The 71,669-nt window shown below is 44.9% G+C and overlaps 2 protein-coding genes, 2 long non-coding RNA genes, 5 other non-coding genes and 1 pseudogene across 10 annotated transcripts; 8 read left to right on the top strand and 2 right to left on the bottom strand.

Moving 5' to 3' along the window:
• Positions 1 to 37,038: 37,038 nt before the first annotated feature.
• Positions 37,039 to 37,731, bottom strand: LOC136545156 (uncharacterized). The gene is made up of 3 exons (XR_010780934.1): positions 37,606 to 37,731; positions 37,353 to 37,516; positions 37,039 to 37,171 (listed from the first exon to the last, which is right to left on the bottom strand). It is a non-coding gene; the product is annotated as an uncharacterized lncRNA (long non-coding RNA).
• Positions 37,732 to 42,191: 4,460 nt separating this feature from the next.
• Positions 42,192 to 43,840, top strand: LOC136545155 (G-type lectin S-receptor-like serine/threonine-protein kinase At1g34300). Its single transcript, XM_066537180.1, has 2 exons — positions 42,192 to 42,247; positions 42,354 to 43,840. Exons 1-2 carry the CDS (start codon positions 42,229 to 42,231, stop codon positions 43,610 to 43,612), a joined length of 1,278 nt encoding a protein of 425 aa, XP_066393277.1. The 5' UTR covers positions 42,192 to 42,228; the 3' UTR covers positions 43,613 to 43,840.
• A 564-nt stretch (positions 43,841 to 44,404) lies between these two features.
• On the top strand, positions 44,405 to 46,849 carry LOC136545153 (uncharacterized). The gene is made up of 2 exons (XR_010780933.1): positions 44,405 to 44,554; positions 46,574 to 46,849. It is a non-coding gene; the product is annotated as an uncharacterized lncRNA (long non-coding RNA).
• LOC136547799 (small nucleolar RNA SNOR75) lies at positions 44,640 to 44,725 on the top strand. The gene has a single exon (XR_010781752.1). It is a non-coding gene; the product is annotated as a small nucleolar RNA SNOR75 (small nucleolar RNA).
• Positions 44,812 to 44,879, top strand: LOC136547723 (small nucleolar RNA Z105). The gene has a single exon (XR_010781684.1). It is a non-coding gene; the product is annotated as a small nucleolar RNA Z105 (small nucleolar RNA).
• LOC136547801 (small nucleolar RNA SNOR75) lies at positions 45,110 to 45,194 on the top strand. The gene has a single exon (XR_010781753.1). It is a non-coding gene; the product is annotated as a small nucleolar RNA SNOR75 (small nucleolar RNA).
• Positions 46,102 to 46,189, top strand: LOC136547797 (small nucleolar RNA SNOR75). Its single transcript, XR_010781750.1, has one exon. It is a non-coding gene; the product is annotated as a small nucleolar RNA SNOR75 (small nucleolar RNA).
• LOC136547722 (small nucleolar RNA Z105) lies at positions 46,244 to 46,312 on the top strand. The gene has a single exon (XR_010781683.1). It is a non-coding gene; the product is annotated as a small nucleolar RNA Z105 (small nucleolar RNA).
• Positions 46,850 to 47,523: 674 nt separating the features above from the next.
• LOC136545152 (uncharacterized) lies at positions 47,524 to 53,841 on the top strand (annotated as a pseudogene).
• Positions 53,842 to 55,135: 1,294 nt separating this feature from the next.
• On the bottom strand, positions 55,136 to 58,297 carry LOC136545151 (probable UDP-arabinose 4-epimerase 1). Of its 2 annotated transcripts, XM_066537178.1 has the most exons (10): positions 57,920 to 58,140; positions 57,581 to 57,723; positions 57,224 to 57,337; positions 56,970 to 57,077; positions 56,730 to 56,821; positions 56,511 to 56,652; positions 56,275 to 56,375; positions 56,050 to 56,179; positions 55,768 to 55,912; positions 55,136 to 55,652 (listed from the first exon to the last, which is right to left on the bottom strand). In XM_066537178.1, the coding sequence occupies exons 1-10, from the start codon at positions 57,993 to 57,995 to the stop codon at positions 55,411 to 55,413; spliced, it is 1,293 nt and encodes a 430-aa protein (XP_066393275.1). In that variant the 5' UTR covers positions 57,996 to 58,140; the 3' UTR covers positions 55,136 to 55,410. The 2 variants fall into 2 exon arrangements, with proteins under 2 accessions (XP_066393275.1, XP_066393276.1); XM_066537179.1 differs by lacking the exon at positions 57,581 to 57,723 and having other exon boundaries at positions 57,920 to 58,297.
• Between the last annotated feature and the right edge of the window lie 13,372 nt (positions 58,298 to 71,669).

Raw genomic sequence — 71,669 nt, 5'->3', positions numbered from 1 at the left:
CAGGGTTGTCATCCCTGTTGTGGCGAGAGCGTTCCGTGGATGGTGCATCTCTGCGGAACCTCTTGCAATCACGGCCACGGAAGGACTCCTCAGGCTTACGCTTCCTCTCCCTGTACTCCTCTCTAGCTTCAGCATGGTCCTTCTCGATCTGGATGCAGCGATCCACCAGAGCACACAGCGTGCTACTCTCAATACTGCCAAACTTCTGCTTGATGTGCGGGTTAAGTCCCTTGCGGTAATAGTATAGCTTCTCCTTCTCAGAGTTCACAACATAGGAAGGTGCATAGCGTAGAAGGTTGGTGAAGCGAGTGGTGTACTTAGTCACCCTGTCCTTTCCCATCTTGATGTTGTGGAACTCCTCGGCTTTGGCCTCCATGATACCCTTGGGAATGTGATACTCAGTGAATGCTTCAGCGAACTCATCCCACGAGATGTTGGCAAGGTCCTCATGGGAATCACTAAAACTGTCCCACCAGGCACGTGCTGCACCTGTGAGCTAGTGTGTGGCAGCTCCAACACACTCATTGTTGGTGACGGTGGTGAGGTCAAGCTTCTTTTCCACCTCCTTGAGCCAGTCATCGGCTACAAGCGGGTCAAGGTTAGTGCCATCATAGGTAGGTGGCCTCAGCTTTAGAAATCCCTCCAGCTTCCTCTGGAAGTCATTCTACTGACCTCCCTAGTGATGGTTTGCATCATCTACAAGAGCTGCAAGAAGCTGGGTCTGTTGCGCCATCACCTCTGCCAGGTTCGGTGGTGGTGGTGGCGGAATGTTCTCCTCAACAAGCAGCGGGGTATTCTCTAGGTTGAAGGGTATCCCTCCACGTCCACGGCCACAGCCACGGCCATGGTTGTTGCCACCACGCCCCCCGTTTGGTTCGACTGGTTCGGGGGTGGGCGCACGTCCACGGTTCATTAGGCGAGCAAATCGGCGATTCGGCATCTGCAATACGGATCATAGGAATTTTAGTGTTTGTGCCATAAGTGCTTATAATTCAATATGATTACATGATTTTGACGATTTAAAGAAAAACATTTATACTATCCAACACTCATTACAAAGAAGCAATAAGATCCATAAGATGCAATAAGATCCAAAACATTCATTACATGGGTTTTATTACATAGTATCATCTCCAGTAGCTACACTTGGAGAATCATGAGAATCGTTCTACGCATAGTGTCTCATATTACATCTCATAAGGGGTACATCATGGGATACAACTTATGGAAGCCACTGACATGACTCATGACCACGCAGGGTCATCTACTCTAACTCATACACCGCAGCTAGGATACGACTGTTCTCAATCTCGATCTCCTCGTTAGACTTGTGAAGTCGGGACACGTACTTCAAGGCCTCGGCGAGCTCCTCAGTAGGCTTAGCTCCAGGTAGGGTAGGGCAGGCGTCTAGGTTGAGGCAAGTCAGGGCTAACTCAAACTCCTCTATCCTAGGCTTCGTCTTGCTGCAAATCTCCTTGGGTAGCTGATCCCACATACCCTTCATCTCCCTGAGGCGCTTCTTGTCAGAGTTCTGCCAAGCCTGCCAAGTCCTCTCACACTTGTCCTATAGGTACTCGTTCTACCTAAGTGCCTCGATTAGGTGACCCTAGTTGTGAACGGCCTTCTTCCTGAACTCCTCTAGCTCCTGAGTCATGGTCTTGTTCTTAGATTGGATTTTTAGCATATCAATCCCCTTGGACCTCTCTCTGTCTCCTCTGTGGTTGAACTCAGCCTTCTTGTCGTCTAACTGTCTCTGCAACTCTAAGACCTTGCTGTCGAGGCAGCAGTTCCTGTTGCCTAGGTCGGTGGCTTTGTCCTGTAAGTCAGCGACCTCGGCTCTGTGGACTTCTTCACGATGGTTGAGCTCATCCTATAGCTTGGCAACTGTCTCAAGCAGACTAGCTCACTCCTATGCTCCCTATGAGTCTCACTCCTAGTACTCCCACAGAAGGGCCTAGTCCTGACATCTCCTCTGCTCAAGCTAGGTTACGTACCTATCCTGCTCTAGTAGGTGGATAGCCGAGACACAAAGGCATCTATCCTCCTCGACAAAGATAACTCTGCCGACTGCGAAACTCTGCTCACTAGGGGTAAGGCTGAGGTCGAGGGCCTAGGGAAGTAGACAGAACTCTGTCGTCTTTAGGTGCTCATAGTGGTCCCTCATCACTCTATGAAGTGCCTTGTGTGAGATAGCTTGCAGTCCCTCCTCAATTGTGTCCTCTATAGTCAACTCAGTGAAAGCTGGGATAGAAGGTAAGGTAGTGCTAGCTGGGAACTCGACTAAGGTGACAACCGGTCCTTCGATTCCTCCTTCCTGAGCTAACTTCCTGGTGCAGGCAACCATGACAAGGTCGTTAGGGACTCCTAACGTGATGAGAACTCGGTAGAGGGTCTGTGCAAAACCTCCGAGCTCACGTAGGTCGAAGGTAAGCTTGGCGTGGTCCAGAGGTAGCGGTCCTAGAGGCGGCCATTCGACGTTCGTTGCCATCTGCATGTTTTAAGGAAACAAGTGTTAGCAGGTCAATAAATAGATAAGCCTTGCATAAAAGTAAATACAGGGTCGGTATATAACCGAAAGAAGGGCTGTTCATGTCCAATTCCATCGTCCATTTCTGAGGGTTTCGTCCTAGGGTCAAGTATGGCTCTGATACCAACTGAAACGACCTGATTTCCATGAAGGGAAATCCACAGAGTCAAAGTGTATTATAACTGTTGTAGATCATAGTACCCAAATTCTAGTCGAATACCACATCCATACAACAATAATATCAGAGTACATAAAGTGCGGAATTACATAAATTATTACATCGCCGCATCGGCGGAATCAAAAGTAGCATTCATCTAGAACAGCTTGGAGATACGATCGCCAAAACTCAAGCGTAGGAACGAACCCCTCAACCGTCAAACTCCTCAGAGGTATACTCCTCAGCAGAACCTGTGTGCCAAAGTTTATCAGTACGATTTGTACTGGCCACTCCCACCCTATGAGTTATGCTTTGTGGAAATTGGATGCAAGTTGGATATAATCAAAAGGAACCTATAAGACTGGGGTTTCCTATGTATTACCATATCAAGTATATAATAGTATAGTCAAGTTTTAACACCATTCCCACACACATTCCACCCCATTTCCATCCAGAGCTAGGTTTTGATCCTGGGATCGATATACTACCATCTCCATATCGTCACCATACCATTGCTCAGTCGACAGGCCAACTCCCCCTCGGCACTATCTCATGGCCCGTAGCCCCTGGCTACGACCGACACTCTCTCACAGGGGAAGAAGAGAAGGACTCATCTTGCTATCTAGTTTAAGCGAAACCCAGGAAAGGTCCATAGCCGACTAGTTGGCATATGTATCGATCGATCAACCATACACTCTGTAGAGGTTTTACATAACCACAAGATCTGCCTTCTTCGTTGACCGTCGTCAACTGGGCTGATTCCGGCCGCTTGCTAGCCTAGGATAATGCCACTCTACCATTTAGCCCTGGTACACCCCAAGTCTAGTCTGGGGTGGCTAAAATTGTGAGTCATGAGCTGGGTCCACAAGGTCTCCATGAAGTCTTGGAAGGGTGTGGGGGAAATCCTCCTCGCCCCATACCTCCTTGCACTATCCGCTATCAACCTAGCAGTAGTGGCAATATCCTACCAAGTAGTCTGGCCGTCTCGCACCATATAGGGCGAGTGGTACGTAAGGCTTCCTGGTGAGTCTGAGTACTAGTAAGTCCTTAGAGATGACCAAGCCAGAATGTCTTCATCAGGGTTTTACCGTGCCACCACAGCACCTCCACCCTAAGCTCCTCCCATCACAGGTTCACACCCAGGGCCACCTCATATCACCATTTACCCACCACAGGTATCCATTCTAGGGGTGCCCAGGTAGCACCTCATAGCAAGACTTGCCCCTGGCTCATCGTATACTCCAACTTGGTTGACACAACCCTTACCCTCCACACACCCAAGTCACACACGCAGCACTCTCCCCATAGTCTAAATAACTCCAGTTTCCACCACGCATCAATATGGTATATATAAGCATAGTAGAAATAATAAGCAGTGAAATATAGCAGCAAGCGTCTGACTTAGCCTAACAGCAGGGTGAGCAGGGGTAAGGTTGCGTCAAGGTAAAGGCCATCAAGAAAGCATACTACCATGCAAGTCCTATCATAGTGTGATTATAACAATAAAGTAAAGCAATAGCAGCTCTATATTAGCCATGCGTAATAGGTGCTACGAGATTGGGTGGGATGTGGCACCTTTAGTGTAGTCGTCTCCGTACTCCTCATGGTACTCTCGGTCCTCGTCCATCTGGTTCTCCTCCGAGTCTGCAAACGATTGCATTATAGTCGCGTTAGCGACGTCTATAGAATAGCACAAAAAGCAATGAAATTTCAAAAGAGCCAAATGCACTCAAACATGGGTTCATTGCGTAGAGCTCGATTTTAGATGAATTTTGGTCTTGGTCTTGTATTTTTCTGAGTTCGTATGAATTAGTTATGAATTTCCGAAGTTTCAATCATTTTTGAAAATGGGAAAAGGCTGAATTAATATCGTGCTGACACGTGCCACGCTCCTGTTGGTCCATGTGGCATGCTGACATCAGTATGATGTTAGCATGATGTCATTGTCTCAGCTCTGGTACTGACAGGTGGGTCTAGAGTTGCTGACGTCAGCAGCTGACGTCATCGTGATATCATCATGACGTCACCTCGACTGTGTTTGTCACTGACAGGTGGGACCCGCATGATGTCATCATGACGTTAGCATGACGTCACCCACTGACAAGTGGGTCCAGCGACTCTATGTCGCTGACTTGTGGGCCTGGTCAACGGTCTGCTCAGGCTGGATCCAAACTGGGCTGGTTGGGCCTGGATATGGGCTGGGCTTTGGCCCACCACGTGGCACATGCTGGTGTAGCCACGTCGTCTTACTGGGCCACTAATGGGCCATGGTCCACGGGCGCAGGTGAGGCGCGGTTCATGGTGAACCCGCCTGCGTTGGTCCATAGACCGCAGAGCCGGTCTATGAAGGACTTGGTCCACTTACTCCTTCCCAGGGTTCGGTTCACGTGCATCAAGTGCACGGACGTGTGGCCGGCGAGGGGAAAATCCTCTTCTCTTCCCTGACGGGGCTCCCGCCGGTGGTGAGGTCACCGGCGAGCCCCCACGGCGGCGCTAGCGTTGATTAGGGTAGGCAATAGCTTCCCCATGCCATGGCGACTGCAACGGTGGGGTCAGGGCGACGGCTAGGGCTTCCTAGGGCTCTGGCCACGGTGAACGGTGGCTCGGCATGGTGGTGCTCGTCGAGGAGGCATCTAGGGGCAATTCCAGGGGTCCTGGTGCCTCGTCTTCCTTCAGACAGTTAGCGGGGAGGCATAGTGTAATGTCAATGACGACCATAAGGCGCGGTGGAGTCCGCATGTGGTGGTGGTGCATGGTGGAGCTCCGCCCGAGGTCCGGTGCATGTGGCCAGGGTGTTGTGGCCAGCTAATGACTTCTTGGTCTACACGGCTATCATCCAGGTGTCACGGTGGTGCTCTATGGCCACTCCTAGTCTAGTGAGGCGGCCGGATGCAGAAGCGGTGGCCGCGCCATGGCGGCGGCATTCTGCGGTAGAGTAGCTCCAGCGTGCCCCGTGGTCAGGGTCTCTCCCATGCTCTCCTCATCACTAAATGGGTGGATCACATGTTCGCGGGCTTGGTGAAGCTCGGAGCGAGGTCGGTGTTGGCCGCGATGGCACGTAACCACACCGTGGTGGCCTCGCCGCGGGGTGTTGTGAGCGCGGCGAATGCATGCCTTGCGATGGCGTTCCTGATGGGCTTGGAGAGGTCTCAGCCAAGGTGCTCACCGCGGTGTGCTTGGTGGTGCAGAGTGGCGGTGTGGTGTTGACGGTGTGGCCGTGTAGCGGTGCGTGGTGCTGCGCCGGCTCATGGAAGAAGACGGTGGTACCTTCCTCTACTTCGGTGGCGGCGGCCTTCTCCGTGCCTCTCCTTCTCCTCTCGTCCCTCGGCTTCGTGTGCTGGTGCGAACCGCACGGCGGCGGCGAGGTGAATGGAGGGCTAGGGCTCGGGGTCCTCCTTTTATAGGCTGAGCTCCATGCTCATCCATGGCGGATGGTAGAACGGCTGGTGATGCGCCGAGCACATTGGACGGCTCTTGCGTGCGGGGGCGGTTGCATGGGCGTGGCGCTAAGGTGGGGGATAGGTTCATGCGATGTGCGTGACCCCGGGCCCGCACCTGCTCTGTGGTCGGCTCCCGGTCACATGGTGGAGGGAGCGTGGGGAAGACGACGACGCTGTAGCTGGGCGGCTGATAGAGGGGGCCTATTTGTTAGCTTGCCCTGATGCGGTGGCGTGCGGTGCGTGACGGCTGACGGGCGGGTCCGGCTCGTCAGCGGCTTGTGCGTGCACGGCGGTAGGGTGTTGCTGGGCCGGCTTCGTGGGCCACGTGCGCGAGTGGGAGGGTAGGCGGGCTCGGCCGGGCTAGCTCGCAAGGCTGAGCAGGCCTGGGCTGCTGCTGCTCCCTCTTCTTTCCTTTCTCTTTTTCTTATTCTTTTTCTATTTTGTTTTCCTTTCTCTTTTATTTGTTGCCAATTTGGTTAGGGTTTGATTTATTTTGTTTCATGTACAAGTGTGCACCTTGATTAAGGGTGGATCTTAGGGCTGGTTGGTGGGGCCCACATACTTAGGTGGTACTTAGGTGATTAATTTATTGCATTATAAATTAATTATAAGTGGTCACTTTTATTTGCACAACAGAAGATCAATAAAAGGCAACTCACTTGTTTAGAATTAAAATGCATGCAAGAATGTATGTGTTAGGGATTTTAAACACACACATATACAACAAGTGACATGCTATGCTTATGAGTTTGTTTAGTTGGATTACGACTAATGCAACACTTAGGGTTAGCTCCTACAAATGTCACTCATCATCACATGGGGTTTTGAAGAAAATTTTTTTTTGTAGTTGGGATTTTTGGTGTGTGGATTTTTGGGTTGTTACACCATGAAGGAGGTGTTTTATGGATATCCAATTGATCAGATTGGACCGGCTTATTATAACATTCCACATCTATCGACTCTGAGGAATAATCAATCCGGTACTAATCATCAAGAAGCAGCACTAGCTGGCAATGATGATGCACAGGTAGTTCAAAGCTCATCTGAGCAAGTTCAGGGTACTACTACTAATCAAATACAGAATAATCCTAGATCATCAGTGCAGTATATGCAACAGCCGATGGGGCAAGTTCAAAATCAAATAGTTAATTTTGGCACATCAGGCAAAATACCACCGTTGGCTCAAAAAATAGCACCATTAGTTTAAAGGATTCGTAGAGATACAGATCCCAACATTTACAATCAGAGACTTTAAGCAGCAAATCAGCAAAGGATCCAACAGATAGAGATTCCACAAGGATATCATTATGGCATGGGTTATAATATCATTCATATGATTCCAAATCCAATGTATCAAGGTACCCAAAATTTTAATCTGCACATGGGTCAGCAAGTGCAAAGAAATCCAAATTCAAATGCTAATGAGTGTTGCTCAGAGTAACCAAAATGATGAAGAATCAGTTCGGTTTAAAACCAAAAGGGTAGACCTTTTCGTACAAATATTCATATCTAGAGTGGTATGATTTGGTTGCTCTTCTTATAAATTACAGGCTTCCGAAATTTGCTAAGTTCACTAGTCAAGATACCACAAGCATAATAGAACATGTCAGTCGGTATCTTACTCAGTTGGGTGAAGCATCCATTGAAGAAGCTTATCGAGTTCGTTTCTTCTCTTTGTCCCTATCAAAACCAGCTTTCACCTGGTTTTCATCGTTACCAGTTAATTCTATTGCCAATTGGACTAACCTAGAAAAGAAATTTCATACATATTTCTATACTAGGACAGGAGAAAAGAAAACCATAGACTTGACGACCATAAGGTAAAGAACTAATGAATCAGGTGCCGAGTTTCTTCAGAGGTTCCGAGAAACAAGGAATTTGTGCTTTTCGATGAATCTAACTGATGATCAGCTAGTTGCTTTGGCTATTCAAGGAATGTTGCTAACATGGAGAGAAAAACTGCTTGAGCAAGAGTTTAATAATTTAGGTCAGTTGGCTCAACGAGTGGTAGCACTTAATAGCCAATTCCAGAATATGCGCAGAGATACCCGATTCTAGAAGAATGTCGCAATTGCTGAAGCTTATAATCCATATTTAGTTAATGATATTGATGAGGACGATGAAGAAGAAGAGATTGCTATGGATGAATGGAATTGGGATAAGAAGATAGTGATGGTTCCAAATCCTTGGAGAAAAGGAGATGAAGAAAATTATGATTTTGACATCACAAAATCAGACAAGTTCTTTGACTTCTTGCTTGAGAGAGGATAGATCAAATTGCCCGCCAATCATGTTATATTACCTCCTGATCAGTTGAAGAATAAGAAGTTCTGCAAATTTCATAATGCTACTTCTCATTCTACTAATGAGTGCAGAATTTTCTAGCAACATATACAGAGGGCTATTCAACAAGGGAAGCTTAAATTTGATACACCTCAGAAGATGAAAGTTGATGATAATCCTTTCCAAAAGATTAGAATATGGTTGATGTTAAGTTGCTCAAAGGGAAGACTAAAGTCCAAACATCAACTAGGGCAAAAGAGACTAGAACAGTTGATCCAGAGACGCAAATATCGGCTGATGAATATAGAGAAATTAAAAGGCATCGTGACCAACAGAAGAGCCGATATGAGCAGGGAGAGACATCAAGAAACGGGGCTGATGTAGACAAGGCCTGATCTTCCGATAGGTCCCTTGCTGATCTCCTCGTCCTCTATCTCCAAGCATGGTCATATGCATGGAGCTCATGTCCTCATTAGAATCGATGAGGTCGCGTGTTACATCTCAAATTTTGTTGAATAAATGGCAATGTCAGAAGGAAAAGGATTATCAGCATTGGTTAAAAGAGAAAGAATATCAACGTCAACAAGAAGAGGAGAGGTATGAAAGAAAATGAGCTGAATCACATTGGAATTGTCCTTTCTTCAGACATTGTTGGAATGAAGGTTTGAAATTGCCTACTAGAAATAATTGCCTAGAGTGTAGTGAACAATACTGGGAGTTTAGACAATCTCAAGCCAACCACCGGTCTATCCATGCTCGAGTTGAGTATCATCATGATAATATGGATCGGCGCTTAAAAAATAGAGGTGGTCATGATCGGCTTGGGAAGCGTGTTGTTGATCAAAATTGGGCCGATTATGAAGAAGAAGGTGATGAGGAAGAGTATGTTTGGCAGAAAGGGCAATGGTGTCCAGGAGGTTTAACAAAAAAGTCAGAAAAGTAGGGTACAACACCTAAGGAATAGAGAGCTAGAACAGGCCCAGAAATCTGGTAAACCTCAAGTATGACGTGCTAAACAACCAACCGATAAGGGTCAATCATCGGCTAATATTCAAATGGCTTTTCTTTTGAAGTCAGAATTTAGAGCTCCAGCAGATCAAGAAGTCTATTCAGATTTTGATGAATTAGAATATGAGGAGATAGTTGCCAAGTTGATAGTAATACAAGAAGCTATATTTGATAATCCAGTCAAGCATCGGCACTTAAAAACTTTATATGTAAAAGGTTTTGTTGATGGGAAGCCGATGAGCAAAATGTTGGTGGATGGAGGTGCTTCTATTAATCTTATGCCTTATACTACTTTTTGCAAGCTTGGCAAGGGACCAGGAGATTTGATTGAGACTAACATGATGCTTAAGGATTTTAGGGGTAATGCATCCAAGACCAGGGGGCAATAAACGTTGACTTAACAATTGGAAGTAAGACTTTGCTCACTACATTCTTTGTCATTGATGGAAAGGGTTCATACAGTTTACTCCTTGGTCATGATTGGATTCATGCAAATTGTTGTGTACCATCGACTATGCATCAATGCTTGATTCACTGTCATGGAGATGATGTTGAGCTGGTTCATGCTGATGATTCTATGAGTATAGCAACAGCTGATCCAATATATTGGGAACTAGAAGATTTTGAGTGTTTTTCTAGCAAGCTATGGGAATGTGGCTTCATTAAGATCAATGATGAAAGCCAACAGTCGATCCAAGTAGTCGGCTCTAAGAGTTTGTTTTAATGGATAATCCAATAGATGGTACAGATGGTAAACTAGAACATGGCTTTACGTCGGCCGATGAATTAGAGGAGATAGATATTGGTCCTGGAGATAGGCCTAGGCCGACGTATGTGAGTACTAAGTTGGATCCTGAGTATAAGCGAGAGTTGATAGATTTATTAAAAGAATTTAAAGATTGTTTTGCTTGGGAATATTATGAGATGTTTGGTCTAGATCGATCAATTATTGAACATCAGTTGCCAATCAAACCTGGATATCGCCCCTTTAAACAAGCTCCAAGGAGATTTAACCCAAATGTTCTTGATCATATAAAAAAGGAGACTAAAAGATTTCTAGAAGCAAAATTTATTCGACCATGTCGTTATGCAGAGTGGATATCAAGTGTTGTTCCTGTGTATAAGAAAAATAGGAAGCTAAGAGTTTGCATCGATTTTAGAGATCTGAACAAGGCTACACCCATGGATGGTTATCCGATGCCAATAGCCGATATGTTGATAGATGTAGCAGCTGGGCACAAGGTTATTAGTTTTATGGATGGCAATGTAGGATATAATCAAATTTTTATGGCTGAGGAAGACATAGCAATAACAACTTTCAGGAGCCCTAGCGCAATCGGCTTATTTGAATGGGTTGTGATGACCTTTGGTTTGAAGAATGCTAGTGCAACTTATCAGAGGGCAATGAATTATATTTTTCATAAGTTGATCGGCAGGATTGTTGAAATCTACATTGATGATGTGATGGTAAAATCCAAAGGGTACAAAGAACATCTAGCTGATCTATGAGTGACTTTGGAGTGCACAAGAAAACATGGTTTAAAGATGAATCCTAATAAGTGTGCCTTTGGAGTATCAGCTAGACAATTTTTGGGTTTTATGGTCCATGAGAGAGGAATTAAAATTGGTCAAAAAAGTATGAAAGCAATTGATGAGGCAGTGCCCCCGACTACTAAAATAGAGTTACAATCTTTGCTTGGTAAGATTAATTTTATCAGGAGGTTTATTTCAAATTTGTCAGAAAGGGTTCTGCCATTTTCTCCTTTGTTGAAGTTGAAAAATGATCAAGAATTTAAATGGGGCGACATACAATAAAAGGCGTTTGAGGAGATAAAAGAATATATGAAGTGTCCACCTGTGCTAGTCCTCCTCAGCAAGGTAAGCCTTTAAGTTGTACATGTCGGCCGATAGCCAAACAATTGGATCGGCCTTAATGCAAGAGTTTAAAGGAAAAGAACGAGTTGTTTTCTATTTAAGTAGAAGGCTTTTGGATCTAGAAACAAGATATTCTCCTATTGAAAAGTTATGCTTATGCTTATATTTGTCTTGCACTAAGTTGCAATATTACTTGTTATCGACTGAGTGTATAGTTGTTTCTAAGGCTGATGTGATCAAGCACATGTTATCAATGTTGATATTAAATGGGAGAATGGGAAAGTGGATTCTTGCATTATCGGAATTTGACTTGAGGTATGAATCAGCTAAAGCAGTCAAGGGGCAAGCAATAGCCGATTTTATTACTTAGCATCATAAACTAAGTATTAGCTATGTAGAACTGATACCTTGGACATTGTTATTTGATGGATCATCATGCAAGCAAGGTGGTGGTATTGGTATTGTTATTGTTTCACCTCGGGGGGCAAGTTTTGAGTTTGGGTTTTCAATTAAACCAACGACTACCAACAATCAAGCAGAATATGAAGCTATTCTTAAGGGGCTTCAACTTCTTCACGAAGTAAAGGCCGAGTCAATTAAAATATTTAGAGATTCACAATTAGTTATTAATCAGTTGATCGGCCTATATGAATGTAAAGATGATATTCTGAGGGGATACTATGATGAATGCCAGAGGTTACTCAAGGAGTTTCCCCATATTTCTCTTCAACATATTCCAAGAGCACATAATCAAGAGGCTAATCGGTTAGCTCAGAGTGCATTAGGTTATCGAGTGTTTCAAGAAATCTTAACCAGTGAAACCTTGACCAAAGATTGGAGAGTTGAAATAGTCGATTACCTTAAGAATCCATCACAGAAGGTTACTAGGAAACTAAGGTCTAAATCGACTAAGTATGTTTTGTTAGATGATCAGCTATATTACAAGACAGTCGATGGGGTGTTGCTTAAATCAAGAAGAAGCTAAAGTATTGATGGGTGAAGTACATGAAGGGATATGTGGAGCTCATTAATCGGCTTATATGATGAAATGGATTATTCATAGGACTGGATATTTCTAGCCAATAATACTAGAAGATTGTTTGGAATATCATAAGGGGTGTTAGGATTGTCAATGTTTTGCTAATATTCAAAAATCGGTTGCATCGGCTATGAATCCAATAATCAAACTATGGTCATTTCGCGGTTGGGGAATTGATTTAATTGGCCAGATTTTTTCACCTTCAAGTAAATGACATAAGTTTATATTGGTAGCAACAGATTACTTTATCAAGTGGGTTGAGGCAATTCCTTTGAAGACGGTAACCTCAAAGAATATGGTTGATTTTGTCAAGAAACATATTGTGTATCGTTTTGGAATTCCTCAAACTATTACTACTGATTAGGGGACAATGTTCACATTAGAAGAGTTCAGATATTTTGCTGCCAGTATGGGAATTAAGTTATTAAATTCTTCTCCTTACTATGCTTAGGCTAATGGCCAAGCAGAGGCGTCTAATCAAATTATGATTAAGTTGATTAAGAAAAAGATCGAAGAGCAGCCAAGGAAGTGGTATTTGACGCTTAATGAGACATTATGGGCATATAGGATGGTCTATCATCGATCGATTAAAGCGTCACCTTATGAACTTGTGTATGGTCATAATGCAGTCCTTCCTTGGGAGATTCAAACTGGATCGAGGTGTGTCATGTTGCAAATGATTTATTAGCCAAAGTTTACAAGAATCTTATGATAGATGATTTAGAAGACTTAAGTTACCATCGGATGAGTGCTCTTGAGAATATCAAAGCCAATAAGCTAAGGATTGTGAAGTATTACAATAAGAAGGTCAAGAGCAAACAATTTTCTGAGGGAGACTTGGTCTAGAAGGTGAAATTGCTGATTAGGTCAAGAGATAGCAAATTCAGCAAATGGTCACCTAATTGGGAAGGTCCTTATTGGATTAAACATTGTGCGCCTAACAATACTTATATTTTGAAAACGCTAGAAGGAGAAGAGGAGTTTGACAGAGCAATCAATGGAAAATATCTAAAAAAGTATTATCCTAGCATCTGGGTTAATGCTTGATAGCCGATTTGTTCAGTCATCAGCTCTAATAGCTAGTACCAGAATGGTATTGCCTCTAGCGCAAAAAAATAGAAGAGTTAAATCTAGAAGGAAAAAGCCGATACGATATGTATCGCCTATAGAGCAAAAACAAACACAGAGACAATCATGATGTATACAAAGACATTGCAGAAAATTCACTGAGACACGATCATAGAAAAATGGAGATTTCATTCATTGATCAGTTTGTCCTAGGTACAAGCTAATCGAACACCCTATTTATAACGTCCTGAGCTGTGGTGATGCCCACGATGGCCGCTGCGGCGTCTTCAAAGTCCTCGACCAGGTCCTCATGCATGTTGGGGTCATCGGTCATTGGGAAGCCCGACTCCATGGTGCGAAGATCATGCCCGGTCTGGACCTACGCCATGGCCAAAGCCACCGCTGTGCCGCGATGAACGTCGTGGAGGGCGATCCCCTAGATGCATGCTGGGATGTCATGCAGGCGGTTGTTGAGGAGAGGGCCCTGGGTGTTGATGGCCGTCATACCCACGTTCGCCATCAGTTGGAGGTTCTCCAACTGCAGCATCAGGGCTGACAATCATAGAAACAAAGGGGCTATCAAGACAAAGACAGCGGAGATTGAAATAGTAGTTTTCTTGGAGTTCATCTTACCAGCCACCATGAGGTCGGACTTGGCCAGCCGTGCCCGAGCAGCGTTGGCTTCTTCCTCGACGACGAGGAGGGTGGCTTGAGAAGCCTCGAGGTGGATCTCAAGCTGACTGTTCTCCCGAGTTGCCTTGGAGTAATGGTCCTTAGCCGCCCTCCACTCCCGGAGGAAACACCGGGCATCGTCGTCGTTGTAGGAGTCAGAGGAGTCTGACTATGTGGCTGGCGCGGCAGTAGCCAATGCGGCGGTGGAGGGCTTGCCGACCCTGGGAGGAAGTGGATGAAGGCTATCATTGAGGACAAGCCTGTAGATGCATTAGTAGATGATTCTTGCTATGGACAGGAGCGTTCAGTCTTACCTCATGCAGTGGAGCCACTGGCCGACCAGGGCCTCCTCCTCTAGGAGATCTTTCGCTATGCGTTAGCTGTGGTGATCTTCTCCTACCATGGGTGCTGGCCTAGATCATGGAAGGAGAAGGGAACTGCTACAGTGTTTGTGAAGGCAGAGAAGCATAGAGAATAGAGGCGGTTGCAAGTGTAGATGTGTTTGAAGCCAGAGCCCTTGGCTGGTATTTATAGCCACAGAGACGGGATGGTCAATATCTCGGAATATGCAAAGGCAAGCCCAATTAATGGAAGAGGGAGTGTCGTTCTACCTGTACCGAGGGAAAACATGGTGATTGATGACTGAGAAGGAATTTGAAAGGTTTTACCATGAGAGACATTTTTAGATTTAATTGAGTCAGATCAAATCAGGAATCAAAATCGGCTATTCTACTGAGCCTCGAGGAGACACACAACAGGCAAGATAATTGCTCTCCTTACAAACTGGTGTGTGGGCATGCAACCGTTCTTCCTTGGAAAAATCAGAGTTGCATTGCGGCATATTAGAAGTTGAAAGAGCTTAACAGCCGATGATTACAAGGTTTTGATTGTGATCGGCTTCACACTTTTGCAAAACATGAGGACAGGGCAAAAAGGGGAGTCACTTCGAACGAAGAGATTGTTTGCTAGCTTCTCCAATTACAAACTAAGAGTCGGGGAACACTTTGTTCACAATGTCTTTGGCCTAGGAAGCAAGTGCTATGGAGTTGGCAGTGTTGAAGAAGTCTTTGACTAGGCGCTCATAGTCCTCAGGATGGTCGGTGGCTGGGAAACCATGGGGAAGAAGTCGAAGCTCATGACTAGAGCGGGCTTGCGCAACAGCCAATGCCATGGCAACGCCATGATGAACACCATGAAGGGCAACTCTCTCTGATGTGGTTTGGGACATCGTATAGGCGAACCACTGGCATGGCGCCCCTGGCATTGACAAATCCTACCGCATACTCTACAGCCGATCAAAGCCTTTCCAACTGGGCTGATAAGTCTGAAAAGGATTGAAGGAAGGGATAATCAAGATCTTGAAGGCAAAAGTAAAAGAACAGAGAATTGTGTTGGATATCTCACCCATGATTCTGGCCGCAGCCTCGCTAGCCTCACTTGAGTGGTGTTGGACCTATGTTCCGAGATGGTGAGAGCATCCTGCAGCGCGTTCAGATGAAAGTCCATCCACCCAAGATCATGGGTTGCAGTGGAGTACCAAGCTAGAGCCTCATCCCTCTCTTGAAGAAGCTAGCAAACGGTATCACCACAAGGATCGCTGGGCACGATTGAAGGCTCCACTAGGACTACTACCCGTGCGCTACCAGGGCCATGGATTGTGCCAGGAAGTAGACCATAGTTTGGGTTAGCTCTGCAGACAAAAATATCAGATCAATCCAAACAAAAGGGAGTTGTAGGACAGCGATCATCCTTACTCCTAGTGACGAAGATGCTGGTATGGTGGCACAAACTCGTCAAGGGTCTCTTTAGCAGACCTCTTGCCATTCTCCATATCTTCGAGCCTATTAGAAAGCAAATCGCACCAAAGACATAGAAGGTTTGGGACGAAGCAGGTTGTTTTTTCAATCCACAGCCATGGCCCGTATATATAGCCCGGGAGATGAGAAGATAGACTTCGTTGGGGTTATGGAATTGAAGTCAGTTATGGAAATGGATCAACACTATAGAAATTCATAGAACGGTTCACGGAAGCAAAACGGATTCAGACTTATTGCTTCCCATAATTACAGATACCGTGGGATTGATACAAAAGGTTTACATTAACCGACGTTCGACCCACAAGGACTTCATTGGATTGAAGGGAGTCTAGAACCACACAAGGCTGAAGGGCATCGTGAACCAAGTCATATCAGCCCAATGATGGAAGTAGCATTAGGGGAGAAAAGAGACCGGCTTGCTAAGAGGATGCCCATATATCCCACCGATTTCTCGGCATGGACATTTGATAGAGCGAACAAGGGGAAGTTGTCCACACATTTGAACCCTTGCAAACACTAGAACAGCTCTGCACTGATGGTGAGAAGACTCAGCTGATATCACAAGAATTCTTCTAACTACAGTAGCTGATCCTCTTGCTTGACAAGGTGCTGAAATGAGCGACACAATTGCCATATGCACAAGAATTCTTCTAACCACTCAAGACCCTCATAATAAGAGATTAAACTATGGAGGGTCTAGCAAAGCCAAGGGCACTCAAGAAGGAAAGCAGAAAAGAAACATAACTGAGTTGTTGGGTTGCTCTCGCTAGAGTCAGATAGGCATTTATAGTCGGTCTGGAAGATTGAATCCAAGCGTCCGTGAAGCAATAGTGCTCTCGTGAAGCTTTGAAGTATGAGCTCATAAGCAGGCAAGGATGTTGGTGAAGGTCACAGATAGTAGGCCCCAGATCAAGGTTCTCTACCTATGACTATGGACCCATCGAGGGTACAGACGTGGTAATTTTGGAATAAAAATATTTTTATCCCAAAATTGGGGGGCATGTGTTTACACCAAAATTTGGAAAGAAGAACACAAACTCGAAGCTTCTAAGATTATATCATCAAGGAATTGATCAGATATGAATCAATATCCGCTGGTTTTGATGCAGCGTCGGAATCGGCTATTTTATAGATGACGTCAACAGACAACGTCAATGGACTACGAACGGATGGCGTTAGAGAAAAAAACATGTCAGACTCTACAAAAAGGAAAAGATTAGGGTCCAAGTTATCTTAAGTTAGGAATATTTTCTTTTATGCTAAGAATTGTAATGAATCGTATTTGATTAGGATTCATGTTTAGGTTCTGAGTACAAATATTGGACCCCGGCTATTGTAGAAAACAACCAATCAATCAATACAATCACTTTTTTGGCTTCACGCCAACCTTTAGGAGTAGGAGTACTGTAGATCTCAAGGAGTTCTTCAATAAGCACGGCTGCATTGATCCGGTCAACCACCGGCTTGTCTGTGAGTACCGTCATGACTTGTATCATACTTGTAAAGCTGCATTAGTCGATTGATCTTTTACGAGTATAATATAAGTTAGTTATCGATCTCTATCATTATTTGTAAGGCTGCATCAGCTGATTGATCTCTTGCGAATCATAATATAGATCAAAGTTATCGATCTTGTGTTAAATAACTTGTTGTTTAATACAATATCACCAGTTATCGAATCTGCTAAGATTAGTAAGACTTTTCTTGCTATTTTAGGCTGATTCACCAGTTATCGATCTTGTTATGATTAATGTTCCATTAATCATAACAAATCACCTGATTGAGATAGAGATAGATCGATCACGCTTTGAATCTTATAATTGATGGCTTAATTCTGCTAGATCGACTGTTTTATCTCTATTCTAATCAAGCATAGTATGCATTCAAAGACATGTTCAAATCTTGGATAAACTCACCAGTTATTGAGATCTAATTTAATGACAGTACCATAGCTGCATCGATCTGGTCAAACCTCACTAGTAAGACTTTAGATTAGAGATTATCGATTAGTGCCTTTGTTTATGATTGAGATATGTATTTTGTTTGTTTGCTATGCATGCATCGGCTATTTTATCCAATTTGCCTGTGCTTTCACACATATGGCATGTTTTCCATGAACCTGTCAATATATAGATGGTTTTATGGATTCTTTGGCTTTAGTTTGTTATCATTATCATAGTTATATCGATCCAGTCGAACCTCATAGTTGATGATAACAGATTAGATTCAGAGCGTTTGTAGATCCATTTGTACTAGACAGTCGATTTGTCAGCATGTTATATCCTTTCTCGTTAAACTTATCGGCTCAATGCTTTACACTGGCTATATTCATCTAGCTGATGATGTTTCTTTATGTTACTTATATCTAGGTGCATCGTACTTGTTATCATAAATCAATCATGACCCACGAGCATCACAGTCCTTAACAGTCGATTTCTTCTCGTATCGGCTATTTAGTCGATTCCCCCGTTTGGCTGTTCTCAAAGCAGCATACATGGAACTGTCTGAGCAACACCAGCATGTTCCACCCTAAATTGCTGATAAGCTTTCTCTCCTTGTCAATTGCGGGTCAAATTGACTGGCATGCCTTCGGGATTTTCAGGATCGACTGGTCCTGAGTTGAAGCCAAGCAGATCTCCAGGTTGACTCCGCCCAGATTGTTCCAGCTTGCTGCGTGCCTCAGCACGTTCCCACATTTTCGCGTCGATAGGGACACCTCCAGCATGTGCATAAAACCATTAAGAAACATAGTTCCTGAAAATTTACATACTAGAATATCCTCTCTCCATTTAGTTTCTTTACACATCTATGCTCCAGTTTTGGATGAGTAGATGTTGACAACTAACACCCCCGGCGACCTTACCTACAGTTCTACCACATGGAAGTGCGAGGAGATTATGGGATCAAACCCCTAGCAATCTGAAACATAACAAAGGTTGATATGTGGCAGTACCACTGATTTGCTAGTCACCGGATTGCAGACAACATAGCGAAGCCCAACACACCAGCAGAGGAAGAGACCTCTGTAGCAATCTTAGATGACTAAATCCTGAATGGGGAAGGGCAAGAAGCACAAGGAGGGGTATTCACCGATGAAGCTGGCGAATCAGTGTTTGCCTTTCCAGTTGCCATATATGAATCCGGCGATAAACTAGGGTAGCTCCTTACTGTGCTCAGATTTAGAGATGAGGTGGTACCAGGAGCGACACACACACTTGCAGCTGCACAAGGTGTGGGAGGTGAGGCGGTGGAGGATAAGGACCAAGACATCATCTATGAGGATGTCTACTTCATTCCTCTTGTTGGTGGCCTCCTCCTCCATCTTGACTAGGATGTTGTGGAGCGGGTCCGATGATGGAAGCGGCAACTTTGTCGCCTGAATCAGAGTAGGAGCACCTGATTGATGTGCTTGTGACCTCCTTAATGATCAGATGGAAGCTTGATTCGTACTTAGATGAGATAAGAGGTGAATAAAAAGCCAAGAAACATGGATAAGGGAATTGCGAGAAAGCATTACCCTTGCCTTTGGATCTTCCGGTAGTGAGCTCGTGCAGCCACGGTGGTGATGAGTACCAGCCTAGTCACCGGTGGATCTGTGTAGGCATGTTGGTGAGGTGTACCGGCGTGGAGCACTAGCTTATCGGTGGTGAGTGGTGGCTTGCATGCCGATGAGTAGGTGAGGAATAGCAGCACTTGAGGAGGAGACAGATAGGGTGGTGGCTGGGTGGGTAGCGGTCTTTGTAAGCTAACTACAAATGCGCTAAAAATTCTAAAAATGCGCGGGAGTCTTGCGCTGGCTTGCAAATTTTGACGATATCGGCGGTGAAGGCTACCAGTGGTGGTGATTGGGTCTTAAAGAAGATGGTACGTAGCAGCTAATGACGGGCGTATCGTACAGAAATTGAACTTTGGAAAGGAACAAAATATTGTGAACATTATTTTTGCAAGTTACAACAAGATGTTAGCACCTAATGGTGAATAGCGGCGATGATACAGTTTTTTCAACGACGCTTATATCCGACGATGACAAAATTGTATAATGTTGATGCTAATTCAGCTGAGCCTTAGTAGCTTACTGAACACACAACGTACTTTTTACAATAACAATATATGCTAACATGACAAAGTTCGTCAGTTGATGTTGCATAATAAAGGTACTCATCTCTATAATAACAATGGACACAATTACAAAGCCGTACCATACAGTGGTTTGCACATACAAAGCAACACCCCACCAGCATCATAGTGAGGTAACAATGTTCAAAATCAACAAAAGACATTCTTTTTCAATTAACTCAGTTACACTTTTCATTCACTAGGCGTACAATAATAAGGATCTATCAGCAACTATAGTATGATGATAAAAACCTTGGCCCTGTTCTTCAACACTACTTCAGTAGTACTTTTCAGCGAACGAACAATGTTTTTCTCTCACAACAAATCAGCATAAGCATCGGCATAAGCTAAATTTTAGCGATGACCATAGGTTTATCCCCGCACTGAGCGAATGGACATCTCATGAAGCGTAGAAGCCGAATGAAGGTGTAAGTAACCTTCACCGCACCTCCGAATCTTCACCACAAGCAGGGACAATGCTTGGAAGAAGCCTGGGGAACAACCACCTCACAGAACTTCCTATAACATCCAAGAGGATGAGGAGCCCCACGAGGAGCCTTGCCCGCGCCGTCTTCATCAATGTCAGGGAGGAACGCATGCCACGGGGTCAAGAGATCCTAGGTCAAGATCTGTGGGCTCAAAAGGTTTCCTAGCAACAGCAAGGCACCCTACGCCCTCTAGGATTTCCTATAGATATTCTGACCTATAAGTCTTCCATACGCCGACCATCAATGAGCCTAGCCACCGTGTCATCGGTGACCCGGGCCACAGAAGATGGAATTGTTCTTCACCATCTTTTCATGGAACTTCCTCTAACACCCAAGATGAACGGCCACCAGTAGACCGCTACATAACCCGATCTTGAAAGCCTTCTCTCAGCAACGGTGGAGCCACCAAAGTATGCCATGAACCATGGCGGACGAAAGGAGTTGTCGCTCTCTCACTCAGTCTAATGCTAAAGGATTTGGAGGGAGGGGATGGGCGAGAGACTCAGTGCACCCAGACCCGGCTTAAATAGGCTAGCCTTGAAGATGCATCTAGACTTAGTGTAGTTAAGATGCATGATCTAGGGAGCACGCATCAGGGAAGACGAGGTATACGATGGTTCCTGGCGTAATAAGTGGTGGGGACGGTGTTGGAAGTTGGGACATTCAACACTCACGCACTTAAATACGCTAGCCTTGAAGATGCACCCAGACTCAGTGTAGTTAAGATGCGTGATCTAGGGAGCACGCGTCAGGGAAGATGAGGTATACGATGGTTCCTAGCATAATAAGTGGTGGGGACAGTGTTGGAAGTTGCAACAACATTCAACACTCACACACGCTTCCCTGAGTTTTGGGCTTCCTGTGCATCTTTCTAGATTTTGGTGTGAACACATGGCCCCAAATTTTTGATGAACCCACTGTCCCCTGGGGCTATAAATTTGGAGGCAAGGCGGAGTAGAAGGAATACTGCTTGTGTTCATTTGTTGTATTGTGACACATATATTTTCTTCTTCGTTTTCTCCTTCTACTCTTCTTCTGAACAATGACTCATGGCAAGCGTCCAAGGGAGGTGTGGGGGTATTAACCCCTATACCCTTACGGCTAGGCTTGGGCCGACCTAGACCAGGGGGTCTGGCCCACTAGAAGACGACGTGCGGCCCAACCAATCTGCTCGGAGTCCCGCGCAAGGAATCAAGGCAGACCTGGAGATCAAGCAAGATCCTGGTCAGTTAGAATAGGAATCCTTATCCGGCCACCTATGGCAATTGTAATTGGTTAGGATTAGTTTCTAGATCTGTAACCCTGTCTCCCAGACTATATAAGGCAGGCAGGGGACCCCTCTCAAAAACATCTCTCATTGACATACAGCAATACAATCAGACGCAGGACATAGGTATTATGCCTTCACGGTGGCCGAACCTGGATAAAACCATGTGTCTATCTTGCGTCACCATCTTGTTTGTAGCTTGTGCATCTGTCTGCCGATAATCTACTACGTTAGGCATACCCCTAGGTAGACTACCGACCATATTTCGTCGATAGTGACGCACCAGGTAGGGGGTGTGCGTACTGCTCCCTAGAAGAACAAGATGGTCATCATCCCCGGTTCCATGGCTACGCCGAACGGCCTCACGTTCACCATCGGCCAGATCACCTAGACCACTGGCTCCAACAACTTCATCGCCATGACCACGGAGGAGGCGCGGATCCGATCTACGTCGACCACTGCTTCACCGGCATCGGCTACGGCTCTGACCACGTTGGATCTGGCTTCGACTACACCAACATCATCTTCAGCCACGCCGACAACCCGTCATTTGCTTCCTCGCTACAAAGGGAGGCAGATCGACAACACCGACCTGCTCGACTCTATCGATCGGGTCGGCACCAAGCTTGCTAAAACCCTAGCTCTGGTAAGTTCGATTCAAAATCAACCTACCGTGTAGGTAACCACTCCCCACATACTTAGTGGTGTGGTTGTTGAGCTAGTACTAACCTTTAGCTAGTATTGGTGGTGTGGAAGAGACAACTATGTTGATGCCAAATGTTTGGAGAAGTTATTTTGGGTAGATGGGTGCTAAATATTTGGACATCTTACGTATTTACCAATGTTGATGCAAACGAGACATCTATGTATGTAATGGATTTATGCTAGACTAATATATCTATATACATGATGGTGCATTGTATTTATGTTGGTATATCTCCATGATTCTGTGTATATTATATTAAATATATTTGTTTTAAATTATATGGAAAAGGCTATTATGTCATTTTTCTATGGGTGGTATTTTTCCTAGTGGTTTAACACCGACAGGGAAAAAGATTCCTCTGATGGTCTCCTGTCGTCAGGGAAAATATCACCGACAGGAAAAATATATTTCCCTGATGGCTAGAATCGACAGGGAAAACAAACACCAACAGGGAAAATACCTTTTTTTTACGGTTTGTGGACCAACAGGGTAAATACCCTTATATCCTGTCGGTTTTACACCACCAAGGAAATTATTTCCCCTGCCGGTAGTCTGTGTTTTTTTTGGCGGTTTTAACTGACAGAGAAAATGTATTTTCCCTGACGGTTTTGGAATTTTCCTGTGGGTTCTTCACCGACAGGCAAAATAAGATGAATTTCCCTGACGGTCAACTGTCAGGCATTTTGCAATTTCCCTGGCGAGCTAGCCCTAACGGTTATTCTCTGACGGTACACCGTCAGTGAAATTAGATTTCGATTTTCCTGAAGGTTTTTACAATTTTTCTGACAGTAATCGCATCGTCAGGGAATTTCGGCTTTCCAGTAGTGTTCCTCTCTGCAAGAAAGCAACCTCCATCAACAGGCACGCTCCGCTGCGATGGGTACTGGTTCGTGAATGGTGTTTTGACAGTAACAAACAGTGCATACAAATGTTGAAAACAGCTGGGGCAGGGCTGCCCTGCTGCAGCCCTCGCTGCAAAACTCCATATAAACTTACTTCATGAGCTATAAAAAGTTAAAGAGAAAAATGATCTAGTCCTTTATTCCATGGTTCAGCGTAGGACTTAGCATATTTCTGGTTTCGGTCATGCTAGAAGAGAGTTTGGAACCGCGTGTGGAAAGAGTGCTTAAATAGTGGCTGAGCTGTGAGTGGACAGTACGGCCTTGTTGAGTTCCTCGCCGTTAAAAGTTTAGTCCATATCTCATCGGATATTTGACATATGTATGGAGTATTAAACATAGATTAAAAAATAATTAATTGTACAGATTATAACTAATTTGCATAATGAATTTTTTAAGTTTAATTAGTCCATGATTTGATAACATGGTACTACAGTAAACATGTGCTGTTGACAGATTACTTAGGCTTAATAAATTCGTCTCGCGCAGTACTGAGGACTTCTATAATTTGTTTTATTATTATTATCCGAACACTCCTATGTGACACCTAATGTGACACTCCTAAACTTTAGCGCCTAAATTTAAATGAGGCCTAAACAATGGTGGTGAACATGTTGTACAGTGCCCAAGGGATAATATATATTATTCTGAGCACCACAAATATGCTTATGCGTGAGCCTTTTTCAAAATCTAGCACCCCCTTCCTCCCCATCGATGACCAAAACTCTTGGGAGGCCGCCACGCCCACAGCCGCAACCCTTTCCATCCACGGGTGATCCCTACTGATTGTTTTGCACCCATCACCCGACACACACCAACCTGACACCCATGACGCCGTCTCACCATGCTTAGATTTTTTTCTTAGACACAACATTTTTATATGGCCGTCTCTCTAAATGATTTTAGAAGACAGACGTTCAAAAGATATGTTTGCCCCTATAAATTGATTTACATAGATGGACCTCCTAAGATGGTCATCTCTATAAATGAGGAACTCATAGAGCGACCTCGTCTCTATAAATGAGGAATTCATAGAGCGGCCAATAAAAATAAAACCCTAGCTCCCCTAGCTGACACTCCTAACTCGGTAACTCTAATTCCCTCGACCTCAACACCCACTAATCGCCGGTCTCTCGATCTTGTCTCTTCTTCCCCCTTGTTGTCTCTTCTCTATTTGATCCAACACAACTGGCCAAAGGTGGCGCGGGGTGGCCCGTACTGGTGGAATAGATCCGGCCTAAGGCGATGCTTAGGGCCTTCCTACCAGCTAGGTATGTCATCACTACCCGGTGAGGAACCCAAACCGGCCCACAGAGCTCACCGATGAAGACGACGCTGCTGGGAAATTAAACGACGACAAAGCATCCTGCACATTTTTCACTTGTACATAATAAATAAATGCATTATATTTGCATGATCTCATCAGAGATACATGCGCGCGATTTTTCAAAAAAAAATGAAAGAAAAAGGAAGCATGTGCGCGCACCTGGACTGAGTCCACCCATGTTGTCCAGATCACACGGCCGGCGGCGCACAAGAACGCAGCTGATAGCTAGCTAGGAGCCTAGGAGCAGGAAGAATATGGCAACGAGGTACGTAGTATGGGAGCTGGGAGACGACAATCTATGTCCATGCCTGCCTTTATATATATATAGAGAGAGACGTGCTATTCTGTATCTGGCCACATAATAAGTTATTCTATGGCCACTTTGAGTTACGATAATTACTATACTAATTTACGAGATTATGGTAACTCCCTATAAGTGATTTATTATAGCATTATGGTAAGTATCATCTTGAATTATAGTAACCCATGTATCGTAAATGTGTATTGTCATTATCGTAAATTGGTATAAATATTATCGTAAATCAAGGTGGCCATAGAATAAGTTATTCTGTGGCCAGCTGCCAGAATAGTCTATATATATGTATATATATATGGACCCGCTGGTCACCTAGAGCCAAACCCAAGCCGCCAAAAAAGATGTACATATATATATTATCAACCCATGGAGTCGCAGATCTATCAAAGTATACAAATATATTCCATATGTAACCGTATTAGCTTAATTAATTTGTGTCTAAATTATAACTATTAGAAGGAATCCAATTCCAAGGATCCAAACGGGGCCTTAGTGTTTATGCTTTTGAATTCTAGATTCTCCAACTTTGTTTGTTCGGATTTTCAGAATTCCTCGTAGGATTAGGATCTCACCTGTATGGATGTGGTAGAAATTTTTTATTACATGCTTATAATAATAATAATAATAATAATAATAATAATAATAATAATAATAATAATAATAATAATAATAATAATAATTCTTATTATATATATAATATATATGTAGCCATCCAAATGGAGCCGTACGATTGAACACAACAGCACCGACGTGCTTTGGTGGCCGGGCCCAGCCCAACACGAAGAATCCTGGGAGCGCTTGGGTAAGGCCTCGTTTAGTTGGCGAAAATTTTTAGAAAATGGTACTGTAGTATTTTCATTGTTATTTGGTAATTAGTGTTCAATCATAATCTAATTAGGCTTAAAAGATTCGTCTCGTGAATTTCGTCTAAACTGTGTAATTAGTTTTGTTTTTTATTTATATTTAATGCTTCATGCATGTGTCCAAAGATTCGATATGACGGCGAATCTTGAAAAAATTTTGTAAAATGAAGTGGAACCTACTTAGTGCACACGTACGGATTATTGATTTTCCGCTTCTACTACCGTCCACGAATGGTTCCTAACGCTGTATATGAGAGGAAAATGGTTATTACAGTCGTCGCGCGTGACATACATAAGCAGGACACTAGCCGCGTTTGTGCGTGCGTCACTAGAGAGAAACACTCTACGTTTCGTTCCTTTCCTGTGAATTGAAGGAAACAGACTAACACTCGTCGCTGTTTCGCACTGGAACACGTCTCTGCATGCACGGTGGAACCGTGGAAGAAAGTTTCTCTCTACGTGTACTGTAAGTCTGTAATAGGCGATCTTACTGTACAAACCAAGCGTTTAACAAGTGATTGACATTTTAGAGGAGTGCATCTCTGAGCGAGGTTAACCTCAATAGACGATGACCGTCACTACTGGAAACCGGCACTTTGCCGAGTGCCGGAAGTTTTGCCGAGTGTATTTTATCGGACACTCGGCAAAGACGGCTTTGCCGAGTGTTTTTTCGGCACTCGGCAAAGATGGCTTTGCCTAGTGTTTTTTTTGGCACTCGGCAAAGATGTAATTTGCCGAGTGCCATTTTTCGGCACTCGGCAAAATGCGTCTTTGCCGAGTGCCTTTTTTCTAGCACTCGGTAAAGATGTATTTTGCCGAGTGCCATTTTTTGGCACTCGGCAAAATGCGTCTTTGCCGAGTGCCTTTTTTTGGCACTCGGCAAAGAGACATTTTGCTGTGTGCAGTTTTTTTGGCCCTCGGCAAATCATTTTTTCAAAGCAATTTTTGAGGCCCTAAATGAATTCAAATAAAAAACTTTTCAACTACAAAGTTGTATAACTTCTCAAGATCTACAAAGTTTATTTTGGTCATTTCTTCATTTGACAAAGCGACAATAACGTTGTTCATAAAATCTACATCTCTCTCATACGTCTCATATTAATTTCATAAAAGTAGAAGAGAGATATATAAGATTTATGAATAATGTTACTACCATTATGTCGGATGAACAAATGACCAAAATAAACTTTGTAGATCTTGAGAAGTTATGAAATTTTGTAGTTGGCAACATTTTGATTTGAAATCATCTTGTCATGCAAAAACGACGTTTGAATTTGAAAATTTGAAAATTTGAATTTTTCAAAAGACCTCGGATGGAAAAACTTCCTAAACGAAAATTGTAGATCTCCAAAAGTTATGGAACTATGTAGTTGACAACTTTTTGATTTGAAATCATCTTATCATGCAAAACTACGTTTGAATCTCTCAAATTTAAAATTCGAATTTTTCAAACGACCTCGGATGGAAAAACTTCCTAAATAAAAATTGTAGATCTCGAAAAGTTATGAAACTTTGTAGTTGACCACTTTTTGATTTTAATTTGTTTAGGACCTCAAACAAGCAATTTACTCTCGGTTTAGTATAATATATGAGGATAGATAACGGAATCTAGACTCAAGTGACAGTATAGTACAGTGGTAGAGCAGCAGACACGCGAGGGAGAGGTCGTGAGTTCGAATCCCGCCGGCCGCGTTAGCTGTGAACTTTGCGCAAAAAATGCAGCGACTTTGATGGCCGGTGGCGCTGGATGGACGGGCGCTGGCCGGTGGCGGCCTCCCCCGAAAAAAAAATTTGCTGTTATTTTTGGGTTTTTTCGCATTTTCATTTTGCTGAGTGCAAATCTTTGCCGAGTGCTTTTCCGGCACTCGGCAAAGGCTTTGCCGAGTGCCCGACAAAAAGCACTCGGCAAAGGCTTCTTTGCCGAGTGCGGCACTCGGCAAAGCCTTTGCCGAGTGTATTTCGGGCTTTGCCGAGTGCCGCAGGCACTCGCCAAAGTGCCGGTTTCCAGTAGTGTGTACTGTGCACCCTTGCAAAAAGCTATGTGTGCTAGTAGATGAAATCGAACTAGGCCCTTGTTTAGTTACCCAGAACCCAAACTTTGGCACTATGCAAAAAAGAAGATTCTCCGTCATATCAAACTTGCGGTACATATATGGAGTACTAAATATTGACGAAATCAAAAACTAATTTCACAGTACGGATTATTGGTTTTCCGCTTCTACTACCGTCCACGAATGGTTCCTAACGCTGTATATGAGAGGAAAATGGTTATTACAGTCGTCGCGCGTGACATACATAAGCAGGACACTAGCCGCGTTTGTGCGTGCGTCACTAGAGAGAAACACTCTACGTTTCGTTCCTTTCCTGTGAATTGAAGGAAACAGACTCCAACACTCGTCGTTGTTTCGCACTGGAACCGTGGAAGAAAGTTTCTCTCTACATGTACTGTAAGTCTGTAATAGGCGATCGTACTGTACAAACCAAGCGTTTAACAAGTGACTGACATTTTAGAGGAGTGCATCTCTGAGCGAGGTTAACCTAAATAGACGATGACTGTACTGTGCACCCTTGCAAAAAGCTGTGTACTAGTAGATGAAATCGAACTAGGTGCAGCAGATGGGCGTGTTACCGTTCACTGGTAGTCCGGAATAACTATGAACTATACATTTAGTTAGATCTACCTATAAATATACTATATTTACAAACGGAGTGTAGTTCAGTTGATTAGCTTTCTTATATGGTAGAACTCGATATGAGTGCTCACGTTTTTTTTTCTTTACTAGGTAAATGCCCGTGCGTGCAACACACTACTAAAAAAGGTTTGTAGCAAATGCTCATTTTTTTAGGGGCGGCTGGGGATGGAGGCGCCCCTATAGTGGACGTACTCGGGAAACACGAGACCAGCCACCCCTACAAATGGCACAGTAGGGGCGGCTCATGATACGAGCCGCCCTACAAATGGGTCGATTTGTACGGGCGGCTCACTCACCAGCCGCCCCCGGTGTTGCGATTTGTAGGGGCGGCTCAATCACCGGGCGCTCCTACAAATACATTTGGCCCACTGATCTCGTCCATCCAACTTGATCCAATGGGAAGGCTCCCCTTCGCACTGAACACCGTGCCCGGTTTCCAAAACCCATCGTCGTCGCCCCTACAAATGGCACAGTAGGGGCGGCTGATGATACGAGCCGCCCCTACAAATGGGTCGATTTGTAAGGGCGGCTCACTCACCAGCCGCCCCCGGTGTTGCGATTTGTAGGGGCGGCTCAATCACCGGCCGCTCCTACAAATACATTTGGCCCACTGATCTCGTCCATCCATCTTGATCCAACGGGAAGGCTCCCCTTCGCACCGAACCCCATGCCCAGTTTGTGAAACGACCTGATTTCCATGAAGGGAAATCCACATAGTCGAAGTGTAATAAGACCGTTGTAGATCATATTACCCAAATTCCAGTCGAATATCACATCCATACAACGTAATTTCAGAGTACAAATAGTGCGGAATTACATAAATTATTACATCGCCGCATTGGCGGAATCAAAAGTAGCATTCATTCAGAACAGCTTGAAGATAAGATCGCCAAACTCGAGCGTAGGAACGAACCCCTCAACCGTCAAACTCCTCGGAGCTATACTCCTCAGCAGAACCTGTGTGCCAAAATTTATCAGTACGATTTGTACTGGCCACTCCCACCCTATGAGCATTGCTTTGTGGAAATTGGATGCAAGTTGGATATATTCAAAAGGAACCTATAAGGCTGGGGTTTTCTATGTTTTAGCATATCAAGTATATAATAATAGTTGGTCAAGTTTTAACACCATTCCCACACACATTCCACCCCATCCCCGTCCAGAGCCAGATTTCGATCCAGGGATCGATATACCACCATCTCCACACCATCACCATACCATCGCTCAGTCGACAGGCCAACTCCCTCTCGGCACCGTCTCAAGGCCCGTAGCCCCTGGCTACGACCGACACTCTCTCACGGGGGAAGAAGAGAAGGACTCATCTCACTATCTAGTTTAAGCGAAACCCAGGAAAGGTCCATAGCCGACAAGTTGGCTCATGTATCGATCGATCAACCATACACTCTGCAGAGGTTTTACATAACCACAAGATCTGCCTTCTTCGCTGACCGTCGTCAACTAGGCTGATTCTGGTCGCTTGCTAGCCTAGGATAATGCCACTCTACCATTCAACCCTAGTACACCCCAAGTTTAGTCTAGGTGGCTGAAACTGTGAGTCATGAGCCGGGTCCACAAGGTCTCCATGAAGTCTCGGAAGGGTGTGGGGGAATCCTCCGCGCCCCGTACCTCCTTACACTGTCCGCTATCAACCTAGCAGTAGTGGCAATATCTTACCAAGTAGTCCGGCCGTCCCGCACCATATAGGGCGAGTGGTACATAAGGCTTCCCGGTGAATTTGAGTACTAGTAAGTCCTTAGGGATGACCAAGCCGGAATGTCTTCATCAGGGTTTCCATTTACCGTGCCACCACAACACCTCCACCCCGGGCTCCTCCCATCACAGGTTCACACCCAGGGCCACCTCATATACCATTTACCCACCACAGGTATCCATTCCAAGGGTGCCCAGGTAGCACCCCACGGCAAGACTTGCCCTAGGCTCGTCGTATATTCCAACTTGGTCGACACAACCCTCACCCTCCACGCACCCAAGTCACACACGCAGCACTCTTCCCATAGTCCAGATAACACCAGTTTTCACCACACGTCAATGTAGTACAAGCATAGTAGAAGTATAAGCAATGAGACATAGCAGCAAGCGTGTGTCTAGCCTAATAGCAGGGTAAGCAGGGGTAAGGTTGCGTCAAGGTAAAGGCCATCAGGTAAGCATACTACCATGCAAGTCCTATCATTATGTGAGTATAACAATAAAGTAAAGCAATAGCAATTCTATATGAGCCATGCGTAATAGGTGCTACGAGGTTAGGTGGGATGTGGCACCTTTCGTGTAGTCGTCTCCGTACTCCTCACGGTACTCACGATCCTCGTCCGTCTAGTTCTCCTCCGAGTCTGCATACGATCGAATTATAGTCGCGTTAGCGACGTCTATAGAATAGCACAAAGAAGCAATGAAAATTCAAAAGAGCCAAATGCACTCAAATATGGGTTCATTGCGTAAAGTTCGATTTTAGATGAATTTTGGTCCTAGTTTCATATTTTTCTGAGGTCGTATGAATTAGTTATGAATTTCCGAAGTTTAAATCATCTCTGAAAATGAAAAAGGCTGAATTAATCCTGGGCTGACACTGTCACACTGTGACTGGTCCACGCGGCATGCTGATGTCAGTGTGACATCAGCATGACGTCATCATCTCGATCCGAGCTGACAGGTGGGGTCCCGCTGACGTCAACTTGACGTCAGCATGACGTCATCAACGTCATCAGTTCCGACAGGTGGGACCGGGGGCTCTTGAGTCACTGACATGTGGGTCCGGTCAAAGTCAACGTCAAGTCAATGGGCGAGTCAACGGTCAACGGATCATAGTCAATGACAGGTGGGGCCAGAGTTGCTGTCGTCAGCAGCTGACGTCACCGTGACGTCATCATGACGTCACCTCGGCTGTGTTGTTACTGACAAGTGGGACCCGCGTGACGTTGTCATGACGTTAGCATGACGTCACTTACTGATATGTGGGTCCAGAGTCTCTGTGTCGCTGACATGTGGGTCCGGTCAATCGGTCAACGTTGTAGATCGAAAAGTAGAAGATGAATAGAGGAACCGTTCGATATATATAGGTCAGGACCCTTTAATCCCGGCTGGTAACACCAACCGGAACTAAAGATCCTTTAGTCCCGGTTGGTGTTACCAGCCGGGACTAAAGGTATTTTTGGGCGGGCAATTCCGCCCACCCTTTAGTCCCGGTTCCTGGCCTGGGCCGGGACTGAAGGCCTGAAAATTTTGGCAGCCCGCTAGAGTAATTGGAAAGGCCTGGGATTTTGATTTTTTTCTCCTTGTTTAATACTAATTAATTCTATAGTAACTTCAATACTTTGCAATATTTATTTTTAAAAATACTATTGATTAACTAATTATTTATTGTAAATAGGAAAATTTTGTAACCTAAAGTTTTTAATTTCTTTTATGAATATAGAATATAAATGTTACTAATACTAAGTATTTTGTTAATGCAAAAATATATTTGTAACTTAAAATTAATAAAACTAATATTATTCGGTAGGAAATTTATTATCACATTATTGTAACGTCAATGTTTCAATTTTTTCTCGATTTTTTTACCAAAATGACACGAAATTTTTGTTGAACCTATAAAATGAAGAAAATGTAGTATTTTTGTTCTACAACTTTTTCAAATGAAAAAATGACCTATATAAGGATTGTAGATCTTGATGAGTTGAACAAACTTAATATTCAAAACTTTTCAATTTGAGACAATCTATGGTTCCGAAAACTAGTTTGTAGGCATCGAAATTTAAAAATCAAAAATTTGAACCATCCAAGCTATCTCAAATGGAAAGTTGACCAAAACAACAATTGTAGATCTTGATGATTTTAACAAACTTGGTATTCAAAACTTTTCAATTTGAAGTCATTTAGACTCCATAATACTAGAGTCAAAGTGTTGTTTTTTCATTTGACCAAATTTGACTTGGTCAAACTTGCTCAAATGAGACACTAAATGACCTCAGATGAAAAATATCTAAATATCAAGTTTGATCATCTTAGCAAGATCTACAATTGTTACATAGCTTATTTTCCCATTTGAGAAAGTTTTATCAAACACTAGTCACAAATTCTTAAATCTCATATAGACTTTCTAAAACTATGTCACACATTTATGAAATTTGAACTACATTTTGTTCAAACTTTCTCAAATAAAAAATGACCTATATAAGGATTGTAGATCTTGATGAGCTGAACAAACTTGGTATTCAAAACTTTTCAATTTGAGACAATCTAGGGTTCCAAAAACTAGTTTGTAGGCGTCGAAATTTAAAAATCATAAATTTGAACCGTCCAAACTATCTCAAATGGAAAGTTGACCAAAACAATAATTGTATATCTTGATGATTTTAACAAACTTAGTATTCAAAACTTTTCAATTTGAAGTCATTGAGAGTTCATAATACTAGAGTCAAAGTGTTGTTTTTTCATTTGACCAAATTTGACTTGGTCAAACTTGCTCAAATGAGACACTAAATGACCTCAGATGAAAAAACTCTGAATACTAAGTTTGATCATCTCAGCAAGATCTACAATTGTTACATAGCTCATTTTCCCATTTGAGAAAGTTTTATCAAACACTAGTCATAAATTTTTGAATCTCATATAGACTTTCTAAAACTATGTCACATACTTGTGAAATTTGAACTACATTTTGTTCAAAATTTCTCAGATGAAAAAATGGCCTATATAAGGATTGTAGATCTTGATAATCTGAACAAACTTGTTATTCAAAACTTTTCAATTTAAGACAATCTAAGGTTCCGAAAACTAGTTTGTAGGCGTCAAAATTTAAAAATCACAAATTTGAACCATCCAAACTATCTCAAATGGAAAGTTGACCAAAACAACAATTGTAGATCTTGATTATTTTAACAAACTTGGTATTCAAAACTTTTCAATTTGAAGTCATTTAGAGTTCATAATACTAGAGTCAAAGTGTTGTTTTTTCATTTGACCAAATTTGACTTGGTCAAACTTGCTCAAATGAGACACTAAATGACCTCAGATGAAAAAACTCTGAATACCAAGTTTGATCATCTTAGCAAGATCTACAATTGTTATATAGCTCATTTTCCCATTTGAGAAAGTTTTATCAAACACTAGTCATAAATTCTTGAATCTCATATAGACTTTCTAAAACTATGTAACACACTTGTGAAATTTGAACTACATTTTGTTTAAACTTTCTCAAATGAAAAAATGGCACAACAGTGCATCGTTGTATCATGCGGGCACAACAGTGAATTTCTTCTTGACGTATGACCCTTGGTTATGATCTTGTCGTAACCATGGAGTGTCTTCATCATTTAACATGATGCTTGGATCTTTCTTCACTATGAAGGGTGGAATTTGGACATTTCTTTCATAATCTTCTGACATGTCTTACTTGTCTTCAATTCCCACTATATTTATTTTCCTAGAAAGAACTATGTGACGCTTTGGCTCATTGATCATTGAGTTGATGTCTTCGTTTTTTCCTCTCTTTGATTTTGTAGACATGTCTTTCACATAGAACATCTGACTCACATCGGCAGCAAGGACGAATGGTTCATCTTTGTACCCAATATTGTTGAGGTCCACTGTTGTCATTCCATACTCTTTGTCGACTGTTACCCCTCCTCCGGTCAGCTTCACCCATTGGCATCGGAACAAAGGGACTTTAAAATTAGGTGCGTAGTCTAGTTCCCATATATCTTCTATGCGGCCATAATATATTTGTATATTCTCATTTGGATCTGTGCCATCTATACGAACACCACTATTTTGATTGGTGTTCCTTTTATCTTGGGCAACTGTATAAAATATATTCCCATTTATCTCGTACCCTTGGTACGTGAGGATATGCCACGATGGTTGCCTAGCCAACAAATACAGTTGCTCATCAATATTGTCATCGCCTTGACATTCTTTTCGCAACCAACCACTAAAACTTTCCATGTGCTGACGCCTAATCCAAGCTTCAGTCTTCCCTAGAAACTTAGATCGTAAGAACTCCTTATGTATCTCGATGTACGGATGCACCAATGACGAGTTCTGAAGAACTGTGTAGTGTGCTTTATTGAAATAATCATCTTCCATGCCAATATATGTTTTCTTCCCTAAAATTCCTTTACCACTGAGTCTCCCCTCGTGTCGCGATTCAGGAACGCCAATCGGGGCAAGGTTAGGAATAAAGTCAACACAAAACTCAATGACCTCATCTGTTCCGTAGCCCTAGGCGATGCTTCCTTCAGGCTTAGAACGGACTTTCACATATTTCTTCAAGACTCCCATAAACCTCTCGAAGGAGAACATGTTATGTAAGAACATAGGTCCAAGAATACTAATCTCCTTCACCAAATGAACTAGGAGGTGTGTCATGATATTAAAGAAGGATGGAGGGAACACCAACTCAAAGCTGACAAGACATTGAACCACATTATTCTGTAGAGTAGCTAGTTCCACTGGATTAATTGCCTTCTGAGAAATTGCATTGAGGAATGCACATAGCTTCACGGTGGCTAGACATACATGTGGAGGTAGAATTCCTCTTAAAGCAACTAGAAGCAATTGTGTCATAAGCACGTGGCAGTCGTGGGACTTTAAGTTTAGGAATTTCTTCTCTGGCATATTTATTATACCCTTTATATTGGAGGAGAATCATGATGGGACCTTGATGCTGCTTAGACATTCGAACATGCTATCCCTCTCTTCTTTGCTAAGCGTGTAGCTAGCAGGACTTAAGTAATGACGTCCATCATCTGTCTTCTCTAGATGAAGGTTGTCTCGTTCTTTCATGCCCTGCAAGTCCTGACGTGCTTTAAGTGAATCCTTTGGCTTCCCGTACACACCCATGAATCCTAACAGGTTCACACAAAGATTCTTTGTCAGGTGCATCACGTCGATTGCGTTGCGGACCTCTAGGACTTGCTAATAGGGTAGCTCCCAAAAGATGGATTTCTTCTTCCACATGGGTGCGTGTCCCTTAGCATCTTTGGGAACAGATTCGCTGCCTTGTCCCTTTCCAAATACTACTTTCACATCCTTGACCATTATAAGTACATCTTCCCCGGTTCAGTTATGAGGCTTCTTCCGGTGGTCTGGCTTACCTTTAAAATGCTTACCTTTCTTTCTTACTTGGTGATTCAAAGGAAGGAATCGACGATGGCCAAGGTATACGACCTTTCGACATCTTTTCAAATATATACTGTCAAGGTCATCAAAACAATGTGTGCATGCATTATATCCTTTGTTTGTCTGACCTGAAAGATTACTTAAAGCAAGCCAATCATTGATTGTTACGAACAACATTGCTCGTAGGTCAAAGTGTTCTTGTTTGTACTCATCCTAGACACGTACACCTGGTTTGTTCCATAAAACTAGAAGTTCTTCAACTAATGGCTTTAGATAGACATCAATGTCGTTGCCAGGTTGTCTCGGACCTTGGATGAGGATCGACATCATAATGAACTTCCGCTTCATGCATAACCATGGAGGAAGGTTGTAGATACATAGAGTAACTGACCAAGTGCTATGACTAGTGCTCTGCTCCCCAAAAGGATTCATACCATCTGTACTTAAGGCGAACCTTAAGTTTCTAGCCTTATTTGCAAACTCTGGAAATTCCCTATCTATCGCTCTCCACTGGGACCCATCAGCTGGGTGTCTCAGTATATTGTCTACCTTACGGTCTTCTTTATGCCACCGCAACAACTTTGCATGGTCTTTATTTCTGAACAAACGTTTTAAGCGTGGTATTATAGGAGCATACCACATAACCTTGGCAGGAATTTTCTTTCTAGGACGTTGTTCACCCTCGACGTCACCAGGATCATCGCGCCTGATCTTATACCGCGCTGTTTTACATACCGGGCATTCATCCAAATTCTCGTATTCATTGCCATGGTAGAGGATGCAGTCATTAGGACATGCATGTATCTTTTGGATTTTTAATCCCAAAGGGCAGACAACCTTTTTTGCTTCGTACGTAGTGGTGGGCAATTCATTTGGCTTCGGAAACATCTTCTTTATGAGGTTCAATAAATTTCCAAATGTCTTGTCAGATACACCATTCTTTGCTTTCCACTGTAGCATTTACAGTGTTGTATCCAACTTTTTTTGCCCCTCTTCGGCTGTCGGGTATAGCAACTTCCTATGATCCTCAAGCATGCGCTCGAACTTAACTTTCTCTTTTTTACTTTCGCATTCTTGTTGTGCATCACGAATGACATCGCCAAGAGCATCACCGAGATCATCTTCTGCCGCTACCTCTTCTTCATCTCCCCCCATTGTAGTATCATCAAAGGCACCATACTGAGCAATAATGTCATCAATGTCTAAATCTTCTCCTTCACCTTCTTCCATCATGACCCCGCTTTCTCCATGCTTTGTCCAACATATATAGTTTGACATGAAACCTGACTTAAGCAAATGTGAATGAAGACTCATTGAGCTTGAATATTCCTTTAAATTCTTACATAGGGCACATGGACAGCACATGAAACCATCCCGCTTATTTGCCTCGGCCACACCTAAAAAATAGTGCACGCCCTCAATAAAGTCTTGGGAGCGGCGATCGGCATTGTACATCCAATGGCGTGACATAATCTCAATTACATGACAAATTATGAAAACCTTGAACATAATTAAGTATTTTATTACACAACATAGATAACACACACGGTTGATTAATTAACTAAGCCTGGCTACAACGTAAGCAATCCCAACTATCACTAAACAAACTAAAACTGCAATGCACTTCAGTAACATAATTATTTCATGACCGTACGCAACTAAAACAGACAAATCATTTGTCTGTTGAATATCAATAAGCTTCTCCTGCTGGCTCACTGCCTCATCATCAGCAGCCGCTACCTCAAGCGCACCCGAATTCTGCACGTATGTAGCATAATCTTCCTCCCAGTACCAACCATCGCATCCATTGCCCTCCCACTGAAATTAAAGCCAAAAAATATTTAGTCAAAAATATTCAAGAAAAGCAGGTCAATTAGCCATAATAATCAAATGCGTAAGAAACTCACATCGCGATCCGGGCACTTGTAGAAAACATGACCCTTGTTGGGTCCCTGTCTCTTGACTCGGTACTCCATCACAATCTTCTACTTACACTTGCCGCAGATAATGAGAGGGAGTTCTGGCCTCAGTCGTTTCACAACCGAACGAGAGGCCGAGGATTCGGTACCAGTTGTCATCTACTTTCTATACTTATTTTTACAAACTAGTGTAAATTTCATATTTTCTAAAATAATATATTTAAACAAAACTAAAATTATTTATTTATCTAACTAAACCATGAAATATGTACTATGTATAATAGTAAAATACCAAACAATCACATAGCTCAAAAACATGTTTCAATAAATAACCATCCGTACTAGTTGACTTTGCTTACGTGATCATCTCGGCGAGCATTTCTTCACCGGACGGCACCGTACTTGGCCAAGGAAGAGCTCTGATTCTACGAGGAAGGGAACACGGTCTTCCACGACCGTTGCCGCTCTCCCTCGTAGAATCAAAGTTCCTCCTTGATGTCCGTTACCGCTCGGCAGAGAACATGCTCGCCGAGATGAACACGGTCGCAAGTTCAACTAGTACGGATTTTCTATAATTTTCTAACTATTTTTTAAGTTTTTCATTTCATGGAAAATTTAATTCTAAAAAATAAAAGGCATGATTTCTAAGTATTTTATTTCATGGAAAAAATAATTCTAAGTGACCTGTTCGATATCGGTGAGCTCGCGGGCGTTTAGGTTGCCGAGGATAGTAACATTTGTAGATGGCATTTGTAGGTCTGAAGTTATCAAATATCCATCAAATTATAGCTCAAAAACATGTTTCAATAAATAACCATCCGTACTAGTTGATCTTGCTTACGTGATCATCTCGGTGAGCATTTTTCCACCGGACGGCACCGTACTTGGCCAAGAAAGAGCTCCGATTCTACGAGGAAGGGAACACGGTCTTCCACGACCGTTGCCGCTCTCCCTCGTAAAATCAAAGCTCCTCCTTGACGTCCGTTACCGCTCGGCAGAGAACATGCTCGCCGAGCTGAACACGGTCCGCAAGTTCAACTAGTACGGATTTTCTATAATTTTCTAACTATTTTCTAAGTTTTTTATTTCATGGAAAAATTAATTCTAAGATCACGTAAGCCGCCGGGGACGAGGATGACGCGTGCTCCAGCGAGGACGAGCGAGGCGTGATTTTGATGAACTAATTTAACTTTTGTTTATCCAAACATATATGCAAATCATCATGTGATTTTGAGCTAAAAATAACATATAAAATCATAATAAAGTCCAACATATAAAGTTACACATGCATCTACATCGCAAAATGAGATAAGCTACTGATAAAACATAAGAGGATTAAGTTTGTTACCTTCAAAATCGAAGAGCAACACCAATAGAGGGGGAGAGAGCAAGAACAACAGCAAGCTGAAGAACAGAGACAGTGAGTTTGAATGGAATGGCTCGGGCTCGGGGAGGAAGAAATGAGCTGGTCTATAGGCCGGAATAATTAGTCCCGGTTAGGGGGCCAAACCGGGACTAAAGATCAATCTTTATTCCCGGTGCATCATCCAAACCGGGACTAAAAGTTTTAGTCCCGGTTGGTAATACCAGCCAGGACTAAAGATCCCTGCCCCGCGGACAACCGTTGGGCAGGAACCTTTAGTCCCGGTTGGTATTACCAACCAGGACTAAAGGATCCTTTAGTCCCGGTGGTAAAAAATGCCGAGGCTAATGCTAAATTGGGACATCGTTCTAAAGTCTGTTCTCTAGTGTTAGTTGTTGTTTTCGTAGCTCTGTTGTACTGCCCAGATTATTCTTCTTTTTAATATAATCGACAGCTCTCCTCACTGATTCGTTTAAAAAAAAATGCATGCGTGGATGCGCCCGCACTTACACCTAGTGGAGTGACTTCTTGGCTCAGCTGTAGCTAAGGAGCAGCTAGCAAGAATATGGCATCATCAGAGAATATAAGAACTTGGATGTATCACCCACGCACACTTAATTAACCTGCAGGAGCCAAAAACCAAGCCGCCAAAAAGTACGATGATGTCCATGTCAAACCACGAACTCCCGGCCGGGATCCATCGACGCGTTTAGACGGCAGGCACGATGTTGACACCCTTCTTTATTTGCTTTGAAAATTGATATGATGAAAGCTTATGACAGGGTGGAATGGGCTTACTTACGTGGTGTATCACAGAAGCTTATGCGGTGTGTTTCCTCGGTGTGCTACTACTATGCCATAAGGGTTAATGGTGAATTAATTAACTCAAACCTTTTATCCAACAAGAAGCATTCGGCAAGGAGATCCAATCAGTTCAGATTTTTTTCCTCTTGTGCGCTGAAGGATTGCCACGCTTATTAAAAAAGAAGAAGGCTCTTTGAAAGGGTTAAGGAATGGAATTTAGGGCCATCAATATCCCATCTTTTATTTGCATATGACAGCATCTTCTTTACAAGGGGGGATAAACGAAGTGTCTCAACACTGAAATCACTACTCCAGTGTTATAGTGAAGGGTCTGGACAGAGAGTCCATTTGCAAAAGTCATCCATCTTCTTTGGGAACCGATGTCCTGATGATTTTTTTTTTAAAAAAAAGAGTAATGAATGAGCTGAACATCTACAATGAGGCACTGCAATCTACTTATTTTATTTAGGTATATGCTGACTTGTATTAAAAGATAAAACATTAGCACCTTTGTTTTTCTGCTAGAAAGAATGTGGAAAAGAGTTTATGGATGGAGTGATAAATCGTTATCTAAAGCCGGGAAACAAGTTTTGCTTAAATCTGTTGTCCAAGCTGCTATCCCTATATATATCATGAGCTGCTTCTAGATACCAGTTGGCATTTGTGATAAAATGAGATCAATTGTCTCTAATTATTGGTGGGGCATCGAGAATGGAAACAAGAAATTGCATTGGCGCTCTTGGGAATGGCTGACTGCACCAAAAGCATTGGGAGGGATGGACTTTACAGATATGGAACAATATTTAATTAAGCACTTCTAGCAAAGCAATGTTGGCTATTATTTAGTGTGCCTGACTCTTTTATGTGCTAGAGTGCTTAAAAATAGATACTTTCCTGATTCCTCCTTCTGGGAGGCAGCAGGTTGCACTCGTAATGCCTCATACACTTGGAGAAGCTTGAATTTTGGGAAGAAACTTTTGATGAATGGAATTGTATGGAGAGTTGGCAATGGTAACACAATACCTTTATCTGGTGTTCATTGGATACCACGTGTTTTACAACAATTTGCCCACCGGAAGATCTTAAGGTGGATTTTCTAATTGATGAACGACAAGGACAATAAAATGAGGAGTTAGTGCAGGCGTGCTACACTCTGAGGAGATTGCTAATTCGATACTAAAAGTTCCTTTAAGTCGTAATATATGTGAAGACTTTGTGGCTTGGGAAAACACCTCCGAAGGTATGTTTACTGATCGGGTGATGCTAGCCAGTAGTGTCCAAACTGGTTAAGCTGTTCCAAAAACCTGCTAAACCGCTTCGCTGACTTCCTAATTTTGCGCTCAACGATTTGGTACATATCACTGGGAATAAGCATGGATCCTTTCTTTGTCTTCCTTGAAATTATTAAAAATGGTAATTATTGATAAAAGAGATACATATAATTTGGACTATGTTTTGACTCTGTGGCAGGGGCGGAGGATCAATTCTGGCGTGGATATCCAGTGTGAATTGCAGGTCATGTGCGTCCATGTTTGTCGTTCACCATGGCTGACTCTGAGAGAAGCTCCTTCGGCTGGAGAAAGGACAGACTTGGGCTAAGTGAACCGTTATTATATTTGGGCCCAATGATGCGTGTTACCATGGCCCACTTGTGCCCATAGCCATCTTCACCACAAGCACATCCATGGGTGGTTTATCATTACCTATTACAATTTGCAATGTTTTACACGTTAATTTTGACACAAATATTTGGCATTTGTGTTTTACACGCTTTGGTAAATTGAATGACGATGCACTGGACATTGTTACCTTTCATATCTATATTACAAACTTCGCCATACCTTAGTTTTAATCCTTCCTCCGCCACTGCTCTGTGGTTATCTGTAGAAGATGATTGGGCCTATTTGGCGAAGCCCCCTGCCCCTAGGGCCTGGCGAGGCCTCAAGGCCAAGGTATAACCAACACGTCTATGGAGGTTTTGGATACAACTGGATGACAACCTTAGTGTCCACTTGTCAATGGATGCATTAAGGTATCATATATATAACAAATATACACCTTGTTAGTAGTTAGTCTGATACTTTTTTTTTAATCTTGACTCGGTGTTGTCAAAGGACTAGGTGTCAAAGATAAGTTTTTCCTAACCACATTATGTTTAATATATAACCTTTGTTTACCGGTATTCAAACACTCCCCTATTGACGTGATTGGGTAGGTTAGCTATTGAAGACAGCGACATGTTCTCTCCGAATGAATTAAGTAGAAGGATGCGTGCTTCATACTCCATATATAATCAGCTTGTCCTCCTCGGTATTCCGTTCTTATACTCCATCTTAGATGGTTTGTGACTTTCCATGGTCGACGACGGCGCTGGATATATGAACCAGTACGTCACTCTCATTTCTGCACTGAACTCAAACTTCCTGCCGGCCAAGAACTCTAAGATGGTGATCCCACCCATTGGTGCGTGAGCATCTGATCGATCCCGGCCTCTTGCTGGATAATTTATCAGGAACCGTGTCAATTTCCTTGCTGATATCGTTTTAATTTGTTCTATCTACTCTTTCAGCTATTGGCGCGATCATGTTGGTCGCGATCGTCGCCTTCTTGGGCGTGCTGTTCCTCTGCTGCGTGATGAACAGACGCGCCCAGTCGTGTGTCGGCGGCGTCGAGAGGGGCACGTCGCCGGCGCAGCGCTACGCGGTGGTGTCCGACCACCAGATCAGGCACGCAACCGTCGAGAAGTTCCTCTGGGAGATCAGGCACGAGAAGCCCTTTAGGTTCACGCCGCGGCAGGTCGCCGGCTTCACGCGCGGCTACTCCACCCGGCTCGGCGCCGGCGGCTTCGGCACGGTGTTCAAGGGCGCGCTCCCCAACGGCCTCGCCGTGGCGGTCAAGGTCTTCCACGCCAGCCTTGACCAGAAGACCGAGGAGGCGCAGTTCATGGCGGAGGTGGGCACCATCGGCCGGACGCACCACGTCAACCTCGTCCGGCTCTTCGGCTTCTCCTTCGACGACGCCCTGCGCGCGCTCGTGTACGAGTACATGGAGCACGGCGCGCTCGACGCCTTCCTCCTGGGCCGGGGCGCTGAGAACGTAGGCGTCGGCCTCCCGGAGCTGCGCGACATAGCCGTCGGCGTCGCGAGGGGGATTCGGTACCTGCACGAGGAGTGCCAGCAGAAGATCGTGCACTACGACATCAAGCCCGGGAACGTGCTCCTCGACGGCGAGCTGACGCCCAAGGTCGCTGACTTCGGGCTGGCGCGGCTGGTGAACCGCGCCGACACGCACGTGTCCGTGTCCTGCGTGCGCGGCACGCCCGGGTACGCAGCGCCGGAGATGTGGATGATGTCGGGCGTCACGGAGAAGTGCGACGTGTACAGCTTCGGCATGCTCCTGCTCGAGATCGTCGGCCGGCGGAGGAACTTCGACGAGGCGGCGCCCGAGAGCCAGCGGTGGTTCCCCATGCTGGCGTGGAACAAGTACGACAGAGGTGAGCTCGCGGAGCTCATCGTCGCGCCACCGAGACGTGGCACCACTCGTAGCGCGGCTGCTGCCGCGGCGGTGGCGGTGGGTGACGAGCTGGAGCGGCAGCAGTGCAAGGAGATGGTGGAGAGGATGTGCAAGGTGGCGTTCTGGTGCGTGCAGCAGATGCCGGAGGCGAGGCCGCCGATGAGTGCGGTGACGAAGATGCTGGAGGGCGAGATGGATGTAGCCCCGCCGACGAACCCGTTCCCGCATCTGATGGCACCGCCGGTCGTGGCGAACCTGTGGACGACGACGATGACGAGTGGTGGCACTGGGAACAATGGGATCCTCTCGCCTTGACACTTAACCGCTGGGGCGACAGGAGGGGAGCCTAATTGCGCTGGACTTACCACCTAGATCTTTCTTTCTTCACATCTGAAAAATAATGTTGGTGTGCCTTGTAGATGTATACACCCCTAGGCTGACCTTCTCACGCAGGTCCAGAAAACCCCGAACCCCTACCCCACTCTTACACAGCGGCACCGTCGCGTGTTTTGAAACTGTCTTTAAGGCTTTGTTGTACCTTGTATAAAGAAAAAGGCCTTGTTATAATAGTACTTACATTACCCAGTTGAAGCATATGTAAATTATTTTGTTCAACTAGTCAATAAACTTGTTTTTTTGTGGGATCCATTAACTTGTTTTTATTTCGAAGATCGCTAGCAGGATTTCTGCCAAGCAAATATTTAATAGAGGAGAACTACTCCATTAACTTGTGTTCCTACACGTCCTCTTTATTCCAAATTATAAATTTTTAGCATATTCTTTATGAATTTGGCACATTCTTGTGCCAATTCTTTCAACATGTGGCTTATGGTAAGTTTGATACACTAGGCTAGAAGTAAAAACACTTTTAGAAAACCTTCTGTTTGAATCAAAAGTTTGAAATCAAACAACCTTGAGTTTTTGAAAGGGAAACAGACAATCTTGATTTGAGAGGACCTAAAGAAGAGTGGACTGCAGATTTGACAGGGGCTCGTCGTGACGTAGAAAGGCCCACAATGCTTTTGTAATGGAGGCCCATTGTAGCTGGGTAGATCTGGCCCAAGGCTGGTCCTCCGGTTATCCCTTGCTAGGGTTAGCCCACTGGCTCTCCTATATAGAGACGCGGCGAGAGCTTCGCGCCGCCGCCGCTATCGCATCACAAGCCTCTCTTCCCCAGCCCCCTCCGAGAGGGCGAGAGCGAGAGGAGTCGCGCCGGCTAGAGCGCGAGGCAGCCGTCCCGCCGCGATGAGGGCCAAGGTGAGCTCCCGTCCCCTCTTATGAATCTCGTTGCGCCGCCCTCTTTTTCGTACTACTTTAGTGGCCTTGCGCCGTGTGGTGTGGTTCTCTGTGATGAGCAAACAGATGACGAGTCCGATCGAATCCATTCCATTGCACCATGGGGACAACCGAGGCATTTGTCTGAGAGAACCCACCGCTCTTGCTGTAGTGATGCTAGTATATATTTTGTTTCCTGTTGTAATGTCGTTCGGTTGTTTGTTTTTGCCTTTTTTTGGTTGGCATGACGAGGAAAAAAAATACAAGTCTGATCTACTAGATGAGAAATTCCTCCTACTCATTGTGAATGCCAACGTTCCGTCGATCTATATCTACTGGTATTTTTCTTCTGATGATTTAATGTTTCCCTAGTTTCCAATTGAACAGCTGTGCTGATTGTTAGAACAGTGCAGATAAATCGAGATTGCTAATGCAATCAAATCGTCTCGTACTAATGTTGTATTTCATTGGACTTGAATAACCTTCAGATGGGGGCCGAACATCCAACCTTAACCGAATAAATAGAATATGTCGTGTTCTCTGTGGTGATCAAACAGATGACGAGTCCGATTAATCCATTCCATTACACCTTGAGGACAATCGAGGCATTTGTCTGAGAGAACACGACAATGTTGATCTAGTGTTGCCTATATTAATTGTTTGATTGTTCTCCCATTACGAGGAAACTAATAAGATTGTGTCTGATTCATTGGATGATAAGTTCCTCCTATTCATTTTGAATGCATTCCATGATTGTTTTGTTTATTAGGTCCACTACTGTTGAGCTAATTGTTGGCCGTTGCAAATTAAATAACACTTAGTAATTGTTGATCAGTTGAGTTTGATGCTTTGTGCTCATTGGTAACTTACTGTTATCGAAAAGGCTTGACTCCAACTGGTTGTGTACAGCTAAGACTCAACTTAACTCACTAAGGCCATGTTTAGATTGCAAAAAATTTCAACCCGATGAATAGTAGCACTTTCGTCTTATTTGGTAAATATTGTCCAATCGTGGACCAACTAAGCTCAAAAGATTCATCTCGTGATTTCCAACTAAACTGTGCAATTAGTTATTTTTTTTACCTACATTTAATGCTCCATGCAAGCGGCTAAAAATTGATGTGATGGAGAGAGAGTGAAAAAACTTGGAATTTGGAGGTGATCTAAACAAGGCCTAAGGTATAAACTTGACTAATGCAAATTGCAGCAAGGATTTTACTACTAACAAATACTCTTTGAAATAGTCTTTTTAAGTAGCATTGTGGGAACTAGTAGAATATGTGACCAAAATGTTGCATGTGATTTGTTGATGGTGCTATTGATGCTGCAAAGGCCTCATGGTCCCAAGCAAGGGGTTGAAACATTGATTTATATTTTGAATAATAGTAGGTGCCCTGGTGGACAAGTTTGTTACATGTGATGGCCAAGGGGTCATGGGTGGACTAAACAACATAATTGAGCTGTAGCATCACCAGTGGCTTTGTTTGTGTTACTCTCAAATCTGTATTTGTTTTGTGGTATTGCACTGTTCTCTGTGATGAGACAACAAATATGACGAGTCCGATCTAATCCATTCCATTAAACCATGGGGACAATTGAGGCATTTGTCTGAGAGAACTCTTGTTTCTTTATTGATTAGTTTCTGTTTTCTTGCCTTGTATATTTAATTGATTGGCATGATGAGGAAAGAAATACTGTGTCTGATCTAAGTGATGAGAAATACCCTCCTACTCATTCTGAATGCTGCAGTCACCTCCTTTTCCTTATGTTTTTGTTCTTTTTGTGATTTGACTATGATCTGGCATTTTTCTGGGATGTAGTACTTGTGATTCTTCATTCGGATAAAATGATCCAAGAAATTCCCAGTAATATACATGCTGTTGTAGATGTTGGCTTGTCCTTTTCTTTCTTGTTTTTTTTCCTTGGCATCATTTTGATCTTTCAGTTTTTGAAATGCATCTTGCGGCTTTTCTGATACTGTCTTGTTTGTCTGATGTGCAGTGGAAGAAGAAGCGGATGAGACGGCTCAAGAGGAAGCGACGGAAGATGAGGCAGAGATCCAAGTAGGCAGATCCATGGAGTGTCCTGCTCGGAGTCTTTATGTTCGGTTGCTATTTACTGAATAATTCTAGTTTTCTTTAGTAACACAAATGCTGTAATGTATCTGAACTCTGAAGTCCTTGCAATGGGTGTCTGGCTGTGATCTGTAATGAAGCCTACCTTCATCTGAATATTATGGTTCCGGAACTTCTTTTACATGGAACTAGTGTTTATATTCGTGTGTTGTCCTTTGGGATCCTTGAATCCTGGTGTTGCCTATTTTTTACCTGAAAATCTCGTCATGAATATAGTGCCTCTTTAGCTGATGTGAATGCTTGTCAGATTCTGGATTTTGACATTGGTAACATTTCATCAATTATCAGAAGTCGTTTGTAAGCCGATCATAGCTAATCAAATTGTGTATTGAGATTGGTTGGTTACCAGTTATAGCTAATCAAACCTGGCCCTTGAATGAATTGAGCTACATGTGGCCCATCTATGAAAAGATTTGCCTGGAAATAGTAAGTTAATAGTACCGTATTGATTGCTTCTTGATAGGTTCACTGCCATATAAACCAACCATACTGTTACATACAGTACACCGTAATTTCCAAATTAATTAACGGGAGACTGAAAAAATCAACCCTGCTCACTGGGGAGAGGAGATGATGAAAAAATCCGGAAACCTTTGTGCAAAAAAAAGAGAGAGAGAATATTTTCCACGTAAAGTAAAATAAAATAAAGGAAAGGAAAAAATAAATAAAGAGAGAAGGTAATTTCGGGGCCCAAACAAAACATAACATTGGAGGAAATAACGACCTCTGCAAAACCCCAAATTCCTGCGCTGTTTGGAGCCCTTTCCCCCGCGCCGCCTTCCTCTCACCCCTCCTCCCCTCCCCTGTCTTCGTGGGGAAAGATTCAAATCCCCCACGGCAGCCACGGCGAGCGCCACCGGCCCCGCCCCCCCCGCCGCGCAGCAAAACCCTACCCTACCCTACCCAAGAAACCCCGCCGGCGGCGCGATGGACTGGTGCTCCGACGACTCGGACCCGGACATCGACGAGGACCTGCGGGAGGACCTCGACGCGCTGCGCCGCTCCTGCATCCTCTCCGGGGCCGACCCGGACGCCGCCGTCGCGCAGGTCTCCTCCGGCCTCGCGGGCCCCTCCACCCCCGCCCTCGCCGCGGGGGCGCCGGGGGCGGCGGCGGCTAACGATCATCATGCCTCCTCTTCGGACGACGACGAGGAGGAGGACGAGGACCTCGCCCTCGTCCGCAGCATCCGCGCCAACCTCCACCACCTCAATAAGGCCTCGCCCGCCGCCCCCAGGGGCGACGACGACCCGTCCTCGCCGCGCCCGATCTGCACGTGGCCGCCGTCCGACACCGACGAGGAAGAGGATGACCTCGAGACGCTCCGCGCCATCCAGCGCCGCTTCTCGCATTACCAGTCGAGTGAGTTCTTCTTGCCCGCGATCCGTTTCCATCATCCCTGCTGTCTGATTCGGAATTGAATTCTAACTAGCCCCTTCCTAGTCCTAGAGTAATTACTGCCAATTCACTGATGCTTTTTAATAAAAAAATACCACTGAACTAATAGCTTTGATTCTGCTAGGTGGTGTATTCGCTGCTAGTGCTAGACTGACCGACATCTGAAACTATGAATGTCGCGAATTAGAGAGCTATAAATTTTGATCAAACGTGCAATGATCTTAACAGTATGGGTCGCTACAAACATGAACCCTGCCACCTGTGTTCTTTTCACGTTTCTAGAGATTTATTTATCTTCCTCTGATCTGTCATAGTTGTCGAGGAATTAAAATAGATGACTAAGTACATATTCATGCACTCTGATTTAAAATACGCAGTTAGCCTTTACGAATTTTGTGCAATTCATTCAGCGACTAGTTTAATGCACATGCTAACATGCAAGTTGATAATCATCATGAGCATTTCTATGTATGTTCCTTTGAAGCTGTTGGTATACTAGTAAGAAATTCATAATTCAGCACATGTTCTTCTGTAACTCAAGGTAAATGCGTGCACCACACACTTGATGAATGATCCTTAGTCCTTTTGATTTACCTATTCTAGGTACCTCCACTGCGTCACCGAAGACCATGAAACCTGAGGCGTCACAGGGAGTCCACAGTGACCTTTTCACGGACCGATCTGATGATGATTTAGCTGAGCAGAAGCAAAATGCAAATGCTCCTCACCGAGATGGGTTTCCAAAGGCTGCGCTGTTGTTAGTGGATGCTCTCAAGAAGAACAGAGCATGCCAGAAGTTCATTAGAAGAAAAATGGTAAACATTGAAGCGAAAATTGAAGAAAATAAGGATCTCAGGGATCGTGTAAAATGTCTTTTGGGCTATCAGTTAAGCTGCCGAAAGTCAGTCGGCAGATCTTTAGGCCAGAAGGAGGATCGTCGTGTCAGGTTGATTTCCCCCCTGAAATCAACTCAGCCGTGTACAAAGGTATCGCCATCTGTATTTACACCTATGCGTTGGATGTTGCATGATACACATTATTCCCTTATATAGGCTACATAAAACACTCAGACCTTCTATTGTTGTCCCTATCGCTATTCATTCTTCCGAATCTACCATGGGAAAATTAGTAATTAGCTTAGCCTAGAGAATTTGCCTACCTTTTGGTTTCTTTGCAACTATTGGTTGTAAATACCTTTACGAAAACCTTAGCAGCATCTCTTTATAGACATCCATGAGATATTATGTTCCCTGTTAGACAAAAAAATTGTAGCAGGTCAGCTAACTCAGTCGCAACAGTGTTTTTATATGAACCTAATGCTATAGGTACTAAAAAAATATTGTCCTCTGGTTATTTTCATGTGTATCCCTGAAATGCCGCCGTGACGTTAGCACAGGCACTATACTAGTGTTGACTAATTTTTTTGGGTTCAACTGTCATATAATATATTATTTACTTTGTTTTTTAATTTCATTTGCACCGCAACTTATCGTTATTTATCTGTTATTTACATGCCAATTTTTCTATGTGCAAGGTTATTTTTTTAGTATGTATTTGTTGTATATGCTATCAAAACTACTGTTTCCCTTTCGCGATGAACAGAATGATATTAATAATCCTTGAAACATGGAAGTTTTTGTTTCTATACTACAGTATTGTTACCCTCCTGTGGTGCAAGAATCATTGTATTCTAGTATGGCTCAGTTTAGTCTTCTAGTTTTGTTTGACACAATAAACCTTATGAAAGCGACATATATTTGGTGCAGAACAAATATAGGAAGATGCCTGCACTATTTCTTGGCCCAGCTGAGAATCCACATGTTTCAAAGTATGAAATGGTGCTGAAGCAATTCCCGATGTCATTTAAGAAGCAACCATGGTCAGATGAAGAGAAAGATAAACTTGCCAGAGGAATAAAGCAGCAATACCAAGAAACATTGATTTTGGACTCGCTGAATAATGGAAGGTAATTTCGAATTTCTCATGGATTTTACTCTGCAAACTATATGTTTGTTTATTTTTTGTTGATAACACTTCTCCTTTAATTCTTCAAGCATACCAAATCTCAGTAGAAAAAATTATGATGCTTCAGTGCAAGTTGATAGCCATCCTGTTTTTCAATGATGTAGCCTGTTATATTATTGTATTCTGTAATGGGTCTGGACTGAGTAGATGTCAGTTAATGAACTGACAGTTTTGGCTCCTGCACTGTTTGGGGCTGAAGTATCCCATTAAAAGAACTAAGTTTGGCACAACCTTATGACTTTCAGTGCAACTTTAGTATTTTATTGTCTTTGTTTATAGCCTGCCCGTGCTTGTTTCGGACTGAAAGGCTTTGATGTTGTTGATTGCATTGCTTTTAACAGAATTGTTGTGCTGCAGTGCTGATGGTGACTTCAGTGCAGTTGATATGGCATATGCACTGACAAATGGTGCTGGTAATTTTGAGGTGACTCCGGAAAATCTTAGATCGGTTCAACCATTAATAAACTGGGATAAGATTTCTGCTATGTACCTGCCTGGTCGATCTGGTGCTGAATGTGAATCAAGGTACTTCTGTTCTCCATACTTTTTTTATTCGCCTACACAGCATGCTTTATGTCTCAGTCTTTCATATGATCATATCGCACTATGTTTGCTTATGATGTGATTTATGTAGTTTCTACAGCCTATTTTCATAAACGTGAAAAATGTTCATTATTAAAGAATTCTGATTGCATTTGATCAGGTGGCTAAACTGTGATGATCCATTGATTAACCATGAAGCCTGGACTGCGGACGAGGAAACCAGACTTCTACTAATTATTCAAGAAAAGGGAATGTGCAACTGGATTAACATTGCAGTTACACTGGCTACTCACCGGACTCCTTTCCAATGTCTTGTTCGATATCAACGAAGTCTGAATCCCCACATACTGAACAAGGTCTGGACAAAGGAGGAAGACCTTCAACTTCAAGCTGCTGTTGAGACCTTTGGTCAGAAATGGCAACTTGTATCAGCTAGTCTGGATGGTCGCACTGGCACTCAGTGCTCTAATAGGTAACATGTTATTCTCAGCTTGATTGGTAGAGCTACTTCCTGCTGGCTGCTGCTGTTTTGCTTAAGTTACTGTGTGGTCTGCATTTATGGCTGGCTGGTACTGTGCAGCTGCAGCCTGCAGCACTGCAGCAGTAGCACAGACGATCAGGGCCTTGTTCCTTCTCTTTTAGTTGCCTTTTTTTCTGTTTGTTTCATGATATTGATATTGCTTTCGTTGATAAAGTTTATCTTTTGCTTTCCATTATCTGTTTTTTTCTAGTCTATATTTTTACATTTGTCTTTGCTAGGTGGAGGAAAACCTTGCACCCTGAAAGGACCAGTGTGGGAAGATGGCTTCTGGATGAGGACAAGCGCCTCATGGTCACTGTTAAGCTAATTGGACCTGGCAGGTGGAGTTTGATTGCTCCGTTTATTCCTGGCCGAACACAAACGCAAATCTTCGAGAGGTAATGTAGTGGTTTGGATATATTAGCTCAAAGTTTACAGTTTGATGGTGATAGTAATGCTAGTTCTTTATTCTTTTAAAACAGGTGGTGCAATATTCTTGATCCAGATCTATATCTTGATGACTGGCGGCCTGAAGAAGATTCCTTGTTATTGGCTTCAGTATCTGAGTTTGGGCCTTGCTGGTCCAAGATTGCTAAGACGATAATTCCTGGACGTAGTGATAGTATGTGCTATAGGTAAAACTTAGTTTCTTTTCTGCTTTAGCATGATGCCATCAATAATATGTTTTTGGAGAAGCTTCCTTGGTAATGGTTATTTCGTCTGAACTGCAGACGATGGAGAAAACTTTGTAAACATGAAGTCCAGAAAGTTAGAGAAGCCAGACAATTGAAGAAAGCTATTTTTCAAACCAATTTTGTTGATAGAGAAAAAGAGCGGCCTGCAATTCGCCCTCATGACCTAATATCACTTTTACCCTCCAAAGGTGACGGATGTGATGAGGCCATTGTAAGGTATTGCTAATTTCTATCTAGTAGTTGTGTACTTATCTCATTATGATCTCTTTTCCATATGTTCTCAATTTAATCCCAATTTATCGAAGTCATTTCAACCCCTCAGCTAATGATATATCGAAGTCATATGCTATGCATGCAAATCTGTATCTGAATACTGATATTAGTTACAGTATCACAGCGATCAAGCAGTAATTTTTCATACATTACAAAGCTTGACTTGTTTTTGCTCACAAGTTTGTCCCATATTTGATTTTGCAGGGGTAGATCTAAAAAGCAAGGCTGAAGAGAACCTAGCTGTGTCCAATATTGTCAACATTTCAGCTGGTCTTGATTGTGTTGCTGCTAATACTGTTTTGCACACCAGCTCAAGGAGGTCAAGGAGAGTATCGTCAGGGTACATAACAAAATCTTGACTTTCAATTAATTACATAACAAAATCTTGACTTTCAATTAATTATATCTATCATTATGCTTGCTCACTATTTTGTGCCATACTTGCTTTTGCAGACGTAGATCAAAAAAGCATACTGAAGGGAATAGTATTGCTGTGCCTGATGATCTCAATGCTTCATCCAGCGTCCCTAGCTGTTCCAGGAAGAGGAAATCTATTACTGGCAACAATGTAGCTGCAAAAAAGAGATTGAGGGTAGCTATCAGTGTCAGTGCTGATAATGAGGTAGAGACAAATAGAATAACGGACTGCTGTGGCTGTTGGTGAAGAGGGGAGTACTCAAAAAGAGAACAAGGCGTTCAAAACCTGTTGGCCATGAGGGGTCTGTCAGAAAGAGAAGGGGATCTGATAATGAGTTAGGGACAAATAGAATAACGGAATCTGTGGCTGTTGGTGAAGAGGGAGTAGTCAAAAAGAGAAGAAGGCGTTCGAAACCTGTTTGCAATGAGGGGGCTGATAATGAGGTAGGGGAAAATCAAATAACGGATTCTGTGGCTGCTGGTGAAGAGGGAGCAGTCAAAAAGAGAACAAGGCGTTCAAAACCTGTTGGCAATGAGGGTGCTGTCAGAAAGAGGAGGGGCTCTGTCAATAGGGATGATGAGGCAGGAACAATTATAATGATGGATCTGTGCCATTGGTGAAGAGGGAGTAGTCAAAAAGAGAACAAGGCGCTCAAAACCTGTTGTCACTGAAGGGCCTGACTCTATTGGTGGTGATGGTGTAGTAAAAAAGAGGACAGGTTCTGTCTCCACTGAAAATCATTGTGCTGTTACAAAAAGGAACAGTGCGTCATCAAGGTAGCACTTCAATGCAGTGGTTTCTCATAGACTCATATGATTTGCATTGATCTCCATGTGGAGTTCATTAACACCAAGAGTGTCTTTTTTTTTTGTCCTTTCAGGAGGAGGAAATCTGCTGTGAGTTAATTTGTCAACTGAGGCTGTGCCGAATGCTGCCACTGACTTGGAACTTCCTTGTGCAACTTCTGAAGAAAGAGTTGTTGATGGTGGAAGTATGGATAAAGGGAGAAGAAAATCAACCCCAAGGTATTATGCTTTACCTTTGTCTTTTGTTTTTATCTTTTTTGGTGCATGTACATAACATTGAGGTGAAGAGGTGTCAGTTGTTTCCTAATTTTTTTTCACCGTGTTGTTTACAGACCCAAGCAGATAAACATGTCTGAAGGGGATGCTGATAAAAACTCCACATTCACACGACTTGCCAATTGCCTGTCATTTGCCCGTATGAAAGGAATCAACAGGAACAAAAGATAATTGAAGTTGAGGTATAATGTCATCGAGAATTGCTGCATTCGAAAGACCTTAATATATTTGTGATTTCTTTTGGAACCTGTTACTCCTTTTGCTGCTGTACGGTACTGACATTTGCTTGCTTTTGTGGCTATAGAAACAAATGCTTTAAAAGGGTTTAGTTTCACCTGTGAAGATGACTTTGCCTGTGGAGATTACATTCAGTACACGTGGAATGCCTGGAATGCCCAAAGGTAGTAAAATGTGATCTAGAAGTATCCAGGCTCAAGGGATGAGAAATATTCTTATTGTTCTCTTGTTCAGGATGGTGCTCAATAAGGTGTCATCAGGCACAGTGCCTTGTATGTGAGCAGCTCCACAGCAGATTCCCTTGCACAAGGTCTCTTTTAAAACTACTGGAGGACATCTATCATAATGAGCTTGTTTTGCCGATGCATCACTGTGCTGCCTCGCTCTTATGCAGGAATCTTTTTTAAACAGAACCAGGGTCATCTGGATGTCATCTGCTTGGTGCCAAAACTGGCACACCATATACAGGTAGTAGTAACTTGTAAGTGCATGCAAAGCGTATCACATAAGCTTTGAATTGGACCCAATTGATATAAGTTCTCCCAAAATATTGTGGTCCTTTCTTTCTGGTGGCTTATTACTAAATAAAGGTCATTTCTATCTTAGATGGGAAACTAGAATTGTACGACTTGTCTCGTTGGAGACCCGGCTAGTCGTTTCCAGTTGGTGCTATAGGTACTGGCATTTAACGCGTCGATGACTGTTGATTGATTCTGCATTACGCTTGTGCGATGATGAGCGTAGTTGTCGCCGGTAGCAATTCCTTAACTTGCAATCGCATCACACCTTTGGGACTAGCCAATAATGCCTAGGACAGTCTTAACACATGAAACTGGTACAAGGCTATTGGTGTATGCCGACCGTTTGTGATTGTCACCCACATATAAAGCGAGTTTGAGCTGTCGTGTGACTATGCCTTTTTTGGGTAAATCCTCTGCTGCATGCCATGTACATCGTTCCAACTTCCAAATCCTATTCTTGAAGTGACAGTTTCCTGGACATCTGACTGATAGATTCTTCTAATGTTCAGTTTGTGTCTCAGCATGGCTCTCAGGTGCGTAGATTTCTGCGTCTGCTAACCTGACATTGTAATTGAAATTTACCTAGCTGCTCACACTAGTAGATGCGTGTAAAGACCAGCGAGTACACTGCAACTGATCAATAACCTGACCACGTTAGCAAGTGATGCACTATCTGTAACTATCAACGAACCATCTCCAACAACATCGTACAATCGCATTTGGATAACATCTTGTTGGACCTTTTTTTATATTACATATAGCCTCATACAACGAATATGTCCATATTATGATATTAAATTGATCACCTAAAGCCTGCGATAAATATGAATCGTGAAGAATCGAACGAATGACCATGAGCGCTATATATATAATATATATGAACTGACACCTGTGAGTGAGTGACTAAGAGCCCTCGAGGAGAGGTCCCTAGTAATACTATGATCACCTAAGCTTCATCCATCCAGATTGCTTGCTTAAACGCAGCCAACCTCTTCACAAAATCATAGCCTGTGGCGGTTCGTATCCACTTCGGTGCGCCTTCTGCCATGTCCATGCGACCCTGAGGCTCTTATGGAGATCGGTGCGCTGTGCCGTCCAGTTCAGTTCCCTGTTGATCTTGGCAGGATTGCTGTAAACCTCCGCGTAGTCACCTGGTCTGCGAGGGAAGTAGTCAACCTTGATGTCGACTCCGGTTGCCTTCTTGCAGGCATTGACGAACTCCTTCACTGACCGTCCTGGACAATGAAATGGAATCAAACTGTATCAGCTAACTGATAATGTGGTATTTTGTTTCTTCGGTTTTCATATTAGATATAAGAAGAGAGCATTGGTGTTCTGAGGATATATGACCTTTTCCAGTGCCAACATTGTATATACCAACTCTGCCTCTTTGCGCCTTGTTGAGTGCCTTCACATGGGCATCAACAAGGTCGGTAACATCAATGTAATCTCTTACACAAGTGCCGTCAGGTGTTTCATAATCAGTACCTTTAACCTGTAGTGGCAAGTACCATTAGTAAACTTATAAACTAAGGAACATCATATGTCAGCACTTGTACGGTAGCAAAAGAACCATTAAGGATATGGCAGCATGAAGATTTAACTGCTTTCTGAAGCGGTAAATCAACGTACCTTTAAACCTGGAATGATTCCCAGTGCTGCGTCAAAGCATGCCCCCGATATACGGCCATGCTCACGCAATTCAGGTCTCGGAGCTTCACCCAGTCTGCCTTCTGGGTCAGAACCAATGACATTGAAGTATCTATAGCAGCGCAAGGTTACTCATTACATTAGTAATTCAGCGATTAAATGATGGTTTGAAAAGAGGGTATTTTTTCTCTTGGTGAATGATCCAACCTTAGAATCATGACAGCCATGTCTGATTTCTTCGACTTTGAGAAGTCTAAGATGATATCCTCTGCCATTTTCTTGGCCTTACCATACGGGTTGATTGGAAACTGCACAGCATAGTTTAGCACAGAACTTGAGAACGAAAAACGCTAAATTCTGCCCTCATTCTTGTTAATGCAAGCTAAAAAAGCGTCCAGCTTGTTTTAGAAAGAAGCTAAAATTTTCAGAAGCGAACTGGTGACCTGGGGAGTTTCTTCAGTGATGGGCATCTTCTCAGGCTCTCCATAGGTCGCACACGTGCTAGAGTAGATGAGAGTCTTCACATTGTGTGTAGCCATGGCTTCCAGCACCACTAGAGTGTTTGCGGTGATGTTATGATAGTACCTGTTCAAAGCGTTCGAGTATTATGTGCAGGTAGGGTAATCAAATGATAGTCAGAGACAGAAGGGAAATACCAGTACCTCAGAGGTTCAAGCGTGCTCTCACCAACATAGGCCACAGCAGCGAAGTGCATAACAGCATCAAATGCATTTTCTGCAAATATTCTATTAACCTGAGGATATGTTATTAAGGAAATGAAACTACAAGAGTAATCTTTTTTCTTGTCATTCATATTTGATGCGTTTTAAACAGAATAAGAGCCTGCGGAGGCATTCGATTATTTGCACATACAATAAAAAGAAATGAATAAATCAGGATACAGCTTCCGGATCTCCTAAATCAGCCTTTATGAACTGCAACCGCCCAGGCTCTGGAAACAAGTTCTGGAGAACTTTGATCGCCCCAATATTTCCTCTGGAAAGATTGTCCTGGATACAACAAAGTCTGTAACTGTAAGCATGGATGCTAGATTTGAGCAAGAAATGGAAAGCTCGGACAGGAACGGACGAACGGTGCTGGATTTGAGCAGGACATGGAGACGGGAAGTCCTGAGTGAGGAAGTATGTATGCTTACCACTATGGTGACTCTGAAGGAGTCCTTGAGCAGGCGAAGAGCGGCGTGCGAGCCGATGTAGCCAGCGCCACCGGTGACAAGCACGTGCGTGACCCCAGGTTCATGGATGGAGAACTGCGCGCATTCACAAGGGTGGGTGATTGAGGGACTTGCGGTGTCACAAATCGGTGAAGTCCAACAGATTGTACTCTACTCGTTTGATGTTTCACTAGCACTTGGGTTTGGCTCATGTTTCCATATCGATGAATGCTCTTGTGAACAAAAGGATATGCTTGTGGATCCAAGTAACTACACCGGTAGGAGTAGAGGAGATGATGCTAGGTAGGTAGAAACAGTGGAAGAGAAGGTGTTACCAACCAGGGTGGGGGTGGGTGTCGGCCTCCCGTGGCAGGGTGGCTGGGTGAGCATGACGACGCACATGGCGGCGAGGAGCGCGAGCATGACGACCTTGCTCAGGCACCGCGGCTTGCGCTTCGGGCCCGACGACAGGTCCATGATTTCTGCAGGGACAGCAGGGAGAATGGAGTTAAGTTTTTTGTTTTGTTTTGTTTTTCGTTTTCGAATTGCAGCAGCTACGTCCTACGGCACGCCGGCGGCAAGAGGAAGACGACGGCAGAGCACAATTGCATTGCAGCAAGAGATCGAAGGAAGCGGAGATGGGGAAAAAAGAGAGAGAAGCACAGCGCAGGAGCTGACCTGATAAGGCGGAGGAGCAGGATGATCTGGCGGCGGGCCTCTGCGGCGGCCTGCTGCCGCGGCAGGCGGGCAGCATCGGCGCCGGGCGACCGGAGACTCCGACTCCGAGGATTGGATTGGTGCACCTGCGCGGCGGCCGGCCGTGTCAGGTAGGATAGAAGGCGGCGCCGCCGCGCCCCGCCCGGCGCTCCTCTGCTCGGCTGGGCTCGGCGCGGGTGCAGAGGCAGAGCCAGAGCCGCAGAGGTGCAGTTTGGACTGAGACAGATCCAGGCCCAGCGCCAGCAGAGTTAAGCGGAGCAGCCGGGCACCGGGCTGGCCCCGCCGTGAGAGTGGAATCGGGGGACGGGGACACGCGGGAGCGGACAAGCAAAAGGAGGTGGCCGTGCTGGTGCCCCGTGCCCTCTCGCTGGGGACTGACTGGGAGGTGCCGTTGGAGGCGGCTACCTACCTGGCCAGCTGAGTTCGTTCGTCAGTGGTCATTCACTGCGCGTCCGTGTCGTCGTGCAGCCGGCTCGCCAGGTCGCGTTCGGCTTATAAGAAGGTGTTTGGGACTGCTCCACAAACTCTGCTCTTCAAACTCTATCGTGGAGCAGCTCTACAAAAAATTAGAGTCTCAAAACTCCACCCTTTTCTCTTGAACAGAGTGCGTGGAGCTGAAACCGTTTGGCTAAAAAACATGGACCAGAGCTAAGAAACGTGGAGCGGAGTAGTCCCAAACACCCCCTAAGTCAGGGTTTATGGGCCAATGAATATTATTTTTTTTCACATTAAATCAATCAACGATATTTTTAGTCATGACTTATCAGCCAAGCAAACTCAAACGAACAGGGGCATAGTCTCCCTGTGAATCTGTATGTCGGTCGGCTCGTGCTTTTCGAGAGTCCAGACTCCTCCAATGGGGAGGGGAGATGGACCTCGAACAGGGGCATAGTCTCCTTGTGAATCTGTATGTCAGTCGGCTCGTGCTTTTCGAGAGTCCAGACTCCTCCAATGGGGAGGGGAGATGGACCTCACAGGTCACAGGTGATGCGTTGGTGGCTTGCTTGGTGCGGTCGGCACAAGCCACCCACTGGGGCGATGGCTGCTGGCACTTGACCGAGGTCGCCATCGCACGTCGTGGCGGTTGAGCCGTTAATGCTTTGGTTCGGTAGCCGATGAGGCAAACGGCGTGTCCTTGGACGCGGGCTGTCCAAGGAGGTTTTCACCTGCAATATCCAGTACGGTAGGAGAAGAGATAGGAAAGGACGCCTTCAAGAAGGGAATGACATCCGCAGACGTCGTCATCCACGCTTTCGCCCCCACCTCAAACCACCTCCACACCGTCGCCGCCAGAGGCCCAACCCTAACAAGAGGCAGAGTGCGGCGATGGTTTAGCAGCAGCCCTGCCTAGACGTCGCCCCTAGGGACGCCGACCAGGAGAAGCGTCGGGGGAACCCGCCGGAGAGTCCGCCCCCCCCCCCCCCCCCCCGCCGCAACCGGAAACGCCGGCCAGCAGCAGACAGAACCGGCCAGCTCCACCATGAAAACCAGCCCGAGGAAAGGGAAAGGCAGATGGTTGGGAGAAGAGGGCCGGGATCATAAGAAGCCCCAGTCGCCCAGCCCACCAACGTCCCCACCCCCTGCCGAGCCGGCCCCGCAACAACCACGCCACGCAACACCTCCAGCAGCCTCCGCGTCGAACTGCCGCCGTCACGCCAACTCCCCAGCCCTCCGTGGATCTCGGTCAAACCACATCACTGGCACCGGGCGAGGAAGACGCAGGATGCCGCAATGGGAGCGCCAAGCACCAAGCCCCTGTAGCCCCAGCCACCGGCGCTGTTCCCAGCACCCAGGCTGGAGCCGTCGCCGCGGACGCATGGGCTCCCCGTCGGATCCGGCAAAGAACCACCGGATCTAGTCAGCAGTCCATCAGATCCGGCCCAAAGCAGCCCGATCGAGAGGGGAGGAGGCCGGAGCCAGGACCTTTTGGAGCCAGGCACCGACGGGTCGACGGAGGTCGCCTGCGCCGGATGGAGAGGCAGATCCGGCCGTGGGGAGGTGGATCCGCCTGCACCGGCGCCGGCAGCTCTGCCCGCCAGCTCCTCCGCGACGTCGCCTAAATCCACCGCAGGAACTCCATTGGAGAGGAGGGAGAGGACCATGGCCACCGCCTTCCTTACCGTCGACCGGAACCTCCGACGTCGGGCTCCGGCGGCAGCCGGGCCGAGGAGGCGCGCAGAAGGACCTTGCGGCGGCGGCACGGGGGTGCCAGCCTGAGTCACCCTCAGGGAGAGCGACGCGGGGGCCTTGCGGTCTGCCGTTCTAACTAGTAATATGTAATCAATCACATGACTAGTAATATATAATCAATCACACGGCTAGCAAATACCGAAGTACCAAACAACATGCATATGTCTTTGACAAATACACACATATTGTTCAAATGGATAGCATATGCACTCATACGAAGCCTAGATTACACAACATATTATTTCGAGTATTATGGGTAATTCATGTGCCATGGATCAATACTTGAACCACACAAAATAAATTTGGGTATCTAAAAATTTGGGTTACTATCCAAAATTGTTATCTTATATTACCGGTTGCCTTAATGCGGCCCGCTAGCTTCAAGTATATAACCGCTGACTTCTAAACCCCAACTCCCCATCCACCTTTTGGTTCTCCCCTCCCCTACCTCCTCCTCGCACAATCGTCGCTTGGCCACCTTCCTTCCGCAACGCCACCCTCACAAGCTTCTTCGTCGGCCACCTTCCATTCTTTCTCTCCCCTCCCCTAATTATCTCTTGCGGCGGCACATTTATTTCTCCCATTGCCTGATCCGCGCAGGGGCAACGATGGTGCAGGCTAGCACCCATGGGTAGCTACGGTGGCACGATTTGCTACTAGAGAGAAAATGTGCAAATGTGCGGAGGAAAGTTGAGACATGTTATGAAAGAGTAAAGGCGTGAGCCAGTAGAACGAGACCAACATCTCTGAATAGAGAGAGAAAATGGTGAGATCAGCAACAAATAAAAGCTGATATAACCTACGATGCAGGGGAGACATATTTAGCTATTTTTTTTATCTACATGGCAGCTGACCCTTGATTGAGGCCAGTAGCTTTAACTGCCTGCCTAGGAGCTGCCCTAATGGAAGAACACACCGTAGGTAGGGACCCTCTTGTCGTCTGCTGATCATACGGGCCATGTGGACGCATCGTGCGCATTGTTTTGCCCATCCCTTTCACGTTTCGCTTTACTTCATTCCGATCCCTACCGAGTGAAAAGGGAAAGACACCATCTACCTCGCCAAGATTCATATATAAAAAAAGTTTATAGTATAAGTATCGCCCACTAAACTTTAGTGACAGCTACTACTACGTGGGGTTGGGAGAGCTTTGTTTGTTTTGCACCTTTGGCGTATATAAGATCCATCAGCATCAGGTCTAGAAAATTCTCCATCAGAACTGAATGGACAAATTAAGGAGTCCGGATACTATGGAGTTCGACGTTGATCAGCCACCAAAAATTGCGCCACCGATCGACTCTCTCCTCTCCAATCATCTCCATGTGTTACACAGCTTGCACGGTACTGTATACTGGTTGTTGCTAACTACTCCTCGCTAGCTAAATCATATCTTCTATAGTTGTCTTAAGTAGTTATTTTTTTAAGCTTAACAAATTTATAGAATTTTTTTATAAATATTTATACACACTAAAATATATTTATGGTATATCTAAAGATACTAATTTCATGTCATAAATATTTTTGTTATTTTTAATAAATTTAGTCAAATTTTAAAATTTTTAACTTAAGACAACTATAAAAACTGATTTATTCGAAGACGGATGGAGTAGCCAGTACAATACTAAATGTTTGTTGGTTCAACTGTGAGCTTTGAAAAAGCTATGGAAAAGCTTCTCTAAGTTATGTGGTGCGAAAATCGTGTATGTTGTTTGGTTAAAAACAAATTGAGACCTGCTTTCATTATCTCCCTTGAAATAATTGCAAAACGTATCTCTAGTTTCACCTATGTGGAAAAACAGAATACCAAAAGCCAAAAGCATGGTATAAGGTGATGCAATACTTATACTACGCAAAAGCCATTGCTTCTGAAAAAAGCAGTTTCTGGTTCTGGCCATTTGGTTGGCGTTCTACTTTTTGGCAGCGTAAGCACTTTTCAGAAGCTGAACCAAATTAAACACAACCTAATTTGTTAATGTCTTCTTCTTACTGTATCTATATCTATATCTATATCTATAATAGTATTAAAGGGGAAAATTTTGTTCCTTCAAATTTTGGTCTCCCACTCTCTCCTAGTTCTCTACTCCCCCGAGCGCAAGAGTACGACTAGTTTTATAAGAGTAATAGTATGTGATGAATTAGAAATAAGAGTTTTAATTAGTTTATTATCACATCTTGAACCCAAACTTATGATATATACTCATACGAGTAATAATAACAAGCATGCAGCCACGGTATATATTTTAATTTGAAGATGTGTTGGAACAAATGACATGAGTTATACATTCTTTTTCAACATAAAGGTTTATTTGCTAGTGTGTGTGTGTGTGTATATATATATATATATATATATATATATATATATATATATATAGGGAGAGGCTATTCAGTAGCCGGCTATAAAAATAAGTTATTCTGTAGCCACCTTCTTTTTACGATAATTCTATATACTAATTTACGATAATGTCAATACATATTTACGATAGTTGGGTTACTATAACACATGAGGATATTTACCATAACGTTATAGTAAACCACTTAGTAAGGAGTTACTATAATCTCGTAAATTAACATAGTAATTATCGTAACTCAAAGTGGCTCCATAATAAGTTATTTTGTAGCCAGCTACATGGTAGTAGTTCTATTATATATATATATATATATATATATATATATATATATATATATATATATATATATATATATATATATATATATATATATATATATATAGGACTACTATCCTGTAGCTGGCTACAGAATAACTTATTCTGTAGCCACTTTGAGTTATGATAATTACTATGTTAATTTACGAGATTATAGTAACTCCTTACTAAGTGGTTTAATATAACATTATGGTAAATATCCCCATGTGTTATAGTAACCCAACTATCGTAAATATGTATTGACATTATGGTAAATTAGTATATAAAATTATAGTAAATGGAGGTGGCTACAGAATAACTTATTTTGTAGCCGGCTACTGAATAGCCTCTCCCTATATATATATATATATATATATATATATAAAGGTACATAAATGAGTAAAGTTGAGTGCAAGTATTAAGCACATGGCTGACAGATGAGTAGCCGATGACTATTTTCTTCGGTGATCCACAAAGATGCTGCGGTGCAACGGTAATCGTGTAGGTAAGGTCATAACTCATAAAGTCATAAGTTTTTTTTAGTGGATCATAAACTCATAAGTGTTTTTTTTATACGGGAGAATCATAAAGTCATGTGAAGATCACCTTTCTCCTCTCCATATGTTTGTTTCTGGAAGAATATGGGCCTGGCCTTTTAATGCAATGGCCCAGCACTAGCACCTAAATTTGACGAATCCAGCCCATAGACTACGAGTACACTGCATCCATAACCTGTGAAATTCGGCCCGTTATTACTTTCTAATTTCTATCCCTCCTCACTCCCGCCAGTACGCCGCCGCCTTCTCCGATTCCGGCCGGGCCCCGGCTCCGGCGGCACCTCGCCGTACTCGTCCACCACATCCTTCCTCGCCGCCGGGCGCCAGTAAACGTCTCCATCGCACGGAATCGGCTGCCGCCATTTCCTGTCGCCGATGAACCCATCAGCATCCACGTCGGCTTCTTTTCCTCTCAAATCCGTGTGGTGGTGAGCTCGTTTCCTCTCCCCTCGCTCCACCAGGTTTCCATGCAAAACTGCTTCAATTTCCGAGGAAATTTCATAGGTTTGATTCGTACAATTGGTGCAAGCAGATGCATTTCCATGCCCTTGAGATTCAATTGCATTTCAATGTGTGCATAAGTTTATTATATGCCATGCTCTTAGTTCAACTATGCCCCCAACTTTCATTCAAATTTCCTACAAATCCTGGCACAATATCTGGCAATCTCACGTCATATATATATATATATATATATATATATATATATATATATATATATATATATATATATATATATATATATATATATATATATATATATATGCAGTTGCTGGCTTTTTATAGTTCAGTTTGATTGATACCATGTCTGATATCAAGGTAGATTAGCCTGTGTCAAGGGCGTCGAACCCTTGGGTAGCTGGAGCTCGGCTACGTAGTTCGTAGCCGCGATCCGTCTTCTAGGGCGAGGTTATACCCCTCAGCGACCTAGGCTTGAGAGTTGGGAGGAAGAAGACAAATTGGTTTATAATTCTCCCCCTTCAAAGTGCCGGTTACAAAGGGAATAAATAATCCTTGATGGGATAAAAATAGTAAACTAATCCCTCTTCAATCTTAGGGATACTAACAACTATTGCCTATCTTAGCCACTAGATGGCTCGGCCAGCTCTTGGACCGCGTCCGTGGTGCGTTGGGCGCGCTCAGCCGCGCGCCTGATGTCACGGGCCCGGCGCTTCCTGGTATAGGTCCGGCCGTACATGACATCTCTCCCCTCCTCCTGTACCAGCTCGTCCTCGAGCTGGAACGCTGCAAAGCGCTCGCCGAAGGAGTCCCAGTCCTCCCAAGTAGTTGAAGAAGCCGGCTCGCCCTTCCAACAGACGAGGACCTGGCGCACGCCACGTGCCAGGCGAGTGCGGACGACGCTGTCCGGTTCCGGAACCGTAGCGCCATTGTGGATGACCGGGAGCGGCGGATATGGATGAAAACGGTACGGAAATATTTCGAACCGATCGCTTTCGTTTTCTATATTATAATACCGTTTTCTATATTATGATATCGTTTTCGAATTTGGTCAAACATAAAAGTTTATCATTTTCAATTGGTTTCACAATCATTTTCAACCATTTTTTGTACTCTTTAATTACTAAAATGTAGAAATATCCCGAACCGACCGCTTTCGTTTTCTATATTGTAATACCGTTTCCGACCGTTTTCGACCGTTTTCATCCCTAGCGGCGGAGGAGCTGCTGGAGGGGGACCCACCCATTTCTTCAGGAGCCCGACGTGGAAGACGTCGTGGAGCCGAGCTCGGGGCGGAAGTGCAACACGAACGGCGACGGCATTGATGATCTCGGTGACCTGATAGGGGCCGAAGAAGCGAGGTTTCAGCTTCCCTGTCGTGGCGGCGGGAAGGGACGCGATGGGGCGATGACGGAGGCGCAGCAGCACCCAGTCGCCCATGGCGTAAGCCACCGCGCGGTGCTGCTTGTCGTAGTGCCGCTTCTAGACCGCCTGTGCCTGTTCTAGCTAGAAACGAACGTCCTGGAGGAACTCCTCGCGCTCGGCCTTAGTCTTGGCCACAGCAACAACCCGCGTTTCCCCAGGCTCATAAGAGAGGATGGTCGGGGGATCACGACCATAGACGATGCGGAAGGGCGTGTCACGGAGGGAGGTCTGGTACGCCGTGTTATAGACGAACTCCGCCCCAGGGAGCCACCTAAGCCATTGACGAGGACGATCACCTGTGAAACAGTGAAGGTACATGGTGATGACGCGATTGGCCGCCTCAGTTTGGCCATCCGACTGTGGGTGGAAGGTCGTCGTCATGTGCAGCTTGGCCCCCATGAACCGCATCAACTCGTGCCAAAACGTCGAGGTGAAGATGGGGTCCCGATCGGACACCATGGACTACGGCATCCCATGGAGGCAGACGATGTTGATGAAGAAAGCCTGAGCGACGGACTCTGCAGAGTATGGATGAGCCAGTGGAATAAAATGACAATACTTGCTGAACCGATCCACCACGGTGAGGATGACGGATTTGCCCTGAACTTTGGGCAAAGCTTCCACGAAGTCGAGCCCAATGTCCGTCCACATTGCCGTCGGCACGGGCAGCGGCAGAAGGAGTCCCGCCGGGTGGAGGTGCTCTGACTTGTACCGCTGGCAAGTGGCACAGGCACGAACAAAGTCCTACACGTGCTGGCGCATGTTGGGGAAGTGGAAGTCGCGGCAGAGACGATGCAACGTGCGTTGGACACCCTCGTGGCCGTCCTCATGGATTGCGGCGATGATCTCCAGGAGGAGTGGCAAGGACAGGGCGATGTAGAGGCGACCGTCGTAGGTGATCAAGCCGTCATGGACGGCCCAGGGCGCCGCGCGGGTGCCTGCGACGATCTCGTCCCGAAGGGCAACGAGAGCCGGATCCACAGCCTGTGCTTGACGAAGGTGGTCGATGAAGTCGAAATGTGGCGCAGACAACGCCAAGACCGCGCCCGTGCTGTCCTCGGTGTCGCGGCGAGACAGCGCATCGGTGACCGTGTTCTGGGCGCCTGGCTTGTACTCCACGGTGAAGTCAAACCCAAGGAGCTTCCTGACCCAGTGATGCTGCGGGATCGTGGCAAGCCGCTGGTCCAACAGGTACTTCAGACTGTAATGATCGGTCCGCACCGTGAAGCGGCGGCCCCAGAGGTACGGGCGCCAATGGCGGATGGCGTGGACGAGGCCAATGAGTTCCTGTTCGTAGGCGGCGAGGGAGCGATGGCGAGGAGCAACCGGCCTGCTGAAGTAGGCGATGGGGGTGCTTGTCTTGGATGAGCACCGCCCCAAAACCGTGTGTCGATGTGTCGCACTCGACGACGAACGGTTGGGCGAAGTCGGGTAGCACCGATACTGGCGTGGATGTCACCGTGGCCTTGAGGGCCGAGAACGCCGCGGCGGCCTCCTCGGACCAGACGAAGCCCTCCTTCTTCAAGAGCACGGTGAGAGGCGCCGTGATCGCGCCATAGTTGTGGACGAATTTGCGGTAGTAGCCCGCGAGGCCTAGGAACCCGCGCACTACACGCGTCGAGCGGGGCTGGGGCCAGTCGAGGACCGCCTGCACCTTAGCAGGATCCATGGCTACGCCGGCGTCGGAGATTATGTGGCTGAGGTAGGCGATGGAGGTGACGCCGAACGCGCACTTGGATCGCTTGATGACGAGGCGGTGGTGGCGCAGGACGGAGAGGACGACGCGGAGGTGGCAAAGGTGATCCGCCCAGGACGCACTGTAGATCAGAATGTCATCAAAAAATACAAGAACGAACCAGCGGAGGAAGGCACGAAGGACGTCGTTCATCAGCGCCTAGAATGTGGCCGGGGCATTGCAGAGGCCAAACGGCATCACCAGGAACTCGTACAGCCCTTGTGTGTGCGGAAAACAGTCTTGGCGATATCCTCGGGCGCCATCCGGACTTGGTGATAGCCGGAACAGAGGTCAAGCTTGGTGAAGAATTTGGCGCCATGTAGCTCGTCGAGCAGCTCATCGACCACCGGGATCGGGAAGGCGTCCTTGACCGTGATGGCGTTCAGGGCGCGGTAGTCGACGCAGAAGCACCAGGAGCCATCCTCCTTCTTGACGAGGAGGACCGGGGATGAGAACACCGACGAGCTCCACGAAATGAGCCCTTGCTGAAGCATGGCGGCGCACTGCCGCTCTAGTTCATCCTTGTGCATGGCCGGGTAGCGGTAGGGGCGCACGACCACCGGCTGGGACCCGGGCTAGAGGACGATGTGGTGGTCGCTGCTCCGAGGAGGAGGCAGGCCACTCGGCTCGGCGAAGAGGTCGGAGAAGCCCTCGAACAGCTCATCTAGCAGCGACGTCGTGGCCATGGTCACGTGGGCACTGGTCGCGGTCGGCCCTGCCAGTCCACTCCAGCACAGCTCGCGGCCCTCGAGCTGGAAGGAGCGGTGCGGGTGCTGAAATCCCAAACGATGGGTCCCAGCGTCGCCAGCCACTGGGTCCCTAGGACCATGTCGAAGCCGGTGAGAGGCATGACGTAGAGGTCGGCACAAAAAGGCATGCCGTGGATGGAGAACGCCGCGCTGCGAGCGACGCCCATGCATGACACGTGCTCACCGTTTGCCACGGTGGTGGTGAGACGTGGTCGGAGCTGGAGAGGGAGGCCGGTGAGCTACGCCGCGTCGTCCAAGATGAAGTTGTGCATGGACCCGGAGTCCAGAAGCGCGATGAGGCGAGTGGCGCCCAGCTAGACGTGGACCTGCATGGTGTCGCTGAGGCAGACACCGGCGTTGGCCCGCAGGGAGAAAGCGGTCGACTCCTCAGAGCCCGCCTCCTTGATGGCCTCCTCCGTGTTGTCGTCCTCCACGGTGCCATCTAGGAAGAAGAGGCGCTTGCAGACCCGGTTATGGCCGCGGGAGAACTTCTCATCACAGTTGTAGCAGAGGCCGAGACGGCGACGTTCTTCCTGCTCGGCCGACGTCAGCCGCTTGATCGGCGGCCGGCGCTCGATGGCGGCTGGTGGAGAGGTGGAGCCCTTGGTGGCCGCTAGCGCCAGCAGCAGTAGACGTGGTGCCGGGGCCGGGAGCAGTGGCCTGGTGCCCGCGCGGCTCATGGTGGTCGAAGGCACCGTGAACTGATCCCGTAGTTCTAGCTGGCGGGCCAAACTCATCGCGGCCGCCAGGGACTGGGGGTTGTGCACCTGCACATCGAGGCTGAGCAGTGGCGGTAGTCCGCTGGTGAAGAGCTGGACGCGCTGCGCCTTGTTGAGGGGGCCCGCCTAGGGCAACAGCGCCTGGAACCGATCCTGATAGTCGGCGATGGTGCTAGTGCAGCAGCAATCGGCGAGCTCGAAGAGAGGCGCAGACCGTAGGGGCGGCCCGTACCGCAGGTTGATGAGCTCCTTGAATCGGCGCCATGATGGAGTACCCTCGTCCGTTTGGACTTGGATGTACCACATCTGGGCCCCGTCCTCCAGGTTGTAGGAGGCCATCCAAACCTTCTCCTCCTCCATGATCCGTTGCTGGTGGAAGTAGGATTCGTAGCGATTAAGAAAGATCAGCGGATCAGACTTGCCATCGTACCACGGGAAATCCATCTTCTGGAATTTGGGAGGACGATCGACAGGAGGGGCGCCCTCGGCGTGCTTGGAGCCCGAGGATGACGAGCGATCGGTGGAGAGGGCCATGATCGCCGTCGCGTTGGCCTCGACGGTGGCCTGCAGGTTTTGGACTACCTTCGCGAGCAACTCAACGGTGGACCTCAGATCGTCGCCCATGCTGCTGGCGCAGGAGGACGCGGGCGATGGCTGCTGGATCGGAGGTGGAGTGGGCGGGTCGGCGACTGGTGGTGGGGGTGGTGAATTGGCGCGGAAAGAAGAGGATCGCCGGGATCGTGATACCAGGTTGTCAAGGGCGTCGAACCCTTGGGTAGCTGGACCTCGGCTACGTAGTTCGTAGCCACGATCCGTCTTCTAGGGCGAGGTTATACCCCTCAGCGACCTAGGCTTGAGAGTTGGGAGGAAGAAGACAGATTGGTTTATAATTCTCCCCCTTCAAAGTGCTGGTTATAGGGGGAATAAATAATCCTTGATGGGATAAAAATAGTAAACTAATCCCTCCTCAATCTTTGGGATACTAACAACTATTGCCTATCTTAGCCACTAGATGGCTCGGCTAGCTCCTGGACCGCATCCGTGGCGCGCTGGGCGCGCTCAGCCGCGCGCCTGATGTCACGGGCCCGACGCTTCCTGGTATAGGTCTGGCCGTACATGACAGCATGGGTAGTATATGCTTGAGATGAACAACTCACTAGCATAATACAGTTGAAAAGGGTTGAGGTACGGGTGCCGATGGATGCTAGTTTGATGATAGGACCGGCCAGTGGCGACTTGAGGTAGAAGTGGCTCCAACTAATATGAGTAGGATTATGATAATCCGATGATATTTTAGGTTATAAAGGGCAAATATGAATTTACAAGAGAAGATAAAATATGATCAGAAAATTTAAATTTATAAGAGAGGGCCGAGTAACATAACAATCTGTATTCTGTAGGAGGCTTTGGATAGTACTCAATTCATTTTAAATTATAAGACGTTTTGGCTTTTCTAGATGCTTTGCTTTTACTATGTATCTAGAGTTCTAAACATATTATATATCTTTATTAGGTGTATAACAAAAATTATGTATGTAAAAAAGCTAAAACGTCTTATAATTCAGGATGGAGTGAGTACATAGTAGTTTTATCAAGGACTAGATTCTACCAAGGAAAAATTGAGCCACCCTGATTTACTGCCTGCTTAGATCCATCCAACAAAAGTTTAGCTAGCTAAAATTTTAAAGCTAAACTTTAGCCAGCTAAAAGTTTTCCCTGCTGAATAGCTGGGGTGTTTGGATCATTCAACTAATAGACTCAGCAAAGCTTTAGCTGAGTTTATTAGCTATGTTGAAGTAGTTGTTTACACCGAAATTTGGAAGAAGGATTTCAGAAGCTCGGGAGCTCCCAAGATCATGACAGCAGGGGATGAGTTGCATGTAAATCGAAACCAGCTGATTCAGATGCAACGCCAGAATCGGCTTTCTTCAGATAGCGCCAGCAGATAACGACAAAGACTATGATCAGCGCTGAGACGAGACATGCTGGACTCTACAAAAAGAGAAAGATTAGAGTCCAAGTTATCTTAAATTAGGAATGTTTTCATTATGCCAAAGATTGTATTGAGTCATACTCTAGTAGGGTTCATTTTTAGACTTTGGGTATAAATACCAAACCCTGTCTATTGTAAAGGAATCAACCAATCAATCAAATACAAGTCAATTACTTTTTTTGGCTCCGGCCACCCCTAAGGAGTAGGAGTAGAGTAGATCTCGGCGAGTTCTTCGGCAAGTATGGCTACATCGATCCGGTCGACCTCCACTGCTTGTTGTAAGTACCATCATGGTTTATACCTCTGTTCGTATGGCTGCATCGATCCGGTCGACCCCCACTGCGGCTCTGGTATAAGCTAGTTATCGACTCTTGTCTAATTCAAGTATGGCCTGTGTGATTCTGCCTCACACCCCACTGCTTGAATTAGATCAAGGTCAAGTTATCGGCTCTACCTTAGTATGACAGTCTTTGGTAGATTCATTAAGTTACCGATATTGCTTATTGCTTTCATTGTTTATCTAATTACAGCAATATCACTCTGCCTGATTGAGATTGATCTGGATTGGTCTTATATCTTGTTTAACTCATCGTTTGCTAATCTAAAACCAATCTAATCTACATCTTAAACGATGAGTTATGTTTTTATCGGCTGTTTTGCATCAATCTTAATCGTGCATAGCGTGCGGTTAAGGCATGTTCGATCTTGAGTAGATCTATTAGTTAATGAAAACCGTTCCATGGCCCGTCATCATGGCCTATGGGATTCTTCCTCTCACCCCACTATTGGCACCGTGGAGTGGGGATCATTGGTTGGTAGATCTGTTCCTGAGGAAGCATGACCTTAACTGTGCGCTATGCCTGAATCGGCTGTTTAGCCGATATCGAATGCTTTCATGAACAGTTCACATCACAAGATCGTTGAAGTAGAGATAAGTTGAAAGATGGGTTAGCCCCATGATCTTGTTATTGTATTATGACCTGCATGATTCTGCCTCATGCCCCACTGATATTAGTAATGAGTTAGGGTCGTCGAGTCTATTGTTGTTTCTACGACCTGCATGATTCTGCCTCATGCCCCACTGGTCATGGCGATAGATGAGATCTAACATGTTCATTAGATTTATCTTTATTAAATGGTTAAGTGATGTTGAATTGTTTCTTTATACAAAGAGGAGTTCGGTTACTAATAATCATTGGCTCAGTACAAACCGATCACTGTTGATATCTTATTGCCATTGAT

Source organism: Miscanthus floridulus, chromosome 3 (assembly GCF_019320115.1).
Source record: "Miscanthus floridulus cultivar M001 chromosome 3, ASM1932011v1, whole genome shotgun sequence".
Classification (NCBI taxonomy): Eukaryota; Viridiplantae; Streptophyta; class Magnoliopsida; order Poales; family Poaceae; genus Miscanthus; species Miscanthus floridulus.
The sequence above is the reverse complement of the archived record's forward strand: the minus strand, read 5'-3'. Positions and strand labels throughout refer to the sequence as shown.

Excerpts from the sequence above, each read along its gene's own strand:
- LOC136545151 (XM_066537178.1), bottom strand. The coding sequence starts at position 57,995 with ATGCTGCCCGCCTGCCGCGGCAGCAGGCCGCCGCAGAGGCCCGCCGCC. Across the intron at positions 57,338-57,580 it reads CGACACCCACCCCCACCCTG|TTCTCCATCCATGAACCTGG; the intron begins GTTGGTAACACC and ends GAATGCGCGCAG. Across the intron at positions 55,653-55,767 it reads CAATGTTGGCACTGGAAAAG|GACGGTCAGTGAAGGAGTTC; the intron begins GTCATATATCCT and ends TTCATTGTCCAG.